The 72,089-nt window shown below is 34.2% G+C and overlaps 1 protein-coding gene, 1 long non-coding RNA gene and 1 pseudogene across 2 annotated transcripts; 2 read left to right on the forward strand and 1 right to left on the reverse strand.

Moving 5' to 3' along the window:
- Nucleotides 1-4,276: 4,276 nt before the first annotated feature.
- On the reverse strand, nucleotides 4,277-59,057 carry LOC114335466 (transketolase-like protein 2). The gene is made up of 6 exons (XM_050657911.1): nucleotides 58,754-59,057; nucleotides 37,243-37,578; nucleotides 18,426-18,723; nucleotides 14,992-15,459; nucleotides 11,971-12,237; nucleotides 4,277-4,718 (listed from the first exon to the last, which is right to left on the reverse strand). The coding sequence occupies exons 1-6, from the start codon at nucleotides 58,846-58,848 to the stop codon at nucleotides 4,314-4,316; spliced, it is 1,869 nt and encodes a 622-aa protein (XP_050513868.1). The 5' UTR covers nucleotides 58,849-59,057; the 3' UTR covers nucleotides 4,277-4,313.
- LOC126889551 (uncharacterized) lies at nucleotides 8,266-18,471 on the forward strand. Its single transcript, XR_007700081.1, has 2 exons — nucleotides 8,266-8,364; nucleotides 18,178-18,471. It is a non-coding gene; the product is annotated as an uncharacterized LOC126889551 (long non-coding RNA).
- LOC114335468 (histone H4-like) lies at nucleotides 38,300-38,642 on the forward strand (annotated as a pseudogene).
- Nucleotides 59,058-72,089: the final 13,032 nt, after the last annotated feature.

Below are 72,089 nucleotides of genomic sequence, written 5' to 3' on the forward strand. Positions count from 1 at the left end.
AGTGTTGAAATAGATCAGTTGACGTTAGACCAGTCCACTTCCTAAGAATGGCCAGCCAGGATATACGTCTACGTCCAGTGCCTCTCCTGCCCTCAATCTTGCCTTGTAGAATCAACTGTAGCAATCGGTATTTTTCATTACGCATAATGTGGCCGAAGTAAGCCAATTTTCTGTACTTTACGGTGTTAATAATTTCTTTGTCTTTTCTTAGTCTCTGGAGAATAGTTATGTTAGTTGTGTGGTGTATATGAGACCCTCATCATAATATGTCGGTATGATTTCAAACGCCTCTCATCGTTTTATGGCTTCTTCTGTAAGATTTCAGCTTTCTACTCCATAGAGGAGGACACTAAAGATGTAACATCTAAGAATTCAGAAGTTGCAGAGAATCCTTCTAAGACTGTTAAAAGAGGTTCTGGCTTTTTCAATACGAGTTTTGATTTCGTAGCTATGACCCCAAGTATCCTTAATATTGCAGCCCAAATAGCATATTTTCTGTACTTTTTCTAACGGTGTAGATATTGTTATTGTTTAGTGTAATTTGCGCGTTTATCTTGGTGTTCTAACTATCGATCATTATTTTTGTCTTTTGTATTTGTTACATGTTTCTACAACATTATCCATCATCCGTTGGAGCCCCTGCGCACGATCTGCCAGCAATACTGTATCGTCTGCATATCTAATATTGTTTATAAGTTGTCCATTTACCACAATACCATCTTCTGATGTTCTGATTCGTCCAAGTCCTCTCTAAAGATATTTTCAGAGTATATGTTAATAATGCTGGCAACAGTATGCAACCCTGTCTAACTCCTTTTACGACTGTGAAGATTTCGGACAGTTCATTTTCGAATCGAACTATCGCTTTTTGTTGGAGATATAAATTTGAGACCAGTCTTACCATCGATTTCTGATGTTTGTAGGATATCGATTAGTTTCTAATGTGGGACTTCATCGAATACCCTCTCGAAATCAATGAAACATGCATACACATCGCATCGCAGTTAACATCCCTGGCTCTCTGTATTAGAACTTACAAACTGAAAGTGCTTCCCTCGTTCTGAGTCCTGCTCTGAATCCAAATTGAGGCACTCAGAGCAACAACAGTGGCCTAACCCACAACCCACAATTGAACCAAAACGCTTTTATGACATTAAATATATTCCCTATTTAAGTATTTTCAGCTGCAGAGTGGCTCAAGCAACCAATTGTGGGTTAGGCCACTACTGTTGCTCTGAGTGCCTCAAGTGAACTTCACTCAGGTGTTCTTCTAATTAGGTGTATGTATATGCGCCAGTGAATGATAGTAAGGAGTAGGTATGGTATGTTAAACAGTAAATGGTTAAGTTCAATTAGTTACCACTATAAACAGCCCGGATTAACCGATAATAGTATAAAAGGCCCGGTTTCAGGTAAAATTTATTTTAGGCTTTATTATGGGAGTACCGTCTAGTCAGTGTTAATTGCAAAAGACCAACTCTGTCTACCTCGGTGGCTTATCGCTCCGGGTGGGTCTTAACAATGGGCCAGGTCAGATAAATTTAATAATATTTACGACCGCACTTATTGTTGATACTCAATAGATTGCAAACTACTTTTAAATAAAAAAACTAAATATGATTGCGAATATTTTATTAATCCATTTATTATTCTTGAAATTCACATTATAGGGTGTCCCAAAAGTACGGGAACGGTCGAATATTTCGCGAAATAAACATCGGGTCGAAAAACTGAAAAATACTTGTTTAGTAATTTTTCAAAATCTATCAAATAACACCAAACACGACCCCCCACTCCGCCCCCTGGAGATGACGTGAGGGGAAACTTTAAAATCTTAAATATAATAATAATAATATCGTATGGCATTTTTGCCGGGGAGATCCTTTCGGATAGTTCCAGCGCCAATTACATCTTTAACCCTGTTTCAAGTAACTAGTGTCGATGTACACTAGCCCAGGGGGACCGACGGCTTAACGTACTCTCCGAGGCACGGTGAGACGGCTCGTGTCATTATTGGAAAATGAAAATGGTTTGTCTTTGGCAGGGATCGAACCCACGTCTACTGGCGTATGAGGCCAGCGTTTATGCCGTTACCCACGGCCGCTCACAAAATCTTAAATAGAAACCCCTAGCTTTTATAGCGCAGATCGGGATTTCTTACGTAAAAGTAAGCAACTTTTATTCGAGAGATTTATTCGAATTGTGGATAGATGGCGCGATAATCAGAAAAAACCATTTATCGTAATACCACAGGTAAATTATAGAAACGGTCTAATATCAAGAGAAATACACTTCCAAATGAAAAACCAAAAAATACGTGTTTAATATTTTTCAAAAACCTATCGAATGACACCAAACATGACTCCCACTCCACACCGTAAAGGTGGGGTGAGGGGTGACTATAAAATCCTAAATAGGAACCCCCGTTTTTTATTGCAGTTTTGGTTTCCTCATGAAAGAATAAGTAACATGTCTTCGAAACATTTTTTAGATTTGTTGATAGATGACGCTAATAAATCGTATTTTTCGATTATAGCACCATCTATCAATAATTCTAAAAAAGTTTCGAATAAATGTTACTTATTTTTTCATGAGCAATCCAAATCTGCAATAAAAAATGGGAGTTCGTATTTCAGATTTTTAAGTTACTCCCCATCCCACCTCTAGGAGGTGGGCTGTAAAGTCATGTTTAGTGTTATTCGATAGGCTTTTGAAAAATATTGTACACGTGTTTTTCATTTGGAAGTGTATTTCTAGAGATATTAGACCATTTTTATAATGTACATATTATGGTATCACGATAAATCGATTTTTCCCATTATAGCGCGATCTATCCACAATTCGAAAAAATGTCTCGAATAAAAGTTGCTTACTTTTACATAAGGAATCTAAATCTGTAATAAAAACTGGGGGTTTCCTTTTAAGATTTTAAAGTTACTCCCCACCCCACCTCCAGGGGTTGTAGTGGGGGATCGTGTTTGGTGTCATTCGATAGATTTTAAAAAATAATTAAACACGTATTTGTTAGTTTTTCGAACTGATGTTTATTTCGCGAAATATTCGACCGTTCCTCTACTTTTGGGACACCCTGTATTATAAAATCCGTGCTATTTCATAAGTATCTAGTGTAAATGGAAAAAACGTATATTTTCGTTTGACGCACCTACTCATGTCTACCCTAAAATTTGAAGTTGTTTAAAGCCCCCAAGACAATAAACCACACACGCCCCGTGACCTCAGAGTAATAAAAATCATTAGAATTTTTATCAAAAACGTTATTTACATATCCTTAAAGTTTGCTTGCGACTGAGATAAAAATGCTGCTTACGACAGTTTCCAAAGATGATATTTCCAAGACAAAGGAACTTGGGCTATATAATTTAAATATAATGATCATTTGTTCGCCACTTAAATTTAAATAAAACAAACATTTTTCTTCGACAGCAAAGCACTAAGCTCCCGAAATCTTGTTACTTCAACGACATACGAATAAATCGGTTGCCAATAGCGCCGTCACACATTTGAATAGCAATTTAGCATGGGGGTGAAATTCTAATCAGTTTTTACGACAACATTTTTACAATAACGTGCTGTCTGTATGCCTTTCGACGCTTTCTGCTTTTTAACGGAATTGCCGACGGTTATATAATATACTTTCATTATTTTTTTAAACGTCAATACCAAGACTGGAAAATCATTCTTTTTCTTTTAATGTTGCAATGCTAGAGTATAGCCCAACATAAACAGCCCTGAACTTGTAATTATTTTTCATAAGGAGTGTTGCGTGGTCCTTTGTCACTATTTACTTTCTCTTTGTTATTTTTTTTTTATTAAGCACCCAAGTATTTATAAAATAACAGACTCGCGATGTATGTAACGCCGTAAATGACATACTAACCTTTGACGAACTTTGGAAACTTCTAGAAATCTTACGAATATTCTCGTACTCGAATGATCTGCACCCATTGACTAGATTTTCCAAAAAAATACAGAAAGATCCAGAAGAGCTTCTGGATCCATCGAGAATCTTTCATGCTCTATTTATGGTAGATTATTTGGAATATTTTGCATTCTAGAATTTTTCAGAAGATTCTATCGTCATTATATGGATTTATCAACTCCGGAAATTGAAGCATAAAAGTTTCCGATCCAAGCACAGTGTTGCCGTTACAATACATTTAGCTGCTGTTTTTCTTATTTCTTACTTCTTATCTTAATTTCTTATTCGTTTGACTATTTAGGTAAATCTTGATAAAGTAAAATAAAATAAAATGCATTTAGTTAGAAAAATGTGCATTTATTAACTTAAAAATCTACTTCTTGAGTAATTCATCAACATGGTTTACAATATTCTTAGCATCAATCTTATAGTAGTTCAACAAATCTGCTGGTCTACCGGATCTAGGAACTCTTGGAATGGCTACGTGTTTAACAATAATATTTCTCTCTTCAGCTAAAGCAGATAAAACTGCCTCTCCGATACCACCTTCTGGGTAATGGTCCTCAACCACCAATATTCTGTTACCGGCTTGGTGGGCGTTGTTGATGATTCCTTGTTTGTCGATGGGTTTGATGGTGAATGGATCCATAACTCTGACGTGAATTCCTGCTTTGGCCATATCCTTTGCTGCGATCAGAGATTCGTGGAGGGTGATTCCTGCTGCTATGATCAGTGCTTGGTCTTTGTTGCTGGAGATTGGTACAAGGGCTTTTCCAACCTGCAATTAATAGTACAACATTAATACAACTTATTATGCAAGGCAAAATTCGAGGAAAGCGAAATGTGGGAAGACGAAGAACATCCTGGCTTAAGAACTTGAGGGAATGGATACAGTGGTAGTACAGAACTAAGATTTATTGAGAGCGGCGGTCAACAGGTCCGCTTAGCCAGGGTCTAGGACGTTTCATCGCCACCGTTTCGATGCCGCCAGTTCGATGCCGATGCCGGCCGATTTATCGCCAGTCAATTAATCGCTATCTGATATATTTCCGAATTTTCGACAGTTACAATTATTAGTTATTTTTAGTATTAATTAGGAATTCTAGGAAATGCGAGATATGACGGCGATGAAATGGACTGGCGATGAACCGGCGGCATCGAAACGGCCGGCGATGAACCGGCGGCATCGAAACGGCCGGCGATGAACCGGCGGCATCGAAACGTCCCATTCCGGCTTAGCCATGATGATTTCCAACCTTCGATAGATTATGGAACTTGAAGAAGATCTGTTTGATTATCTTTTTACGGTAATCTTATACCAACGCTTATACTATATTATATTCTGCGATATCGCACTTGCAATTGCGCCACATTAATTTGTAAATGGACTTTAATAACACTTTTGATCCATTCACTCACTTTTCTATCTTTTGGACTTATCTTCGAGAGACGATATTTAGTATGCAAACATTAATACAGAATTGTTTAGATCAAAGAAAGGATGTTTTCATCCGTTTCATCGATTATGAGAAAGCATTCGATAATGTAAAACACGAACTAATGATAAAACACCTATACTCTGGGCTAATTAGCAAAATTCATGGAAAAGTTATTTACCAGCAATTTTATTACTGGAATCGAATTATAAGATCCTATATATTAATAATATAGGTATGCAAAGTCCGCAGATAGTGTGCTACTTTTTTTATAAACAAAATGGCGCCGACAAATCGTATTGTTTTCAATTATTGCTCTATAACTCCGAAGATTTTAACTTTACAACAAAAACATCCAAATAAAAATTCACCGCAATTAAATTCTGCATAGAGATATGTTTTTCCCGGTTTGCTCCGACGAAAATTTTCCTCGGAAAATGCGGGTTTTCCCAACAAAATCTCTAATTTTCAAATAAAGTTTTAGGTAAGTAATTATTAATCAATAATTAAATAACTTAGTGACATTAAAGCTTTCTTGGTACCTATAGATTATAATTCCAGAAGCCGGTGAAAATTAAACGAATATTTTAGCAACAATTCAATTGTTAATTAACAATTAACGATCGCAATAATAACCAAAATAATCATGATACATTGATGAAACTTATAAAGATTATAAAGATGAGATGCTTATTTAATATTTTATCGACAAAATATAAATTTTTCGTTTTTTGCATAATCTTTAAATTTTGAAAAAAAAATAGTTATAATACGCTGGTCTAATTAGTAAAGTACAAAGAAAGGTTATTTACCAGCAATTTTATTGCTGGAATCCAATATTATGATCCTATATATTAATAACATAGGTACGCAGAGTCCGCAGATAGTGTGCTACTTTTTTTATTAACAAAATGGCGCCCCCAAATCGTTTTTTTTTTCAATTATTGGTCTATACTCCGAAGATTTTAACTTTACACCAAAAACACTCAAATAAAAATTCGCCCCAATTTAATTCTACATAGAGGCAGGTCTTTCCCGATTTGCTCCGACGAAAATTTTCCTCGGAAAATGCGGGTTTTCCCAACAAAATCTCTAAAAATAAATTTTTTGGGCAAGTAATTATTTATCACTAATTAAATAACTTGGTGAAATAAAGGTTTCTTGGTATAGATTATAACTGCAGAAGCCGGTGAAAATTAAACGAATATTTTAGCAACAATTCAAGTGGTTATTAACAATTTACAGTCGCAATAACAACCAAAATAATCATCGAGACATTGATCAAACTTAGAAAGATTATAAAGATGTGATGCCTATTTAATATTTTGTCGACAAAATATAAATTTTTCATTTTTTTGCATAATATTTAAATGTTTAAAAAAATAGTTATAAACAAATTAACATTTCTCAGAAATTGTTTATTATATTATAATTTTAAAAAATACTTAAAATGCGTATTTCAAAGGTCTTGAAAATGAATGCTTTAAAAAAATTTTCCAACCATTTGCAAAAAAGTTATGAAACAGCAAAGTAAACATACGATTATTCCGTTGTTTATAATTTGTTTTAATTGGTTCAAAGCTTAAAAGTGAGTTTATGGTACAAACTAATTACTCTCAAAAATTATCAAATATTAGTTCAATGGTTATAATATAATCAAAGATTAAAAATGTTTTTTTTGTAATTTTTAGCGCGAAAGTAGGCTTGATACAGAGCCGGAGATAAAATGTTCACTCGAAGCGACTGACACGCTTTAAATTCGCGCGAGTTGTGTATGTGGACGGGTAGCTACGGTACTGTATTAGTCTACTTTCGCGCGTGTAAATTACAAAAAAATATATTTATAATCTTTAATTAAAATATAACCATTAAACTAATAATCATCATATTTTGTAAGTAATTAGCTTGTACTTTAAACTCACTTTTACGCTTTGAAAGAATTAAAAACGTTATAAACAACGTAAAAATCGTATGTTAATTTTGCTGTTTCATAACTTTTTTTCAAATGGCTGCAAAAAAGTTCTAAAGCATTCATTTTAAAGATCTTTGAAATACGATTTTACCTATTTTTTTAAAATTAGAATATAATAAAAACTTGCTGAGAAACGTTAATTTGTTTATATTTTTTTTTTTAACATTTAAAGATTATTCAAAAAAATTAAAAATTAATATTTTGTCGACAAAATATTAAATAGGCATCTCATCTTTATAAGATTTCAAAGTTTGATCAGTGTATCATAATTATTTTGGTTATTATTGCGACCGTAAATTATTAATTAACAACTGAATTGTTGCTAAAATATTCGTTTAATTTTCACCGGCTTCTGAAACTATAATACAAACCAAGAAAGTTTTTATGTCACCGAGTTATTTAATTATTGGTAGATAATTACTTATCTAAAACTTTATTTGAAATTTAATGATTTTGTTGGGAAATCCCGCATTTTCCGAGGAAAATTTTCGTCGGAGCAGATCGGGAAAAACATGACTTTATGCAGAATTTAATTTCGGCGAATTTTTATTAGGGTGTTTTTGGTGTAAAGTTAAAATATTCAGAGGTATGGAGCAAAAATTAAAAAAAACACGATTTGGGGGCGCCATTTTGTTAATAAAAAAAGTAGCACACTATCTGCGGACTTTGCATACCTATATTATTAATATATATATAATCATAAGTTTCGATTCCAGCAATAAAATTGTTGGTAAATAACTTTTCCCAAAAATGGCCTATTCTCCGATAAATCAGCCCAGACTACTATAAGAGTTGGGCTTAAATTCCAAGCATCGACAATCTGTATTGGAACCATATAGCAACAGTAGTCAACAACAGTAGCAAGTCACGTAGTGTGTCCGGTTAGTTTCGATATGTAAACAATGAATGACGTTTAATAAACGTCATTTTATTTTGTTATATCTTTTTTTATAACAGCTCCAGAATGACTGAACTGAATTAACTAAATTTGCAGAAGTCCAAAGAAGGTTTAAAAGGTGAGCAAATGTGAAATTGTAATGCGTCTATTTACTTTTTTACGTTTCCCGTGAAATCCATGCTTTTGTCACTTTGCTGAACTAAATATGGTGTTTAGAATTGTTTCATTACATTTATAATTATTAAAATGTATTGCATTAATGTTCAAACTTGAATCTTCAACCTTATAGCAGAGAAAATGTTGAAAAATAGTTTTTATTATTGTAAGTAAACATTGTTTTAAAATTGAAGGGTACAGGGGAAAACAAGCTAATTCAAATTTTATGATTTTAAGATAAAGCAACTTGTGATGGTACACGACAACCCTCACGGAATTTTCCTAATTTATTTGTTATAAGAATAAGGTCAATATTATAGTTGCAATTTGTATAATTTATTACGACAGTAGCAAAGTTCAAAGTATTCAACTCATTCGCAAGACTGCAAACAAAGCACACGTCATTATTGAAATACGTATAGCATAACCATATATGGTAATACATCAGTGGCGGCCCGTGAGGTAGTGCCATAGAGCCATGGCACTACCTTGCTAACTATGCAGAAACATATTTTTTATCTTAAAAACATTTTAATGCCTGTTTATTTTTTTTGTGAATATTTCTCTTTATTTTTATAAATTATATCAAATCTGGCAACTGTGTAGCGCAATGCAAATCTACCGACTCTGGCCACCCACAGCTGACCGGATAAAGGATGAAAATCACAAAAATCCCAGTGCCGAACGGCATAGTGGCTCGTGAGAAAAGAGAAAGATTGTATGAGCATCCTGTGTAAGTGACAGAGAGAGAGCGGTATTGCACTTTTAACATACGTTTAAATTGGAGTCTCGGTGCCAGGCTCGAAATCTCGAAAAGGAAGTTAGTGGATCTTAAGATACAATGTTTTAGATCTACATATTTCTAGTTTCTTTACGCGTTCGCTTGACGCTATTGTGTTTATTGTCTACTACTGTATTGTATATTTGTGTTTATACTCTACTATATTTTTTAATTTGTAATTATTAGTTAGTGCGTTGTGATCGTGGGTGTCGTAGGTATAAAAATAATATTTTGATTATTTTCTACGTTTAATTTATTTATTGACAATGAATCAAATTAGTATATTAAAAAACTCTTTTGGTGGTTTTTCGTTAGAAAAAAAACTACAAATTAAAGAACTCGGTCGGCCTTTACCCGATTTAAAAATTGAAAAACAAAGTGGAAATGGACAAAAACTTCGCTGTCGTAAGTTTAATAAAATTATTTATGATAAAAATAGCTGGTTGTGTGGTTGCGAACAAACTAATAAACTCTTCTGTTTTGTATGCGTTTTGTTTGGAGGTGACGAGACTTGGTCAAACAAAGGCACCGATGATCTTGTACATATATGGGAGAAATTGAAATCCCATGAAAAATCTAAAGTGCACATGAATAACGTTTTTAGCTTTTCAATGCTTGGTAAGTTAAATATAAAAACCCAATTAAATTCAGCTTATCGTGATACTCTAATTAAACATAATGAACAGGTAGATAAGAATCGATATTTTTTTTATTTATATTTTATATCCTTTTTGACCATATCGTAAAACCGCCACAAAAAATTTAGGCAGCTGCCCGGATTCTGGCACTACCTTCCTAAAGTTATACGAGCCGCCACTGTAATACATATGGGCATTGTTTTTAATATAATAGATATAAGTGGGAAGGTCGAGTACCTGAGACATCGTTGTTGGATCAGTGTGTTCGCTGAACTCTGCTGGCGCGTAGTCAGGGGATATAGTTACCGAGATATGGGTCACCTTGACCTATCCTAACGATAATGTCGGTCGACGTAGTTGTAATTGTACCTTTAACCTTGTAAGAATAAAGTTATGTAAAAAGTTTAAGTTTGTTTGTTCGGGATAGTGTCTTCGTCCAGCAACCCCCAACATCACAAACTTTAAAGTTTAAAACGCTACAAATACTAAGGTTTCTAGTATAGAGTCAGAATTTGTTTTTACCATTATGTTTTTAAACTATCTGAGACTCAAGGTTAAAAACTGAAAGAATTAAAAAAAATTTTGATAGAAAAATCAAGAAGATATTTTTCAAGAAGTTTTTTGCTGAATGTATAACAATTTAGTTTTTTTCAAGTATATTGTACAAACAGTTAAACTATTAAACATTTTCTAACGTATCGTGTTTTTGCCCTCGGAGCTATGCTAACAACAAAATCTAACGTATGTTCTATAGGATAACGTCAATATCTTAAATTCGCCAAATCTTGACTCAATTCGTTTTTCTCCTATATCCTTCAATTATTTTTAATTATTAACATATTTTCAGTATATTAATTTTCAAAATAGAGATATTCATGAGCAAGGACTTCTTTACACACTTCCTATACAATTAATAAAATTTGATATCAGAAGGTATACTTTATCTAAAGATATTCTTCCTTAGACTTCTACAAATATTTCAAAGTCAAAAGTAGCCAAATCCAGTCCTTCTCGAGTTATAAAATAAAAAAATATAAAAAAATAAGAGGCAGAAAAAAATGGATGGTTTCAGATAAAATTGGAGGATGCCAGAAAGAATTGAGGGAATGAGACAAAAATGGAGGGTGTCAAAAAATTGGAAGGAGATACGATAAAATAGGAGGATATCACAAAAAATTGAGTGCAGTGACTGTAGAAGGCAATTGAGTGTATTCCCCGTCGCATGGCGATGGGCAAAATCACTACAGTAAAAGCCAGAGTTAGAATGCAGTGTTAGGGCGTCCGCACATGGATCGACGCTCGAAGTAGTCGACTCGATTCCAGTCGCGTAGATCTCCAGTAGAAGTTCCTTCATTGTGGCATTGAGCTCCGTAGACAGGGCGTTTAGGATTGCAAATCTTCTCGTCTTGTACTACTCTCGTCCCTTGCGATCGGTAGCGCGCGAGAAAGTTCGAGTGACACGCACGTTTCCAGTCATGGAGCGTATTTGTTTCTTTCGTTTTTTGTTGATTTTTGCGCTAAATTAAATTTTGTTTTTTTTTAATATCGGCGAATGTTATGTTGGTTGATTGTAGTACTAGTAGCTTTGTGGAAATATATTGTTTGTAATATAAAATTCTGAAAACGTTGAACTTGTGTTTCTAGGTGTTTATTATATAATTGCTCATTGTATACAAATTATATTAAAAATGTAACAATATTACCGTACTTTTCACAGATCGAAATAGTTGTTTTGGTTGATATAAACAAAATGATTTCTTCCTGATTGGAAGATGTGAGCAAATTGAATCGACTAGTTTGTGGAGAGCAATCGCTTGTACCGAAGGGTTCGTACAAGACGAGCAAGACACGCGAACTTTGAGACGTGTCTTCGATCGACCCATGTGCGGACGGTCTTAGCCTTACGGCGGTATGGATGCCGCTCATGTCTGCACAGTAGTAGGTGCGTGTATACAACTGTAGGCAATTGTTGTGTGCGCGTATATGCGAATGCTATAATTCTTAAATCCAGTCCTAATGCACCGCTCGGGGCAAACCGGCAACGTGATCGGCGGTTCTCCGGTAAGAAATACATTGCCCTATGCTACCTGTACTGCATTCTAACTGTGGCTTCTACTTTAGTTATAATAATAATAAATGAAAAACTTACTTCGAAGACCTGGTCGTTGGGGTAGACAACAGCAGTTGGGGCTCTAGCTGTACGGATGAAAGTAATTCCTTTGGTGTTAGCAGCTAATTCTACTGCTCTTTCTACTGATACAACATCGGATGGGTAGAATACAGTGCTTCCAGGAACAGATCTGAACATAGCGAGATCTTCAAGAGCCATCTGACTGGGACCATCTTCACCAATGGAAACACCACAGTGAGAACCGCAGATGTTAATGTTGGACTGAGAAATGGCGGCCATACGGATCTGAAAAATAAATAAATCTTAAGTTTCACTCTTACTTTCAAAGATTACTAATATGCTAATCATGGTTGTGAAAAGAGATGCGATTTTTTTGTAGAAAGGATAACATATGCTTGCACTATTTATAACTGTGTAATAGTAGGGGAGGCAAGGGGCCTATTGGGTTGTGAAGATTAGGTCTTAAAACCAAAAAAAGTTAAGTTTTCCGCTTTAGTGGGGATTTTCGAGTTAATTTAATTTTCCATTTCCAAAAATACTTTTTTCCAATTATAGCGCCATCTATGAATAATTTGAAAAATGTCTCGAATAAAAGTTTTTTATTTTTACGTAAGGAATCCAAATCTGCAATAAAAATGGGAGCTCCTATGTAACGGGAGCACTTCCGTGGGGTCATGTTTGACAAATATTGAACACGTATTTTTCAGTTTTTCGATCTGATGTTCATTTCGCGAAATATTCGCTTTTCTGTGAAACTCTGATTCGCCCATTTCCTTACTAGTCCAGAAAGCCACTGAGCATCCGCTAGGAAAAATATTCGGATATAATATGATTAGGATTTTTTGCACAATCTTACTCAAAATGGACCCCTTTTAACAAATTTACATGTTGCCAGGTCCAAAAGTGGGTCAAAAATTTTTTAAACGTTTTTTTTTGTTTTATTCCTAAAATTATTTTTCTTGCATGGAACAAATTTTTTTTACGTTTTTTGGATCTTTCCAAACAGAAAAGGTCTTTCGTAACTTTTCTCTAAAGTTGATAGTTTTTGACATATAAGCGATTCAAAATTGAGAAATCGGCCATTTTTAACCTTCAAGAACTATGTGAAAAACTTAAAATTTGAATGTTGCCAAGGTAGGTAGATATTCTTTAAACATCGATTGATGAAATCCCGAAGAATTTTTTGCAATACAGTGTTCAAAACTCCTTTGTTTTTTAATTTCTAATCACGCGTGCGCGACACTATTTTCCACCGTTGCATGTGTATACAGTATGGTGCAAATGAAAGGAATTAATTCGTTATTTCGTAAACCGGCGAATTTAAGGAAAAAACCCGAAACAGGTCGATTTTTATTTTTAAGTTATAATATTGTGGCATATATGGTATACTAGTGACGTCATCCGTCTGGGCGTGATGACGTATACGATGATTTTTTTAAATGAGAATAGGGGTCGTGTGGTAGCTCATTTGAAAGGTTCTTCAATTATCTATTCAGTAATGTAAACATTTACATAATTATTTATACAGGGTGTCCAAAAATTTTTTATTAAATTAAATTATTTGACAAAAAATGAAGTAGAAGGACACCCTGTATAAATAATTATATAAATGTTTATATTACTGAATAGAGAATTGAAGAACCTTTCAAATGAGCTAGCACACGACTTCCTTCATTACGCCCAGATGGATGACGTCACTAGTATACCATATATGCCACAATATCATAATTTAAAAATAAAAATCGACCTGTTTCGGGATTTTTCCTTAAAGTCGCCGCTTTACGAAATAACGAATTTATTCCTTTCATTTGCTACATACTGTCGGTGGAAAATAGTGTCTCGTACGCTTGATTAGCAATTAAAAAACAAAGGAGTTTTGAATATTGTATTGCAAAAAACTCTTCGGGATTTCATCAATCGATGTTTAAAGAATATCTACCTACCTTGGCAACATTCAAATTTTCAGTTTTTCACATAGTTTTTGAGGGTTAAAATGGCCAATTTCGCAATTTTTTAATTTTTAATCGCTTATATGTCAAAAACTATCAATTTTAGAGAAATGTCACTAAAGACCTTTTCTGTTGGGAATGTTCCAAAAAACCTAGAAAAACTTTGTTCCATGCAAAAAAAATAATTTTAGGAAAAAAACAAAAAAAAACGTTAAAAAAATTTTTGACTCACTTTTGGTCCTGGCAACATGCAAATTTGTTAAAAGGGGTCCTTTTTGAGTAAGATTGTGCAAAAAATCCGAATCAGAATATTTTTCCTAGCGGATACGCAGTGGCTTTCTGGACTATACGCCCCGCTCAAATCGTCAGATTGGTGAAATATAAACTGTTTTTCATGTACTTAACTTAATACCTTGTCTTAATCTGACGATTTCGAGTTTTTTAAGAATATATTTTTTACGGACTGCCTCCACGCCGGTGTGTTAAGAGTCCATATTATGGTAGGGTACATTTACAGGGTACAAGGTTTCTCCTCATGTGATTTTCTGACGCCCTCGAGTAAAATCCCCGCTTGGGCTCCCCTACCATAAGTAATCGCTATTTTTCAGTTTATTTCCTTTTAGTACTTTGACACTTTCTCATAGAGAGAAAATCTTATTTTCAGTTTCTTATGAATATTGTGAAGCATCTTAACTTCAACGTACTGTGTGTTTGTGCAAGTGGGAAGCTCTCCAACATCTGCATTGGCTCGACAAGAAAACTAATTGACTGGCGCCCAAGAGTACACAAACGTAGCAGAGGACGACCATCAATTCGCTGGGTCGACGGCATTAAACGAATATCCAAAAAATGTCAACAAGACGCACAGAACCGTGAAGAGTGGCGAAAAATGGGAGAGACATATGTCCAACAGTGGACAGAAGAGGTTGCATGATGATGAGTTGAGCTAAAGGATCACTGTCATTTTAAAATGACAGTGATATTCTTAGAATGTTGATGCAATTGTAAAAGATTAGTATTGAAAAAAAGGTAGTAATTTATAAAATCGCAATCACTTTGGTTAGTTAGTAACTTGTCTTTATTTACTTACTTGATCAAAAGCTCTTGTGAAGAAAGCAGCGAAGGTGGACACGAAAGCAATGGTACGGTCTCTGCAGCTAATTCCCATAGCTACACCAACAAGATTTTGTTCAGCAATAAAGCACTCAATGAAGTTCTTTGGTCCGAACTTCTTCATGGCTTCGGAGAAGGTTGAGTTGCTCATATCGCCATCGAGAGCTACTACTCTGGGGTTGGTTTCTGCTAGCTTGACCAAAGCGTTACCGTAGGCTGCTCTTGTGGCCATCATCTGTCCTTGTTTGTAGTTTGGTGGGGAGGAGAGTCTTACGTTGTTAATGCTTACTGGTGCGACTTCTGCGAGGGGTGGTGGAATGTTGTATTTCAGTTTACCTTGGTTTCTGATAAGACCTTTGAGATGCTTGAGGATTTTTTCGGTTTCTCCTCCAAGGGGCTTACCGTGCCAGTTTTCTTTATCTTCGATGTCTGGAAAATCTCTTCCCTGTAAAAGTACGTTGAATATTAAACAAATAATGTTGATATTCTGAAATATGTTTTCAAAAAAATGTGACAAACAGTACCTATATCGAATTTTTAACAAACTGATTATATACAGGATGTCCCAGACTAATTTAGCCAGGCTATATCTCTTAAACGAATAGAGATTTTCGAACGGGACAAAAACTGATCTATTCCATTTGTAATATACTTTAATATGGCGTAGAAAAAATCATCCCTTAAATATTCATCCCTTAGTTACAACCCTTAGCTTTATTTTTTTAATAGCACCCTGTATATTTTTTTATAGTTTTGAATGTGGTCTTCTATGGTCTATTCAACAGATTTTTTAAAAATAAAATCGATTTGTAATTAATCAAGAAAATATCAGTTTATTTTTTATTGTTGTCTCCCAGACTCATTTATCCAGGCTATATCTCTTAAAAGAATAGAGATTTTCGAATGGGAAAAAACTCATATATTCCATTTATATTACACTTTAATATGACGTAGAAAAAATCATCCCCTAAATATTGATCCCTTAGTTACAACCACTAACTTTAATTTTTAATAATTATAGCATAATTAACAAAAAGAAAAAATAAACTGATATTTTCTTGATTATTTACAAACCGATTTTATCTTTAAAAAATCTGTTTAATAGACGATAGAAGACCACATCCAAAACTATAAAAAATATACAGGGTGCTTTTAAAAAAATTAAAGTTAGGGGTTGTAACTAACGGATGAATATTTAGGGGATGATTTTTTCTACGCCGTATTAAAGTGTATTGCAAATAGAGTATATTAGTTTTTGTCCCATTCGAAAACCTCTATTCGTTTAAGAGATATAGCCTGGATAAATTAGTCTGGGACACCCTGTGCCCTGTATAGACATGAAATGCATATTTTGGAACAACATATACAGAGTGGGCCAAAGAAAACAGTCCACCTCGATATTTGGCAGTATTTATTAGATTTTAAGGAAATTACGAAACAGGTCGATTTTTGATCTAAGGGGGACACATTTTTGTGGTACATACATCTGTCATTTGTCAACCCCCTCCTTTCCACTTTCCCCACCCTTTTTTTTAATAGGAAATAGGGGTCGTGTGCTAGCTCATTTGAAAGGTTATTCATTTCTCTATTTAGTAATATAAACAATAACATAATTATTTATACAGGGTGCCTAAGAAAATTTTTTTAATTAAATTAATTGACACAAAAAGAAGAATGTATGTAATTTATTTATTTCAAAATACATTTTACTGTTGTCACAAAACAGAAAAAAATGTTTTTTGATGAATTAACTTTGCTTTTAGTTTAATTTCAATGTTCAAGCTGCCACCCATCTGCCTCTTGGTAGGTTGAATATTGAATTTAAGCAACAAACAATGTTTATTTATTAAATAAACATTTTTTCTGTTTTCTGTCAGCAGTAGAATGTATTTTGAGTTAAATAAATTACACAAATTCTTCTTTTGGTGTCAATTAATTAAATTCAAAATAATTTTTCTTAGACATCCTGTATAAATAATTATGTCAATGTTAATATTACTGAATAGAGAATTGAATAAACTTTCAAATAAACCAGCACACGACCCCTATTCCCTATTAAAAAAAAAAGAGATGGGAGAAGTGGAATGGAGGGGGTTGACAAATGACAATGTATGTACCGTAAAAATGTGTCTCTCTTAGATCAAAAATCGACCTGTTTCGTAATTTCCTTAAAATCTAATAAATACTGCCAAATATCGAGGTGGACTGTTTTCTTTGACCCACTCTGTATAAAAAGCATATTAAATGGAGATAAAAGTGAGCTCGAGTCGAAAGAAGAACTGGACAGAAAAATAGAAGAGATTACAAGAAGAATTCAACAGGCAATGTAAAATAACATTCCAAAAGAAAAGACGAACAGCAGAAATCTATTCCAGAAGAACTAGAAGAAATCATATAAGAAAGAAACAAAACTAGAGGAACATACCAAGGAACAAGAAGAATCCAAACTTCGACTACAAAACCAAACCACAAACCAAAAAATACCACAAAATCATCGGGAAAAAATCAATACATGTCAGACGGACCAACGGAATAGAACCACAGAAACGATAAACAACAACTACGAACAACGAAACGAATTCATATTAGAAAAAGAAGACAACCAGCAGAAGTAGCAAAAATAATAAAAAAAATTAAAAGGAATTAGAGCACTAGGAATGGAAGACATCCACAATATTGCACTCAAGGAACTACCGAAGAAAATGATAGTGCAACTATTCTACATATTATACAGATTCTGTCTAGAATACGCATATTTTCCAAACAACTGGAAACATGCAAAAATTATTCGTCTACTAAAACCAAAGAAGGACTGAAAAAGATCAGTAAGTTACATGCCAATATCACTACTGGAATCACTTTGAAAAATATTGGAAAGGACAATCTACAAAAGAGTATACCAACATGCAAATTCGGTTTCAGAAAAAACAGGAAAGAACAGAAAGAAAAGAACAGGAATAACAATACTGGACATGGAAAACACAGTTTGGAAAACTAGGCTGCCTCATTACTAAGTCAACATAATATGTAATACATATTTGACTAATAGAACTTTTCAGGGTTCAGCTGACAAAAATATGTCCAGGATGTAGGTAGTCCAAGAAGGGATGCATCAAAGCAGCATTTTATCATCGATACTATATAAGTAATATTTCTGTTTCAGATGTGCCCACTTTTAGAGAGACTCGAAACCCACCTAGAGAGAATTTCAGACTATACAGATAAATGGAAGATAAAGATCAACACAGAGAAGACCTAGTTCATATCTTGACATCGCAGACCGTACCAACCAGAGAAGAATTAACGATGAGAAGAAATAGAATCCAGTCGGAAGAGGTCATAAAATATCTAGGACCCCATCTCGACAGAAGATTGAACTAGAATAGTAGAGCTACACTAATTCCCACTTACCTTATAAGTTTTAGCAATGATAGCTGTTGGCCTTCCTTTAACGGAAGCAGCAGCATCGAAGGCCTGCACCAAAGCACCTATATCGTGTCCATCGACTGCAATGGTGTTGAAATCGAATGCTTCGAGTCTTCTCTTGTAGATGTCGATCTGGTGTCCGACCATGGTGGGTTGAGTTTGTCCAAGTCTGTTAGCATCCAAAATAAGTACCAAGTTGTCGAGACCGTAGTGGCTAGCGAAGTTGACTGACTCCCAGATAGATCCCTCTGCGCTTTCTCCATCGCCAATTAGACAGTAAACCCTAGAAGAGAAAATTAACTGTTTTGAACAAAGTTAGTCATAAATAATATAATTTGCTTAAACAGAGGAACTTCAGTACAATATTTAAGTATAATATGTAAAAAATGATTAATAGCAAGCTGAAAATTTGGTGTCTAGTCGGACAAACTTTGATGGATGGGAACAATGGAACTGGGTAAGTTTTCATTGTGGAACGTGATTTCAATTGTGGAACGTGTCATCCTGACAAGTTTATGATTGTGAAAAGTAGCAAGTTGTTTTTAAGTTTATGCAATAGCAAACTTTATATAATATATGAAAAAAATTTTGTCCGACAAATATGTTGGGCATTTTAATAAGTCCGACACGTAGAACATGTCAAATGGAAGGAACTATATTGGTGGTGATGGTAAATAGCAGTCTGATTTTATGCATGAGAGTTTAATGAAAGGGTAGCAAATCAATTGGAATTTCTGTCCGACAAAATAGATGGGACGTTTTCGTAGTCTGACGTTCGAATCCTGTAATCTGTTCCACAATTAAAACTTCCCCTATTCCAGTGTTTCCATACATCAAAGTTTGTCCGACTAGACACCGTTAAGCTATTAACAAATTTTCAGCTTGCTATTAATAAACTTTTTTTGGAACTTTTAAAACTTTCTAAATATTCAGAATATGCTTTTATGTGCAGCTACTATAAATATCCAATAAGAAAGCAGAAAGTAACAGAGATCATAACACTTAGTACTTTACCGTAAATAATAGTGTCACACGTATTGTATTCAACTACTATAAAAGGAGATTTTAATCGATTTTGGAATCAAAATAGTTTTTTGAGAATAAATTTGTTCTGACCCCGGTCCTGGAAGTCCAATTTGCTAGCATTTTTGGTAGTAGTACAAGGTCAGGTAATTTAAAAAGACAAATTTTTGTATACAGGTAGAAAATACACTAGAACGAGCTTTACATTAATGTAAAAAAAGGTTCATTAAGCTAAAAAATTGTAGGTATATTTTTAGTTTCTTTATAATATTCATACTTATTATAAAAGTAACTAAATTTTTAAATAATGTATTTTACATAAATATGTTTTTCTACAACCGTGTTAAAAATGCAATTTTTAGCACTCCATAAGAGTGTTAAAAATGCTACTAAAAGGCAAGCGTCCACAGACCCGCATCGTACGCAACGGATTTTAGTTTGCCTTGTACACAAACTTATGTAACCGCGTCCACTGATCCGCATCGTACGGATGGCATAGGGCTTTTCATTCACAGTCATTTGTTTCGAGCTTCTGTCAAATGTCGTGTAATCCGTGTATATTAATATTATACACATATTATACAACATATGACAGAAGCTCGAAACAAATGACAATCGATGAAAAGCCCTATTATCGGCAATCATTGTAACATGCCAACTAAAATCCGTTGCGTACGATGCGGGTCTGTGGACGCTTGCTTTTAAGGCACTAGTGCTTTAAAATTTTTATGGCACTGCAGTTCCTATTGACCGTATGGATCTGTTTTTAGGTGGATGTGAGAGGTGGCATTCAGATCTTTGCGGATAAAGTTAGGTGATAACTTCGTTAATAATAATTGATTTATGCTCCTTCTCAAATATGCCCGGAAGATTAGTAAAAAAAAATAAAATATTTAAAAATTTCAAAAAAATTTCGTTTTTTTTTCTACTTTTTTTGCTTATAACTTAAAAACTACTCATTTTAGAACAAAGTCGTATGGGAAAAAAAAACAAAGATAATTAAATTTTATATCAGATTGGTTAAAAATGTCTTAATTTATCACCCTTGCTTCAAAATAGCAATAAATATAAAATAAGGGGGCAAAACAAGCCTGTCTTTATTCAATGATTTTCCATCACTTAGGTTACACTTGGAACCTTCCTAATTCGCTTAGAAAATTTTTGTAATGTGCTAAAACCGTACACCAAATTTCATTAAAATTGACTTACTAGATTTTGCATAATAATTTTGCAATCTAAACTTTCTTTAAAAAATTAAAAATTTTTAAAATCTTGCACAACAAAAACTAGAGCATACAAAGATTTGTCAATTTTTTTACATATAAAGAAGTACTCCACCTATCTAATGCACTTTACAGAATTGAAATCGGATTATTTAAGCAGCCTCAGCAATGTTTTAAAGTTATAATAAACAATTTTTTGGCTTATAAACAAATTAGTGCTGTGGCCAGGAGGGAGTGCTACGGGCTCCTTTATTTAGATGGACTTACCCAAGTTTTTTAATGTATTTTGACCCGTAGAACACGAATTTTTTGGGTAACAGTTGATCCGGATGACGATAAGATTGTTATAAACAAAGAACTTGAGGAATTACATAAAATCGATTTTTCGCAAAATAAAACATTTTTTGTATTTCTTGGGTAATTCTAAGCAAAAAATGTTTTTACAAGTTTTTTCGTAGGATGCATAGTTTTCGAGATAAACGCGGTGGAACTTTCAAAAAATCGAGAAATTGCAATTTTTGAACGCGAATAACGTTTGATTAAAAAATAAAATAGCAATTCTGCTGACAGCATTTGAAAGTTTAAGTCATACCGGTATACCGGTTTTAATTATTGGCACTGCTAAAAATTAATTTTTTTATTATTAAACAAAGCTATTTGTTTATAAGCCAAAAAATTGTTTATAAATTTAAAACATTGCTGGGGCCCCTTAAATAATCCGATTTTAATTCTGTAAAGTGTATTAGATAGGTAGAGCACTTCTTTATATGTGAAAAAATTAGCCAACTTCTAAATGGTCTACTTTTTGTTCAAAAAGATTTTAAAAAATTTGAACTTTTTTAAAAATATTTAGATTGCAAATTTATTATGCAAAATTTATTAGGTCGATTTTAATGAAATTTGGTACACGATTTAAGTATGTTACAAATAATTTTCTAAGCGAATTACTAAGGTTCTAAGTGCCACCAAAGTGGTTAAAAAATATTGAATAACAACAGACTTATTTTGCCCCCTTATTTTGTATTTATTGCTATATTGCAGAAAAGGTAATACCTTAAGACATTTTTTACCAGTCGTATATCATACAAAATTCAATTATCTTTATTTTATTTCGCTACGACTTTGTTCCAAAACGAATCGTTTTAAAGTTATAAGCAAAGAAAGCAGAAAAAAATCGATATTTTTCGAAATTTTTAAATATTTTAATTTTTTTATTAATGTTCCGGGCATATTTGAGAAGGAGCATAAGTCAATTTATTATTACTGAAGGTGTCACCTAACTTTATCTGCAAAAATCCGAATGCCACCTCTCGCCTCCAAAAATAGACGTTTTTTCGCAGATCCTTACTGGTCTAATAGGCAATTTTGATGTGTCAAAAAAATATAAAAATGGAATGTCAGTCAAGTTCAAGTAAAAGTTTTTGTAGATATTGTCCTGTAATTACGTTTGTAGAAAAAATATTGTATGATATGCGTGTTAAAAAGTACATTTTTAAGGCACTCATGTGAATTGTAGAACTCGCTTCGCCCATTCTGCAAATTTTCACATGCGTGCCTTAAACGTGTAGTTTTAACACATATCATTGTATAACTAGACCAATGTGTAGATAAACATGTGTAGATAAACAATGCTTATATGATAAATAACTATTAGCTCAATATTAGGCAGTAAAAAATTAATCATTTTTAAAAATTACATTGAATAAAAGCACCAACATGGGAGAAAAACAACTTTAATAATCTGCTAAGCAGACGACGCAATCTCTTTAAGTGAAGAGAGATGATTTACAATGTGGGCTGCACCAGTATAACCACCAGAAAATTTAACGTGTTAATTTTCTAAAAAAAAGACAAAATGTATGGTTATATTAGCAAATCTAATGTGATGTAAATTAGAGCTGGAGCATCAGATAATGGAAGCGTATGGAAGCGAAACATGGACGCTAACAAAAAGAGAAGTAAATAAATTGCTGGTGTGGGAACGTAAAATCCTTCGAATAATATATGGCCCTTGCAGAGACAGCGTGACAAACGAATGGAGGCGCAGATACAATAACGACCTAGAGTCTCTATTCGGAAAAGAAAATCTAGTCAGATATATAAAGGCTTATAGACTCAGATGGGCAGGGCATGTGATACGCAGTAACGACAATCGCCTTATAAACAGTGTGTTTTGGGAAAGGCCAGATGGAAGGTCTGTAGGGCGGCCTAGAAAAAGGTGGAAAGATGCAGTCAAAGAAGATGTAGAGAAAATGGGAGTGCGACAATAGGAATTAGTGACACAGGACCGACAAACATGTAAACGCGGCAAAGACTCACGAAGAGTTGTAGCGCCATTGATGATGATGATGATCAGATAATAGAGCAAGTGATACAGTTTAAATATCTAGGTATCACACTATCTAGCTACAGAAAGCTCCTAACAGAAGGGGAAGATTAAATGAATAGAGCAAATATACAGAATACCTGAATGAAACAGTGTAGGGAACCAATATGGAGAAATCAAAATATCTGTAAACAAATGAAGGCAGAATTTACAAGACAGTCAGTGGACCAATAGACCGGTCTATTTAGACTCAAAAATAGGAGTGAGGATACAGTAATTACTATCAAGCTGAAAATTCGCAGGATTGTTCAAAATACCGTCATAAATGAAATCTAAAAAGTCCTCATAAATCCGACTCGAGCTAAAAAATTTACGCGTGGTCAAAGGTCACCAAATATAGTTTTATCATAAAATTGGTTCTAACAAAAAATGTAGACTAAATAATTATCTATAAAAATGTCTTAATACTTTTTTTAAGAGCCACCGTTTTTGAGATACAACGATTGAAAGAGTTGAAAGAGTTCTAATCGTCATATTATTAGTACATCACATATTATACGTCACTGAAGCTGTAATACAAGTAAAAATAATATTCTATCGGTCAACTTAACTTATATTACAAATAATAATATAAGATATTATAAATATGATAATGTTTCTACTATACAGCTTGCGGTCTACCGAGGGATACAATGTATAAGCTGTATTATATTACAGTGCCAACAAAAAAATCTTTACAAAGTGAATGTAACGCGAAAATAATAAGAATTATTATTTCAATTTTACGGCTTATTCCCAACAAAAATAGTAAATTGATATGACAAAGTATTAACTTATAATAATTCTTTTTACTTATGCGTCTTATTCAATTTGTAAACATGGGTTTTGTCGAAATAAACACGTTCTATCGGTACGTCGGCTAATCTAATCACCCTACCTATTCTTTTCTCAGAAGGGTTTGAACATAATAATAACAATGAAAGCCAACTTTCTAGGCAAAATGTTTATTGCTAAGTACTAATAAACATTTCAGTTTTACAATAAACTTTATGCAAATTTAGTTTGTTTACTATTGTGCAAATTACACCGTAATCTTCCTGGGTGGCGAAATCCTTCAGGTAGATGACACCCTCGAGGTATTAATTAGTCGTGAGTACTACTCCGCAGTGCATTCGATCTGCAGCGGGTTAACATATGCACAGATAGCCAAGCAGCCATTGGGGCTCTTATAAGCCCTAAGGTGAACTCTAGGCTGGTGTGGGAATGTCGACAAGAACTTGACAGACTGGCACAACATAACAATGTTATACTGGTATGGGTTCCAGGTCATCGGGGCATATACGGCAATGGAAGAGCTGATGCACTTGCCAAGAGAGCATCAGCTACAAAATACCTGGGTCCAGAGCCGGCCGTGGGAGTGCCAAAAAACACCGTCCGCAAATGAAAAAAAGCCTGGATCCGAAGCCAACACAACTCACACGGAGAGTGTACCCGGTCAAACACATGGCAAGATGTATATCGGACATACATACATGTGCTAGTAGGGCTGAGTTACTGCTGAAAACAAGCAGGAATCAGCTCACGAGTCATAACAGGTTTCCTCACTGGACATGTGCTAGTTAAGGGTCACCTGCATCTGCATACAATGGGGGCTGTTTCGTGGAGACTTGAGCTGCAGACTCTGTAACAGAGAACCTGAAACATATTCAACCATATTTTGCATGACTGTGAGGCATTGGATCGAAGGCGGCAAACTCTTTTCGGAGACATCGAAGTGACTCCAAATATATATGGCTCCCACCCACCCAGGGTTCCAGAATTCTGGAATGGGTTTCATAAACGAATGGAAGATGTACAATAAGCCAAGTGGCTACAGTACAACCGGTTCACAACAGACGGCTTCCAGGAAAAAAACTACTCCGGAGTGAAAATACGTGTTAAATGTTAAACCTATATTTTTTAATCTATTTCGTGTTATTTTCATTGTTATAAATAAATGTCAGAATATTGTTTTATTTGTGCTAAAATTTTAAGTGAAGGTGAAATTGTTACCGTTGAACGTGGTATAAAAACATTAATCAATGCAAGTACTGAAAGAGCTGATGAATTTTTAGAATTTCTTTAAAGGGCACAAATCTGTGACCATACATGTGGAATGTCGTAAAAGTTATACTCGAAAATGTTCTATTGCTGCAGCTATTAAAAGAAAACATGAAAAACAAGAAGCCAGTACATCTAACAAAAGTCCTCCTCTTACTAGAGCACGTGTAAGTGAACCAGCTTTTTGTTTTAAAAAACGATGCTTATTTTGCGGCCAGGAATGTAATGAAGAGCGTGAAAAAAAAAGCCATCGGATTCTCGCCGTAAAATTAAACAAGTAAGTACCCTAACATTAAAAGATTCGATTCTGGGAATAGCTCGGACTCGTTCTGATGCTATAGCCAAAGCTGTCCTTGCTCGTGTTGAATTCAAATACGATTTCCCTTTTTTTTTATTTATACCTACCGCTTTTTATAACTTTTATCAATTTTAACCCTTGCCAATATCCATTATTCTATAGCTTCAAATTAAACAGAATCACAACAGATCCGTGGAATAGCCTACTGGGGAAACCACGTTAAAAAACGCGCTAAGTAACCTCAAAGGTGGTGTGGAAACGTGTGCGCATATTATGACGATTACAACTTTTTGAATCGTTATATCTCAAAAACGGTAGCTCTTAGGAAAAAAAGTAATAAGACATTTTTTATAGATAATTATTTAGTCTATATTTTTTGTTCGAACTAATTTTATGATAAAACTATATTTGGTGACCTTTGACCCCGCGTAAATTTTTTAGCTCGGGTCGGATTTATGAGGACTTTTTAGATTTCATTTATGACGGTATTTTGAACAATCCTGCCAATTTTCAGCTTGATGGTAATTGGATGTAGTTATACATAAAAGAACCAACCCAAAATATATGAAAATGAGCTACGACAGGTTTTATGTATTCCAATTGCAAAAAATGTAGTAGAGCAGTTTGAATTATTAAGTGTTCATTTATGGGTAAAACTAATTTCTTGGTGTAAATCTAAGATAATTTAATGACCATATTATAAAAAATGTTATTTTGTTTTTATGTGGCTTGGTTCCTTTTTGCATAATGTGAATACCTGGATTATAAAATTTAAATATTGGAACCACTCTGATATTTATTCAATATGGATTAAAAATAACACTTTACACTTAGTCCTGTCGCCAGGGGGGGTACAACGGCCTCGTTAATTCAGATGGACTTACTCAAGTTTTTTTTATGTATTTTGACCCGTAGAACACGAATTTTTTGGGTAACAGTTGATCCGGATGTCGATAAGATTGTTATAGACCAAGAACTTGAGGAATCAAATAACAGCGATTTTTGGCAAAACAAAACAATATTTTGTATTTTTTGGGCCATTTTAAGTAAAAAATATTTCTACAAGTTTTTTCGTAGGATGCACAGTTTTCGAGATAAACGCGGTTGAATTTTAAAAAAATCGAAAAATTGCAATTTTTTAACCCGAATAACTTTTGATTAAAAAAAAAATAGCAAGTCTGCTTACCGCATTTGAAAGTTTAAGTCAAATTATATCGGTTTTGATTATTTGCATTGGTAAAAATTTATTTTTTTATTGTTTAACAAAGCTATAAACACGTAGGGTTTCCCGTGCTTTTACATGCGTTTTAACGCATGTAACGTAGAAATAGTCTTGATTGCACTAGTACCTATTCTACCTACTCGTTCGATTTTAAATGAGAAATCATAGAAACATCACTCACGCACTAGTTGTTTGTAGCTTTGTTTAACAATAACACAATAAATTTTTAGCAATGCAAATAATCAAAACCGACATAATTTGACTTGAACTTTCAAAGGCGCTAAGCAGAATTGCTGTTTTACTTTTTAATCAAAAGTTATTCGGGTTTAAAAATTGCAGTTTTTCGATTTTTTGAAAGTTCAACCGCGTTTATCTCGAAAACTGTGCATCCTACTAAAAAACTTGTAGAAATATTTTTTGCTTAAAATGACCCAAAAAATACAAAATATTGTTTTGTTTTGCCAAAAATCGCTGTTATTTGATTCCTCAAGTTCTTGGTCTATAACAATCTTATCGACATCCGGATCAACTGTTACCCAAAAAATTCGTGTTCTACGGGTCAAAATACATAAAAAAAACTTGGGTAAGTCCATCTGAATTAACGAGGCCGTTGTACCCCCCCTGGCGACAGGACTAACTTTGGAAGTCTAAATATTTTATTTATCAAATAAACTGCATATATTATCCGTCAAATTCTAAATCTAAATTAGTGTCGTAACCATCAAGATAATTTTCAACATTAGTATCACTTGTCAGAGTAGTATAGTGGTGCTTAACGTTTTCAGGAATAAGATGTAGGAAAGATGAGATGTCTTCAAGTTTTTTGGGCGATATTAAGTTAGAGATAGCGAAAAGATATTCCTTGTGTTATCTAAACAAGGTCTGCCTTTTGATTTCTTTGAAATGCCTACTAGAACATAGTCTTCCCTGTGTGTTTTTGACATAAATAATTCAAATGATTTGTCTTTATAAATTTTTATTTCTTTCAAATGAAGCCAATTAATTTTCCCTCCAGACGTATCTACTTTGCGGTTGGTAATAAACTTTTCTGGGCCGGCGTAGCCGAGTGGTAGTGTGCTAGACTAGCGTGCCGGTGGTCCGGAGTTCAAATCCTACCGCCGGCAACAACAACTAGACATTTTTAAAATGTTTATAGGCCCCAGGTCGACTCAGCCTGACTAAAATGAGTACCTTGGGTAAAACCAGGGGTAATAATAGGCGGTTGAAGCGTAGCACTGGCCCTGTTACCTTCCTTGTATACCGTAGGCCCTAGATATAGCAGACTACCCTGCAATACTCCCAAAGCCACGTGAGCGGTATAAAACGGGAGACTATTATTATAATAAGCTTTTCTGCATCTTTGGTGTCAAAAAAATTTTCCTTTTGCATTTTCGTAAACTGTAAGGGATTTTTTTTTATGATATTTATGTAATCGCTTAGCAGATTCTCTGCTGTAACTTTACTTCCTTTTCTATGTCTATGTTTACACTTAAATGTAACTGAAAGATAGCGGTTTATGTAAACACAACCGGAACCAACAATAGAATAACTAGGTATGGGATTTGCATAAAGGAACCAACCCGTTTGGTTCCTTTGTGCAGAATTCTGTAACCACGTTTTACTGTATATGTAAGGGTGTTATTCCACATACGGCGTGACTATGCACATAAATAGGTTGGTTCTGTTTTGCATTTTATAGAATACTCATTTTTATAATCGAAAACTTCATTATCTCTAAACTGACAAAATGTGGGTTGGTTCCTTTATGCAGAACTACATCCAATTTTTGTAACCTCGGATGTGTAAGTTGACCGGAGTACAATAATGACACACGTGGCAGAAACACGACCTGACACAAAGAGAACAAAAAGAATGTTAGAAACAGTAGAGATGCAAACCATTGGAAAAATCGATGGTAAGACACTATGGGACAGAACTAGAAGTACAGATATACAACGAAGATACAGAGAACGTCAAGGACTGGGCAAGAAAGAGTAGAGTAGAATGAAACGATCATATAACCAGAATGACAACAAATAGAGTAGTAAGGATGACGAGAGACGGTTCCCCAATAGGAAGACGATCGATCGTGGGAGGACCACGAAAACGATGGAACGACAACTTAATGGAACACATTGAAAAACAGACAAAGTCATCTCTACAAAAAAAGAAGAAGAAAATGGATAAAACACAACGAAAGAAGAAGAAGAAAATTGATAAAACACCACAAAAGTTTGTATAACAGACACAAGTCCTTCTTGAAATCCTGCCGTCTATTTGTGATAGTTGTAGCAAGAAAGGTGAAACTATTGTATATAGTATATATCAGGGGTGGCCAAACTGCGGCTCGCGAGCCACATGCGGCTCTTTGAAGGATTACTTGTGGCTCTCGATTGCACTCGAGTTATTTTTCAATTTTGTAATATGATTGTATATTTTGTACAGTCGGAAAAATGAAAGAATACCCATGAACGAACATAAAAAACACGCTGTATTTTCCTGTCACCGTGTCACAAAGAAAATTGCCCAGCGCAAGTACCTTTAATAATAATTATTACATGTACTTGCGCCGGCCATTTTTTGTATGACACGGTGAGAGGAAAATACAGCGTGTTTTATATGTTCGTTCATGGGTATTCTTTCATTTTTCCTACTGTATGTAGATATGATTTAAAAAAATTATTATCGTTCGATGTGTTTCAAAATGTCTTTTAAATGATTACTGACAACAAACATCAAACACTTTGTAACCAATTCCATTTCCATCCAAGATAAGAATGATATGACACATCGAAAACTGCGCTAACGAACATTACATAAGTGTGGCGCAATGTAAAAGTCAGTAATCAACTGAATCCAGAACGATTTTTGTATAACTCTTGCTACGGATATAATTTGTAATTTGGATTAGGTACACATTTTACATTTTAGTCATTTTACTCGACTTAAAATTTTTTTTTACAATATTAAACTAGAAAAACTTAACGAGTAGGTATATAAAAAAGCCGGAAAGAATATTGACCGAACTCCAAAACAGATTTGAAGACTTAAAATATGTTAAATCGTCTCTTCATTTTTTTCTGAATTCATTTGAAATGAACATAGTTCATAAGGTGAATTTTTTATTATTACTAATATATGACCCAAACAACATGTGAGGAATTAAAATTAATAGAGACGCAAGAAGATCAAGCTCGAAAATAAAACTATAAGTCGACGCCGAATACCGAATTTTGGAAATTTGTACCAGAATCCCAAGTAGGTACCCTAAAAAATGATGCTTGTCGAATTATTTTCAAATTAAGAACAACGTATTTGTGTGCACCATTTTATTCCATTTTATAATTCGTGAAATCCTAACACCTATCAGTATTAACTAACCAGCATCTAAAATAAATTACTTAGAAGCAGTGCCACATATTAATCACGAAATTGTAAAGAATTATCAAAAGAAGGAAAACAAAAAAGTAATTAAGTTTTAATATTTCGTAATTTTATTTCGGTTTTCAGTAAGTAATAGTTCAGTTAAAAAAATTGTAAATACCTTCTTTACATACTTTTTGAATACCTACGTATTTGATTGCGGCTCGCGAAAAACCTAAAAAGTGGCTCGGACTATTAAGGAGCTTGGTATATATTATATACCCTGGTACCTTGGTATATACCCTTGTATATATTATGTAGATTCCTCTTGATCAACGGAAGAGTCCTGTTGAATTTGGGGTCAATACATCCTTATCTACTGAGAATATTTTGGCCAAACAAAATCACTAATGACGAATTGTAGAGACTCAAATGAAGAAAGGATAGAATGTACAATAAAAAAACAGAAATGGAAGTGGATAGGACACACCTTACGACAACCAGCAACAAATATTGCTAGAAAAGCTCTACATTACAATGCTCACGGCAAAAGAAGAAAGGGAAAACCACCTTATACGTGGAAGAGACAATAGAGAAAGAACTTAAAGAAAATAATTTAACATGGAACGCTGCAAAAAAGATAGCAAAAAACAGAAGCGAATGGAGAAAACTAGTAAATAAAATTGGATGAGACTCAACAGATGATGCGTGTGATTAGTAACCTAACCATCATACTTCATGCTACTTGAAACACCGCAAGGTGCCCTTTGCTCCACTTGAAGATATATGATTATGATGATGACATCCTTATCTTCTCAGGTTTCTAGCCCTCTTATACCCACTTCTTAAATGTTTCTCTTAATCCTTAAGCTCCTAGCGTTACATATATGTAACGCAGAAACCGCTAAAATCTTAAGCCTTAAGTTCGGGAAGTGATTCTAATTTTAACTAGATGATGATGCAAGACTTTCAAGGGACACTTCTTGTTTACTTGTTTTCAGCAGTTGGTTCGAGGATTTGATCTAACCTGTTTATTTAGTTGAGTGTTTTATGTGACGTTGATTATTATTTACGGTAAAAATGGATCTCAAGTTTGAGTAAGTATATTTTTAATATTCTTTTGTTATTTATTATATTTTGTTTAAAGTGTTTTCAATTGAGAATCAATTAATGTCTTTTCTTATTGATACAGTGGAACCTGCTTAATTCGAACTTCCATAATTCGAAATCTTCTTTAATTCGAATTTTTATTCTGGTCCCTAGCATTTCCTATATAAGTAATGGTAAAAAGTCGTGAATAATTCGAATTATATTTTGGATAATTCGAAATTTTCTACTATATTTTCTTAATATCTTAGAAACTTTTGTCATTACTGAGAAGCTAAATTCTAAAAAGCAGCTAAAAATTTCGGATCTCTTTGGAAAAAAATAAAGTCGGTCTTTTTTATAGCTTGCAAATGTTTTAATTGGTAATTTTGGCCGAATTTTTTTGGCCCATTTTTTTAGGTTGACAAAACTCGGGCAAGAGTAGGAACAAAAACATCTCCAGCGATAAAAATGATCAACTACTGTTCTTGGCTGATCAACTACTAATATTTATCATTATTTGCAGATGTTTTTGTTGGTAATCCTTGTTTTTGTAGATTTATTTTTTAATTCGAATTTTTGGATAATTCGAATTTTTTAACGGTCCCCTGAGATTCGAATTATCCAAGTTTCACTGTAATATAAATTTTTAGAAATTTTATCCTGGTTTCGTAAAAAATGCCTTTAATTTTTGGCGTTACATATATGTAACGCTAGGAACATATGGGAGCAAAAATCGGAACTTTTGGAATTGTAATGTATTGTTTGTTCCAGAAAAGGGTTTTCTCTTCAAGGAGCGCTAGAGATGATTGATGCCGTTGAAACTTTAGACGTTGATGCTATATATAGGTACTGAAACCCCATAATTGAATGTGCTTACAGACGAGGAGTTTGGTGATGAGGAATATAATGATTTTAACAGGCTGTCCGAGAGAATTCTAAGAGCACCTGTTGAACTTGTTTTACGAAATAGTGAGAGAGATCATCAGCAAAAGCTAAAAAACTAGCGAAAGGAAAGTTGAAGTTGATCTTATGGACTAGAATGTAGCTAGATACCAAGTAGGAATTTGCTCTAAAAAATGATGGTGGTGTCTATTTACATTTATGCTGGACATAACTATGGACATAATGGTCTATTTACCTTGATGCTGGACATAATAAGTCCTGTGAGCCTATGCCACAACTAGAATTCCGAAGGTATCTAGTAACATCGTATCTTACGAAATATGGTACCAAACCAAAAGATGCAGGCAGGCCATCTTCGTGCAAAGCAGTGTAGTCGTAGATACAAGATATGATAATATTGATCATCTCCTGACCTATATTCCTGATAAGAAATGGAGACGTTTTGCAGATGAATGCTGTAGTTCATATGTGCGTACCATGGGCTGCAAGTGCAATGTGGGAGTGTGCATCAAGTGCAACATAGATTTTCATCTACAATAACTTGATTATGATTTTTCATTTATCTAGATTTGTATTTGTTGGTTATTTTGAAATTTATAATCGGAAAATTTTTAAATATGTTTGCTCCTATATCTTCCTAGCGTTACATGTTTATGTAACGGCAATTTTCTAAAAAAATCAAAAATAATTAAGAAAAAAATGTATGTATTTTGTTTTAAAACCTTCTCCTGAATACATCAAAATCATAAAAAAATAAAATTTTCTAAATAAATTAATTCAGGATCGTAAGGGTTAATACATCAGAGGTCAACAAAGTTAGTTCTTCTTTTTGTTAAAATTTTATATTCTGTTCCTTAGTTATACGCATTTTAGCATACTTAGTAAGGTCCTTAGTTATACGCATTTTTTTATGCTAACACTAATTGCAAACTTCGCAAGCTTTTTTACATTCGACAGGAACATTATAAATTTTATCGCATATGTAATACTATTGAAAGATTAATCGCATGTTGCTTTAATGTATGTAGTTGTTATATGTATAGTAAACAGCTGATCGTAAGGTGACATCTTTGACCTTAGTTCGTTTACGCAATTCCGGTTACATATTAGGATATCCAAAAATAACTATTTTTTTATCAATTCCACAAAAAAATTAACATGACAATCTGAGTAATTGTATTTAAAAAAAAACTTGCAAAAAAGTGCGAACATGTGCACAGTCATTTTAAAAATAGTTTTGTAACGCCGAGCTGCATGCCGAATGACACGAAAAAAGAGTTAAGTATGAAATGTGTAGATATAAAATTGATCCTTAAACACTTGGTGCAATCAGATTGCAATTTTTTGCACTCAGTTGACAGGGCTGGATTTACATATGGGCTGAATGGGCTACAGCCCAGGGCGGCAGAATTCAGGGGGCGGCAAAATTTGGTAAAAACGTAAAAAATGGCAGGGGAGGAGGGAAAATGTGGTAGCCCAGGGGCGGCAAATCTTCAAATCCGCGTCTGTCAGTTGATAGATAAATACATCCAGTGGAAATACATTTTTGTGGGTTTTTAAAGAGAATACCCCGCACAAACCTTATGGAAATTAGGTCCCAGTGGATTTAGTTCATACTTTGGGCAAATACTCTTTGAAGCATCCTGATAAAAAGTTCTCATGGGCACAACTCAATCGTATGAAGGATTTTCAAGATATATAGGCACAAACTCGGAAAATTATAAGATTTCCTGGGTATTCCAATTCCCTGAGTTACTGGTTATCTGACAACTTGTAGAAGTTTGGATCCAGGAAAAGTACTAGTAGTCTAGGATTTTTTCCTGGCTATCCAATGGCAACCTTTACTTTGACCTTGACCTTTAACGGACGTCATCTTCTGGAGTTTCGAGGGTTTTCGGCATTAAATTGATATAAACAGATTACTCATGGGTTTTTGGGATCGCTAAGCACGAATATGCCATCAGAATTGACCTACTGAGGACGTGGTGGCCAGGGCCACTGCAAGGGACGTCATCTTCTAGAGTTTCGATGGTTTTCGGCATTTAATTGATGCAAATGAATTACTGGAGGGTTTTTTGAGGTCGCTAAACACGAATATGCCACCTGAACCGACTCACGAAGCACCTGGTTTCCAAGGTCAATGAAAGGGGCTCCTGGAGTCTTTGGTACTACATTAATGCAAACGGATTAGTTATAGGTTTTTGGGGTTGCTGAACACGAATACGTGATCAGACACAGGAGCACCTGGTGACTAAGACAGGTCATCTTCTGGAGTTTTGAAGAAATCAAATGGAGGAATCAAATGGATTACTCTTAGGTTTTTAACTCCAGAAGATAACCTGTCTTAGGCACCAGGTGCTCCTGTGTTTGTGCTGATCACGCATTCGTGTTCAGCAACCCCAAAAACCTATAACTAATTTGTTTGCATTAATGTAGTACCAAACACCCTCGAAACTCCAGGAGCGCCTTTCATTGACCTTGGAAACCAGGTGCTCCGGGAGTCAGTTCTGGTGGCATATTCGTGTTTAGCGACCTCAAAAAACCCTCTATTAATTCATTTGCATCAATTAAATGCCGAAAACCATCGAAACCCTAGAAGATGACTTCCCTTGCAGTGGCCCTGGCCAACACGTCCTCCGGAGGTCAATTCTGATGGCATATTCGTGTTTAGCGATCCCAAAAACCCATGAGTAATGTGTTTATATCAATTTAATGCCGAAAACCCTTGAAACTCTAGAAGATGACGTCCGCTGAAGATCAAAGTCAAAGTAAAAGTCGCCATTGGATAGCCAGGAAAAAATCCTAGACTACTAGTACTTTTCCTTGATCCAAACTTCTACATGTTGCCAGATAACCAGTAACTCAGGGGATTGGAATACCCAGCAAATCTTATAATTTTCCGAGTTTGTGCCTCTATATCTTGAAAATCCTTCATACGATTGAGTTGTGCCCATGAGATCGTTTTATCAGGATGCTTCAAAGAGTATTTTCCCAAAGTATGAACTAAATCCACTGGGACCTAATTTCCATAAGGTTTGTGCGGGGTACTTGTTTGTAAGACACAATACGTAGTAATAGTATAATCAAGCATTGAAGACAAACAATCTCTGGGACGACGAAGACAAATATATGGTAACTAGCAATCAGAAAATTAAGAATTAAACAAAATGTTGAAATGCAGAAGAATCCATAAAAACCACCTTAACTAAATACACGTAGTCCGAAATTAATCTATTGCTAAAAAACGATTCAGCAAATTACTAGGAAATTATATTGGTATATCTTCTTTTTCTTGATGTGTCTATCGGTGACGAATGTTGGCGATAATCATGGCAATCTTGACTTTGTCAGTACGTTCTTCTTATTCTTAGACCTCGCCTTCCAAATAAATTTACCTACTGGATGGTTTGTATTGGTCATATCTGGATTCATTTTGCATCATGAATGTGACCGAAGTGCTGTAGCTTTCTCTCTTCATTCTTCTGATAGGGACCTCTTCATTTGCAATCAACCACATCTTAAACGTTTTCAATCTCTTATCCATATCTTCGTTCAAGATCCACGATTCAAACCATTAAACAGAACAGAGAGGACGTAGCATTGCAGCATTCTTATTTTATACCGAGTGAGAGATTGTGGCTTTTGAAGAAGGCCCTCATCCGTTTAAAGGTGAATCTAGCTTTTCCGATGCGCGCCTTTATCTCGTGGTTATTGATCCATTCTGTACGTTATTATGGTGCCGAGGTAGTTGTAGTGCTTCAGTGCATCGTAGAGTTGCTTCTCTTATCCTTTTCTTGCTAATTATCATGAGTTCTGTTTTCACTCAATATAACTAAAATAAGGGAGGTAAAATTGGGTCACACTCTTACATTTGCATGTAAGTCATTTGGCTGCATAGTCATTGTAGGGAAACTGAAGGAAAAATTTTCTCAAGAAATTATATAATTCGTACGTTACCTGGAACAAGGGGAGCTCAGCCAAGTATGCTAAAAACATCAGGCCCGACTTTGAATTTTTCTGCAGCAGAGTGTTCAATACCAGTTTGGATCTGCGCTGATCACACTCACCACATTAATTACGCTATAAATGGGACTGCTCGAATAATATCTGAGTGTTAAAACCTATTTCAGTTTACCAGTTATTCCCTTCAACATGAACGATCCTCCAACATCAGAAGGAACGTGATTTCTGAGATTGAGAAAAAGAAACAAAAAAGTGACCTACATCACCCCATGTTTGGTCAGAAAAGCCACCTATTAAGAGGAAACAGTAGCGATCAACAGGTAGCGAAAACTCGTTCCAAGATTATGGCTGTAATTTTGAATATTTTTTCGAGATATTTGGCACATGTATTCGTAATATAATAAAGAATGGCGGTACAGAGCCCAATTTGAAAAATATATTAATATGTGGAAATTACTCTGTAATTAAATACAATATTAAAAAAACCAGCCTGTACCGCCATTAAGAAGAACAAAAAAATACACTTTCTTTAAATAAACTTTTTTATCCGATGCCTAGATTTTGTGTCATTTTGGAACTACTAATGAAATAAAAAATTTTAGTAGTTCCAAAATGACACAAAATCTAGGCATCGGATAAAAAAGTTTATTTGAAGAAAGTGTATTTTTTTGTTCTTCTTAATGGCGGTACAGGCTAGTTTTTTTAATATTGTATTTAATTACAGAGTAATTTCCACATATTAATATATTTTTCAAATTGGGCTCTGTACTGCCATTCTTTATTATATTACGAATACGTGTGCCAAATATCTCGAAAAAATATTCAAAATTACAGCCGCAATCTTGGAACGCGTTTTTGCTACCTGTTGATTGCTACTGTATCACCTTAAGACTAATTATTAATCGTAGAAATTTCATAGTAGCATGGCGCCAATTCAAACAACTGCTATGAACGATGACAGTTAAAGCTTTGGTTTCATTTGTGAGAGGCCCAATTTTTTCATTTTTATTTCTCGGCATTCTTGGAACTATGCATGATAGTCGGAAGTAGCATATTTCAAGGATTTCCTTTTTTCAGATTGACATAGTCCAATATACTGTGCAGATATACTGTAGATGGCCGTAGCTCAGCGGCAACATACTGGCTCTTTTAGCCAAAGCACACGAAAAACCTTTGAAACTCGATTGATCTGACAACGTCGCGTAACCAAAGTTCTCGATCGGTCTCACCTTTGCGGTATCATATATTTCTGTCGACCTGTTCTTAACAACGAAAATGTATATTTCACTTACCTGTAAGGGGCTTCCTCGATGTATTTGCCAAGATAAGCCATACCAGCAGCTACAGCGAGACCTTGTCCTAGGGATCCAGTACCAACATCGATGAAGTTCAAACGAGGTGTAGGATGACCTTCGAGGTCACATCCCAATTGTCTCAGCTTCTTTAAGTCAGCAGCGGCTACAACGCCGTTCTCGACCCATGCTCCGTAAAGAGCTGGAGCAGCGTGACCTTTGGAAAGAACGAAACGGTCGCTGGATGGGTCTCTGGGAGCTGAAACTTTGTAGCGCATGGTTCTGAAGAAGAGGACTGAAAGAATGTCGGCAATTGAGGAGGATGTAGTGGGATGGCTGAAATTAAATTGTTTAAAATTAGTCTAACATTCTTCATCCCATAAATTGTTAACAATTTATACAACAAATAAATTAAAAAATTCATTACAATAGCATGGCATATTTATCGATTTATAAGCCTCCTATTAGGCTATTGATTATGTTCGAAAAAAAATGGCTGAAGCTGAAAGGAACTAGAAAGTTAAAGGTGTTTTATTGTTTCACATTTAAGAGTGCATGTTTGAGAAACGGATGAACTAGTCCTTATGCACTACGGTGCATTAGGATGAATTCTATGCACTTTTCGTATGTAGATATACATCTACAGAAAAGTTGTGCAAAATTGAATTTCCTAATATGTCACTTTCAAAAGTCCAAAATAATTTTTTTGGCATAAATATATTAAAAAAAATGAAGCAAAAAAAAACACGAAAGAACGCGATTTTGTTTTTTGCCGCAAACCTTTTTTCCACGGGTAATAGGCATTGATTTAAAGATAAAATAAAATACTTCTATCCTTCCATTTCAAAATGGCTTTTGATAAAGTCTTTTAATGGTTCAAAGTATCCGAGATACGATTTTTCAAAGTTCGCCACCACTCGAAACCATTTTTGGGTAAATTTTCCCTATTTTTTTTCGCAAAAATTGTTCTATAACTTTTCTACGTAGCTTTACAGTGCAGTATGAGTAATTACGTACTCAGTATGAGTAATTCCAGGACAACTGAACTGATTGTACCATGACTGGACGTGGAAAGGGTGGTAAAGGTTTGGGCAAAGGAAAAAGGTGGCGCTAAACGTCACCGTAAAGTATTACGTGACAACATCCAAGGTATTACCAAGCCTGCTATAAGAAGATTAGCTCGTCGCGGAGGAGCAAAACGTATTTCTGGTTTAATCTATGAGGAAACACGAGGTGTGTTGAAAGTATTTTTGGAAAACGTTATTAGAGATGCCGTTACCTATACTGAGCACGCCAAAAGGAAAACAGTAACTGCTATGGATGTTGTATATGCACTTAAACGACAAGGTCGTACTTTGTACGGTTTTGGTGGTTAATTGCTATTAATTTCCATCCTTAAAGTTAAGTTTTAGGTATATGCAGTGGTATATTGGATGAGTTACCAAGGAACGTAGGAAGTAGAAGAAGAACTTAGACGGCGAAAGATTTCCTGGCTGAAAAATCTATGTACGTGGTTCAACACAACAACTACAAATCTTTTCAGAGCAGCAGTCTGCAAAGTACAAATTGTCATGATGGTCGCCAACATCAGAAACAGATAAGCACTACAAGAAGAAGAAACTGCATTAGCAGTTTTCTTTTTGAGGTGGATTAGTGCTCTTTGATTTATTTCTCATAATTCTGATGTAGCTTTGCTGCGTTGTTTATGAGTTCCAATGCTTGTTTCTGCATCTTGTCATGTTGTCTTTAAGATTGATATTGAAATAAATCATTAAATTCGATGTTCTTTTATCACTACTGAGGGTGGTCTCCTCCAATTTATTCTTTTATTGTTTTTATTGGTTCTCACTCTTGATTCTTCTTCATTAACTAGTTTTGTTCCTAAGATTGATCTCATATTTTTTTATTCTAATTTTCTTTCGCGTAAGTGATTACTGCCCCTATTTGTGTGGATTCGTGCCCAATTCGTACGACCTTATTTCTTATATTTCTTACTTTAGAATCTTTAAATTATGTAAGTGATAATCGATCTTATGTGTACATAAGTTCTGTTATTTGTTCTATGATTGTTTGTGATCTTGAAAATCTAAGATTTTATTTGTGATTACTGTAACTTTATCATAGAGCAGCGTAAGACCCTAACTCGTTAAGACTCGTCTTTACTATTGATTACATTTTTTTATTTAAGATTGGTAAAGTATCCTCAGTGTATTGCAGGTGATTGAACTGTTTCTTCGAACTATCATTTAATTACTGTATTATCGTATTATCATCCGTTCCAACTGCTGTTTACTGTTAAATGCTAGAGGTGACCTATTCATTAAATCACTGACATAATAATATGACATTGCCATGAGCTTATCACACTTTTGTAGAATGTATTTTATGTTGGATATTCCCTTGCATGTTATATGTTATTAGGAGCCGTAATGTATTTAATGTTGTATAAAATAAATAGGTATATTAGTGAGATAGCTAAGTACGTTACATAACTTAGTTTGATAAGATAAGTATGCAAAAAATTCAAAACAGAGTAGGTTGTTAGCACATTTATCACAAAATATTTGCAGAATGTAATGATATTGAGCGCCAACTAAGTTGGATATTTTTTTTATAAAAATTAAAAAAACTGTTGACGGTAAAACCATCTCACCATTGCTAGCAGGTGCCGCTAGGGCATCCCTGCCATTTCGTTCGTTGCAATCCGTGACTGCACGCCGGAGTTTGTCCTAGTTAGAACCTTCTAGGTAGAACCTCCTAGGTAGAACCTTCTCTGGTATCCTCTGGTAGCCTCGGAGGTGTTACCAGAGAAGGTTCCCATTGTTTTCAGTCTGGTAGAATTTAGAATAGCATTTTTGGGTGTTGTTTTATGTGCTATTAGATTGAAAACTTAGTTTTTTGATAGCAGTTGCCGCTAGAACATCCCTGTCATTTCGTTCGTTGCAATCCGTGACTGCACGCCGGAGTTTGTCCTAGTTAGAACCTTCTAGGTAGAACCTCCTAGGTAGAACCTTCTCTGGTATCCTCTGGTAGCCTCGGAGGTGTTACCAGAGAAGGTTCCCATTGGTTTCAGTCTTGTAGGATTTAGAACAGCATTTTTGGGTGTTGTTCTATGTGCTATTAGATTGAAAACTTAGTGTTTTGCTAGCAGTTGATGCTAGGGCATCCCTGCTATTTCGTTCGTTACAATCCGTGACTGCACGCCGGGGTTTGTACTAGTTGGGTCAGAGAGAGCAGCATATGTGCCTCCTGATGAGAGACTAGTAAGTTTCGAAACCGGTAGAGGTGCTTGCTGCACTCTCCGATTGATCTGGAATAATGATGCGGCTGTAGTTTCGTGTTGCAACGGAATTGAAAATGGTTATTCATTTTTGATTTACATATTATTAGCTTACTGTCTCCATTCGCTGTGATCCTGTGCCAGATGGACGGCTTCGTGTAGGGTCCCATCAAAGTCTTTACTTGGTCTGTCCATTGTATTGGAGATCTTCCTCTTGGTCTTCCACCGTCTACATTTCCTTCTATTAACACTAGCTCCATGACCCCGTTCTTCTGCCTATGTGGCTGAAGTATTTTTGGTATGGTCGGTTTAGCATAGTCTTTAATAGTATGTCTTTCATATGAAGCTCTTTCACAGTGGACAGCAAGGCCGCACTTGAATCAATTGACGCCCTAGGCAATTCTCTAGTAGACGCCCTTCAAACAGGTACCATTTTGCGTATTTTTGCTTTTGCCGCCCTCTCATAATTTTCCGCCCTAGGCAACTGCCTATATTGCCTAATGGATAAAACGGTCCTGATTGACAGGTGTACCACTCATCAAGTCATTCACCTGTGATCCATCTCATGTTGCACATATTCAGTATTACATCTACGCTAGCTAGATCTCCGCTGGTACCTATGCAATCGATCTCTGGAGTTTTTTTTTATTTCTTAATTGGTTCATAGCCTTCTCTAGTTCTGTTTGTAAAATGGCTGATATTTTTGGATAGGCATTTTATATACATATAATCTCATTATTAGATTATACAATTATTTTATGATACAACTAACGACCGTATATTATCTAACAATAAATACGAATAGCGGTAATAAACATACATTATGATGCTAGATTGGTTACAAAATTAAACCTAATCTTTATTGTAAAAGAATATTGCACATGTTGACAAATAAACCGATAAAGAGAAAATTATATAAACATTGGCAAGACCAATAGATCGGACGCAAATCTTCAAAACTATACGGTCGCCAAAAAGGAACCGAAAGTAGCAGTAGCAAAAGCTAAAACGGAAGCGTATACAAATCTACACGATTTTGAACAAAGATAATATAAAATAGCAAAGATCTGAGCTGTGATAAATGTATATGAAATGAAAGTAATAAAATACTATTTCACGAAAAGGATGTCAAAAAGCGATGGAAAGAGTACTTTGACAGTTTATTAAATGAAGAATTTGACAGAAATCCAGTTGACCTAACGGCTAACGAAGACAGTAACAACAATTGTCACCAAAAAAATAACTAAGTTCGGGAAAGTATTGACATCTTTAGGAGAGACAGGAACAAGTTGATTAATAGGTTTATTTAATAGAATTACGCAAGCACGAAAAATGCCAGACCCATGGCATTGACTAGAGCCATAAAAATACTTACCACACCATAAAAATATGGGAGACATTACATAATTAAACCAAGAAACCGCAATATCCGATAATCACATTGTTTTCAGGCAATTTTTGTTGTAAGGCAGCTTATGAAGATACCAAAGCTCATCTGGTATTCATTAATTAATGCTTGAGAAAGCATATTATGATAGAGTGAGATTCTGTGGTGGACGCTCAATATGGAAGGAGTTCTCGGTGAATATGTCAATATTGTGGGAAACGTGTATGAGGGAGTAACACCTAGTTTTGGGACAGGTGTGGGAAAGACTGATAAGTTTCATGTGAAAGTACAAACTGAAATACTTAAAGGGATTTAGAACAAAAACTGGAAGAGTGGAGATAAGCTCATGACGAAAAAGGATTAAAACTTGTGTATTTTAAATTTTTATTCAAGGATAGAGTTACTACAAATCAAATGATAAGTTTGGATGGTGATATGACTGTGAACATTCATAGTTTTATGTACCCAGAATCGGTATTACAAATATAGGGAAATCGATGAATATTCATGCAGTAGAATTAGAGTGGGATGGATGAATATTCGCCCATCAGTAAAAATGTAAGAAGAAAAAGCAATGGCAATAAGCTATAGGTAATAATACGTAATTATACGTAATTAATACGTAATAATACGGCTAAAGGTTCCAAACCACACCAAAAAAACAACACAAAAAAAGAGAATAAAAACTATCCTTGCAAGCATTCTTTTCTATAACTATTGTGTACTTTCTTTCTATGAATTCATCGAAAGGTAATCACTTTTTGACGCTACGAATTTCGTTTTCCGACTTAAGGAAGGAATCATTAGTCACTACTTAAAATCGGTTCAAAGTTGAGAGTAATGCGAGTAAGGTCACATTTACTGCTTATACAGTGCGCTGGCTGGAATAAGTGTCCCCCCCCCCCCCCCCATATTAACTTATTTATTTTTAGCACATAAGCAAAACGCTCGGACAGGTCGATTTTTAAAATAATCATAGTATATTATAGCATCAGTGTTTCGAACTTTACGCGATACCTCTTCAGGTGACAGGCACAACTTTGATTTTTTTAAATGGGAAAGTACATCATGTGACACCTCATTTAATAGCTTTTGAAATACTGATTACAAAAATGTATAATACTTTAATACTTTTTAAGAGCGTTGGCGCAAAATTTCAATCGAATTATTTTTAAACGCATTAATTTTTTTCGAATCCTGAGAAAACTAATAAGTATTTTTGAAAAATTGAAGAAAGACTTCGGTGTAAAAGGTATATTTATTAAAACCCCAATAAAGGGCTACATTAAAAGACAGAACGTTTTCGCTCTAAAGAGAGCATCATCAGTGTTCTAAGCAAGCTCTACATGCTAAGCCACCAAAAATACATAGGTTAAAACCCTTAAAGGTTAGCATGTAGAGCTTGCTTAGAACACTGATGATGCTCTCTTTAGAGCGAAAACGTTCTTTCTTTTAATGTAGCCCTTTATTGGGGTTTTAATAAATATACATTTTACACAGAAGTCTTTCTTCAATTTTTGTAATTAATGGTATACAGCCAGTTACGGGAAATTTTTTCCTTATGGATTTTATTTTTGAAAAATTTAAGCGCAGAATGAAATATTTCCGTGTTATAGAGGGTCGAAAGTCCCTGAGAACTTCTATAATGATTATTTTAATATGTCACAAGGGTGAAAAAAAGAGAAAATTTAGTCTGATTTTTAATTTCAAATATATCATTCAAAAGAAACTTTTTGTTTATTCTAAGGGACTTTCAGCTCTCCGTAATAATGTAATCTTTCATTCTGCGTTTAAATTTTTCAAAAATAATTATTAGTTTTCTCAGGATTCGAAAAAAAAAATAGGAAAATATGTACGTTTAAAAATAATTCCAACGAAATTTTGCGCCTACGTCCTTAAAAAGGAAAAAAAGTATTATACATTTTTGTAATCAGTATTTCAAAAGCTTTTAAATGAGGTGTCACATGATGTACTTTCCCATTTAAAAAAAATCAAAGTTGTGCCTGTCACCTGAAGACGAATCGCGTAAAGTTCGAAACATGGATGCTATAATATACTATGATTATTTTAAAAATCGACTTGTCTGAGAGTTTTGCTTACGTGCTAAAAATAAATAAGTTAATAAGGGGGGTAACACTTATTCCAGCGCACTGTATAATTTGGCGTAAACAACATATTTGTATAGTAGTTATGTATATATATGGATAGTTATATCTGTAATTAAATTTAACCTTTCAAACCAATTATTTTATTTTTAACCATAGAAAAACAATGTAGAGAGTTTTAAATTTAAAACTTGTTCTAAAAATTGTCATTAATATTGATTACTGCAGTATGTAAGCCGAAGACACAATAAAAATGTGTTTTTTTTTTCAATCAACATAATATAAGAAAATATAAGCAAAATCCGAGGAGACAAGCCCTAGGGGAAAAATGGGCATACCAGTACAAGAAATATATTACATTCACTACTTTTCCTAGATGACAAAGTCATTTTTGTACAAGACAGGGAGGACATGGAATAAGTATATTACAAAGAAATTAAAGGAAGAATATGAGCTATGTGGAATAAAGATAAATATGTGTAATACCGAATGCTTCCATATTGGATCCGAGGCTTAAGATTTGAACTTAAGTTAAGAAGAAGAGACTGATAAGATTTGTAAGACTTTTAAGTATTTAGGGTTAATGATAAGCCGATATGGTACTTGTAAGAAATATTATAGAAATGCAAATTGCACGGGGAAAACAAGCCACTAAAGCAGGCCCGGACTGGCCCGCCGGCCCTCGGGCCGGTGCGCCTTTTGCCTTCGTTAGTATTCATCCATAAAAAATAAACGCCGGAAAAAATTTTTTTGAACCTTTACACAAATATGATGCAGCTACCATTCCCCTAAAAAATGTTTTACTTGTTTCTGATTTCGCCGTTTAGCGCCTAGGGCGCAACAGAAACCTTCATAAAGAAGCCAGTATCAATTTCAGCTGTTTCTATTATAATAAATAGCTTGAATGAAACGAGCGGCGCCCTCGAAGACAATTTTTACGATTCGGGCGCCTTTCGTAGGTATCAGTTTTAGCTGTTTCTATTATAATAAATAGCTTAGATGCGACGCGCAGCGCCCTCGAAGATAATTTTTATCTACGATTCGGGCGCCTTTCATAGGTATCAATTTCCGCTGATTCTATTATAATAAATAGCTGAGATGCGCCTTTCGTAGGTATCAATTTCTGCTGTTTCTGCTGTAAAAATGCTTTTCGAGGGCACTGCGCGTCACATCTAAGCTAATTGATTATCTGATACCTGATATAAACAGTTTTACATCTTTGTAGGTATATAGGTGTAGTTTTTTGCGCTCCATAACTAAATTATACATATAGGATTGTTGTGCCTCAGAATTCTAAATAATGAAGCCAGACAACGAACAAAATACAACTTGTCAACTTACTTGTATTAGGTATCAAATAATCAAATAGCTTAGATGCGATGATCGGCTCCCTAGAAGACCATTTTTGCAATTCAGGCGTCTTTCGTAGGTATCAATATCCGCTATTTCTATAATAATATAAGAATGTTACATCTCACAATATTGGCCTAAACTATATGAGTGCAGTTTTCTGCGCTCCATAATTGCATTATACATATAGGATTATTGCGCCCTCCTACATAATGAAGCAATTGGCTACAACAAAATTCAATTCGTGTCAGGTATCAGATAATCAAATGCTAGAACACATAGCTCGAAAAAGGCTTCCGGGTTTTATGTTAATAGACTAGATGCAACGCGCGGCGCCCTCGAAGACCATTTTTATGATTTGGGCGCATTTAGGTATCAATCTCCGTTGTTGCTGTTTAATGCCACCGTTGCATTGGCATTAAATTAATGTACATGTGCAGTTTTCTGCGCTCGTTCATTCGCTCTTACAAATCTCCTGTTTGCACTCTTATTAACCTCTTGCACTCCCTTCTTACTCTCATACAATTTGTCCTCAGATATCCATGCCGCTCATTTCACCAGTATGGTTGGTTCCTTTCATACATCCCATTTGACTTTACACAAGCCAACTTCGGTGCCGTACTCAGACCCTCGATCAACTTACATCCTCGCATCTCGAACCAATCAAGCCAAAAGTATCCACCTCCTCATTTAAAAATCTCTTTAGATCGATATCTCTATCTTTCTGTTTCTTCCTTTTGCTCGTTATTTCAATAATCACATACTTATGTAAGCTGAGCGATTCTTCTTCCAAAACAGTCTAGCTTATGACCCTGTTTAGAAGTAACGTTGAAATCAGTGAGATGTCCACAAACGATTTACTATTACCCCTCACGAACCTAGGTGCATTACCGTCATTTAGCACAGTAAGCCTCACGGCGTAGATCCATTCTGATAGGTTTTTCTCTCTCCCATCAGAGCTCCTATCTTTAATGATTCTTTGTCGAGAGACCAACTTTACATATGGCTCCTGAAATAGGATCAAGTCATAACCTTCCCTTCGTGAAAGTGCCTCTGCAACGTCGTAAGCTGCCCTCGTCCTTCCCACATTTATTTGAAGGAACTTCGTATTAGATAGTTTTTATCTCTCTAACTGACTTACCCGTACGATGTCTGATTCCTGGTCCTAGGTGCTTTTATCCACTCTTTCCTCGTCACTTGTGGCAGGGTCTCTCTTGAGGCTCCGCTTTTCCGGGATCAGTTTTTTTACTCCGGCACTGTAAGCTGTCAGATCTGTGACCGGACTCTTTACCAAACGGACTAGTCACTCTCGTGCCTGGTGCCCCCTTGCCACATTTGTAGCAGGAGTCCGCCCTGTTTTCTACCTTGCAGTCGGTTTTACTATGCCCGAATTGCCTTTTACTAAACCATCCACAACTTAGTCACGGATTACCTGACACCATGTGGTTGTGGATTTTTTATCGAGGTTTACTCTTATATTATATGGAGTTTTAAAGCGATCTAAAAATTTGAAAAAATTCAAAAAGATTCTGTTGAACACCGATCATCATGATTTTTGTTAAATGTTTTTGGATCCATTAGGTCCTTCTGTAAAAGTAGTTGAAAAATTACTCAACTTTTCAAAAATTTGTTTGTGAGTCTCCAGAGAGTGCCTACCAAAGAGTGTAACAGAATAAAAGGGATACTGGGAAACTAAAGCTATATTTTTGTCTCATCTTCATATAATTTACTACATACTCCCAATAAAAGTAGTCAATTATATAATGGTTTTAAATTAAAATTAAACTTAAAAAAATTAACAAGGAATATTGATTTACTTTTGCATAAAAAGTTTGATGCAAAAACTTACGAGGGGGTCTGGCGCCTTTGTTTAGAGATTAGGTTGGCGCCTTTGTTTAAAGATTAGGTTGGCGCCTTTTTTAGAATTTGGGTTGGCGCCTTTTTCATGAGCCAGTCCGGCCCTGCACTAAAGCACTTCACGGAGTAATATGGAACAACACTCTAACCAGAGAAAAGAAAAAAAAAAAAAAGATCGTTCAGAGCATAGTAATGAATATTGCCCTAAATGGAGCGGAAGCATGGCCAATGACAATATCAATACGAAATAAAATCAAGAACAGTTGAACTGGTCTTTATGAGAAGATGTCTACAAATCACCAAAGAGAATAGAATAAGAACATAGAAAATATGGAACAGAATGAAAGTAGAATACTCAATTACAAAAAGGGGAAAACAGAGCCCTGCAGTGGTATGGACATGTACAAAGAATGCCAGAGCACAGGTCGCCGAAAAGAATATTAGAATGGGACCCGCTGGGAAGAAGATGGAGAGGAAGACCAGCTACGATATGGAAAACGCACATAGGAAATGCTATGATAGATAGAGACCTCAGAGGTGAGTGGGAGAATAGAGTGCAGTTGAGGAGGAAAAAGGCTAACATATAATGGGAAAAAGACGAAGAAGAAGAGAAGGAGACACAGCATTAAACAATAAAAGAAAAAATACAATTCAACTCAACTAGCTAACAGATTAAATTCCAATTGCAAAAGAAAATTATATAGAACACTGAGACATCAGTTGTTATATTAATTATAGCACAGAAATACTTTTTACTGATATTTTTTTATTATCGAACCTCATTTCGACTTAGAGAATTTCTCCAACCACGCCAATGCTCCGACAGTGGTATTGTGTTCGTCAATGACATATAGGGTCAACGTATAAATTCATGCCAGTGAGTTTACAATTTACAAAATCCGGTTTTTAACAAGGGAACTGACGAAACATAGTCAACCAGTTAAATAAATGGATACACCGTTCATAGACAACATAAAAAATGTATTAGCCTGCTATAGTTAACTAAAAAAAGGTTTGACCCTGAAAATTAAATGCATGTATAGAGTAGTTAGATTCGCATTCTATTTCGTTATCTGAATATAGAGATGGTTTAAATCAATAGTCAATTATTGTAATTACGAATGTTGTTCTGGGTTATTAAAAATAAGATAAGTTAAACAACAGAAACGAGATCTAGTTTAGTACCAAGGACTAATCAATAATTAAAATTGGAAAATTCGGGAAAAGTTCCATAAATAGGAATACTTAAATAAACAAATCTTTTATGTTTTCAGAAATGATTGCTGGAAACTGGAAAATAGTCTATATTTAGTAAATAGTGTTTCTCATAGAGATACTACGTTATAATCTTTGTATAAATGTTCCATCAACATCAACAAACTGTTCCATTCATTACATATTATTATTTATTTTTTGACAAGGGTAAAAATAACGACCAGATATCTCGACCTATCTAGAGATGGAGCAAAATATACGACGGTGAAATGAGAGACTAATAAATATAATATAGGAAACGAATATAAAACATTGAAAAAGTGAAATGTAATAAACATTTTAAACATTTAAAATTTAAAACCATAGTTTGGTATGACAAACAAACTTCGAATGGTCCAGATGTATTAATTACAAAATGAAAACGAAAAACCGGGAATATTGAAAGATACAAGATACAAATGTGAAATTAGTTTTAAATAATAACAAAAAAGTAAAGAGATGGGACAGAATACACCTCAAAGACTTGTTCAAAGACAAAAGAACAGAACAGATGCAAGTAGAAAACGGTGTGGTTTTAAAAATATAAAAAGAGGAAATTAAAATTGAATTACAAAACAGCAAAAATGGTGAAGCAGTAGGTCCAGACCAGATTCTAGTAGAAAGCTTAAAATGCATGAATGATGAATATTGCAGTACACAGTATGTGGTTTAATACAATATTAAAAAGAGGACACATACCGAAACAATGGTTATTCTTCACCTTTTGCAATATCCCTAAATAAACGTTGATTTTGAAAAAACATTTGACACAACAGTGCCGGTTTAACCTAACTTCGGGCCCTGGGCGCTGGAGGTTTAGGGGCCCCTTCATTGCTATTCGTTGTCAGTTTTTTAACAAGAAAACAGATGCATTAACTATGCAAATGAAATAACAAATAGAGCAAAGAAATCGAACAAGTAACAAGTTATACTATGCGTTAGCCCTAATACTGGGACAAAGAGAACTTACAAGAGACACAAAAATAAAAATATATAACACAATAGTGATACCGACTGTGCTCTGTGCAAGTTAAAACTGAACAATTCTGTAAAAACATAAGAGCAAGATAAATACAATGGAGATGAGACATTTAAAAAGAATAGTTGTAAAGACAAAATGGGATAGATTAAGCAACGAGACTATTGGGAGAATGGCCAACCAAGAACCAATAATGAATAAACTAACAAAGAGACAAATGAACTGGTATGGGCATTTAATGCGGATACAGCCCAACAGAATTACAAAATAAGTCTACGAAGCAAAGAACACCGTAAAAAGAAAAAGAGGCAGAACAAGACAAAAATGGATATAGCAAGTAGTAGATGCGGAAAAATTTAAAGAAAAATCACTCGTGGAATTGAAAATAATGGCAGAAAACAGGAAAGAATGGAAAATATGGGTGAATGGAAATTAAAATCTTCTTTGTGTCGTGCTTTTCTTTCAATTCTAAACACTATCTTGTAAACTATACTGTAAACACTGACTATACATTAACTATTTAAAATATCGACCGAGAGAAACACCTGATTCGTCTGCATGATCTCTATAATAGTGTGTATTAGTGTGTTCTTCCGTGTCTGACAAAAATCCATTTAAAAAAATTGAACAAAATATTCTACAATTTCACTATTAGGTCGTTTTGAAACAGTAATATGTATTGTTTCGGTGTTGGCATTTTCGTGTAATGTATTCTTTATCTATAATATATTATAAATGATATTTATTGTATTATGTAGGTATAATATCTATCTGCCACCCCTCGCTGTTATAACAGAGTTTCTTTGTTTAGCTAATTGTCCATTTACCGTTGGCTGTGTGTGGCCACTGTATAATGCCAAATTACAGTTTTTGCAATCACTGTACTTTTCAATATTTGAAATGGTTTGTACAGCTGGTTCCTAAAAAAACTGATACGACTCTTAAAGTGTATTTTGTAGAAAATTGAGCAGTGTATTTTGAAGGATAAATACTTACAGTCCGAAAAATGAAAGAATACCAATGAACGAACATATAAAACACGCTGTATTTTCCTGTCGCCGTGTCACAAAGAAAATTGCCCAGCTCAAGTACATGTAATAATAATTATTACATGTACTTGCACTGGCCAATTTTTTGTGTGACACGGTGACAGAAAAATACAGCGTGTTTTATTATATTCGTTCATGGGTATTCTTTCATTTTTCCTGCTGTATATATTATTTACATACTGTCACTGTCACTGCCAAATCTTAAAATTTGTCCGATAACTTATTCTGTTCAACCTCAAAAATGGCGGCTTTAATATTCTATTTAGTAAAAATATATTTTATTCTAATTTATGTAAAAACTATCATTTATATAATCTTTATAAAATGCAGGAATTCAAAATAATATAAAAATTTAGACCTATTACAATTTATGAAGTCAGCTGTTTGTTGTTTGTTTGTTTATTTTATTATTTGTCGGTAATAATAAATATAATATAATGTCAGACCAATCAAATACACTGCTCAAAATAATCAAATCTTACTTAGAGTCATATCAGTTTTTTTAGGAACCAGCTGTACCTATTGTTTGGGTATTGGCATTTTCGGGTATAATCTATTCTTTATCTATAAATTAGATTTATGTATATTTATTTTTGTCTTTCGTTTAATATCAAATTATAATTCTATTTTAAAATAACTTATTTTAAAGCCCAAAAGTGAGATAAATTACTATTTAAGCCCCACAATTCAAAATGAAATTATTAGTTTACTTGGAAGGCACTGCAGTTAGGGAAACAATTGTGTCAGAAACTAAAAAACTCCGTTTAAGCGATTATTTTGGATACAATTCGAGACATGGCTAAATCTGACAACTTTCTGTAGTTTTTGGAAAAGGGCCCCGCCATAACCATTGACACCGGCCCCTATGGGGCTAGGCTAGGCCACTGTGTATAGACGTGAAGCGATGTAACAAGAGAGCATAGGCGTTTGCAGTGTATTAGCGTATCTGTGTATGAGATTGTAAGAAAGAGAGGACCAGGGAGAAGAAGAATATCTTGGCTTCAAAACCTGAGAAAGTGGTTTAATACATCGACAACCGGACTATTCAGAATAGCAGCAAGCAAAGTTAGGATAGCCATGCTGGTCGCCAACATCCGGAACGGATAGGCACCTTAAGAAGAAGAAAGTGTATGAGATTATTTTCGGAAAATATGTAGATTATTTAGCGATTTTATTTTTTTATAACTAAAAGGTACGGGCCCCTCCGGAGCCCGGGCCCCTGGGCGCCCGCCCCAAGCGCCCAGTGGATAAACCGGCACCGACAAAAACGTAGACAAAAGAGATTTAAGAATAATAACAAATATTTACTGGAATCAAAGAGTACAAATTGTAATAGATAACAAACCCAGTTCATAAATTGAAATCAGATGAGGAGTTTGGCAGAGATGTATTGTCTCCATTACTATTCAATGTATATAGTGAATCCATTTTTGAAGACTAAATACTCTCTGAAAGTGAAGGAATAATAATCACCGGAAGAACTATACAGGGTGTAACAAAAATACAGGTCATAAATTAGATCACATATTATTCTGGGACCAAAAATAGTCCGAATGAACCTTACCTTAGTACAAATATGCACATAAAAAAAGTTACAGCCCTTTGAAGTTACAAAATGAAAATCGATTTTTTTGAATATATCGAAAACTATTGGAGATTTTTTATTGAAAATGGACATGTGGCATTCTTATGGCAGAAACATCCTAAAGAAAAATTATAGTAAAATTTGTGCACCCCATAAAAATTTTATGGGGATTTTATTCCCTTAAACCCCCCCAAACTTTTGTGTACGTCTCAATTAAATTATTATTGTGGTACCATTAGTTAAAATCAATATTACTAAAACTTTTTTGCCTCTTAATATTTTTTCGATAAGGCAGTTTTCATCGAGTTGAGGCTTATTTTTCAATATGTTTACATAAAAATTTTATGGGGGATTTGTTCTTTTAACCCCCCAAATGTTCGTGTACGTTTCAATTAAAATATTACTGCGGTACCATTAGTTAAACAGTGTTTTTAAAACTTTTTTGCCTCTTTGTATTTTTTCGAAAAGGCACCTTTTATCGAGATGTGGCTTCGTTTTTAATATGGTTCAAAATATGCCTAAAAATGTAAATCATAAATAAATTTTCATATTATTACCAAGTCTCCATAATCGTACTTAACCATATACAAATAAATATGTGGTGGATATGACAAATATTCGAAATATCTCGATAAAAACTGACTTTTCGAAAAAGTACTAAGAGGAAAAAAAGTATTGAAAACAATGTGTTTAACTAATGGTACTACAATAATAATTTAATTGGAGCGTACACAAAAGTTGGGGGGGTTTAAAGGAACAAAACCCCCATAAAAATTTTATGGGGTGTCCAAATTTCACTATAATTTTCTCTTAAGATGCTACTACCATAATAATGCCACATGTCTATTTTTAATAAAAAAACAATAAAAATAGTTTTCGATATATTGGAAAAAATCAATTTTCATTTTGTAACTTCAAAGGGATGTAACTTTTTTTATGTGCACATTTGTACTAACGTAAGTTAGGTTCAATCGAATTATTTTTGGTCCCAGAATATGTGATTAAATTTATGACCTGTATTTTTGTTACACCCTGTATAATAACAACATAATATATGCAGATGATATCGTGATTATGGCAAGTTCTGCTGAACAACTCCAACTACTACTGAACAAGAATAGAAGTTTCTGTGAAAAATATGGACTAAAAATGAATATAAAAAAGACTAAATATACAATAACAGTGAAAACAATTTTCTGCAATAAAGACCTTAGATTGGAACTGAGAGTAAGAGCTCTGAGATGTTGTTTTTTCGATACTACAATAATATGGACTTGAAAGCTGAACACTGATGCAGGTGTATTATAAAATAGGGCATTATGTATAACATATAGCCCAGTCGGGATAGCATTTGACCTTGCATTACGAGCTGCCCCAAATTTTATTTTTCTAATCTTGAGAGGGTGTCAATAGTAGTATAAATTTAAGATCTCGACTGAATTTGACCGTTGCGTTAGCCGCCATCTTGATTTTAAACAAGAACCGTTTTTGCTCAATATCTCCGCCATTTTCAACTTTTCGACAAAAACTATACTGACTGAAATTGTTGAAAATGCGATATTCTATAATTTCGTTTATTACAATTTTTTTCGTGCGGTCCATATTTTCCGAGTTAAAAAATAGTGACAGTTAGAGCATAATTATTGATTTATTGAATTATCTCGTTTATTATTAGTTTTACAACAAATTTTAATCCATACAAAAATGAAGAGTATTAAGTTTTGTACAATTTTGATCTGTTTCATTTTTTTGATAAAATCAATATTTAAGGTAGTACGTATGCGATAAAGGCGCGAGCGTAAGACCCGATTGATTTTATAGCAATTGTTTTTGTTCAATATCTCCGCCGTTTTCAACTTTTTGACAAAAAGTGTAAGGACTGAAATTGTTGCAATTACGATTTACTACAATTTTTCGGGAGAACCAGTGGCGGGTCTAAGAAGGGGAGAGGGCGATGGGAAAATTCCCCCAACGGGGCCCAAAATTTAAAAAAAAATTGTTGAAATATTAAAATATGTTAGCTGACATGAAACTTAATTATCGACAGACAAATTCAACCAATAAAACCCACTAGTTAATAAAATTAAGTGAACTTACTTAAATTAGTTAATAACTTGCGTTATTATTTATGTCTTTTATGTACTTAGTTTGGTTGGTTTTTCATTGGAAGTTGCAAAAATTGTATAAAATATAATTCTCTTTATTTTTGTTTATGTACAATTATGTCGTAAAGTTAATAATAAATGAGACAATTCAATAATTATGCTTCCCCCCGCTTCCAATATTTTCCCCCTTAACTCGGGGAATATTGATCACATAAAAAAATGGTGGAAAATAAATTGTAGGAAATTGCGTTTCCAACAATTTTAGTTCCTATCGTTTTAGTCGAAAAGTTGAAAATGGCGGAGATATTAAGCAACAACGGTTCTCCTTTAAAATCAATATGGCGGCTAATGCAACCGCGGAATTCAGTCGAGATTTTAAATTTACACTACTATTGATCTCCCCTAAAGGATAGAATTATAAAATTTGGGACAGCTCGGAAACAAGATCCAATACAGTAATTATGCTCCCCCCACCACTTTTTACTATTATCCCACTTAACTCGGAAAATATTAACCGCATGAAAAAAATTGTTAAAAAGAAATTGTAGGAAATCATATTTGGAACAATTTTAGTTGAAAATGGCGTAGATATTTAACAAAAACAATTGCTACAAAATCAATCAGGTCTTACGCTCGCGGCATTATCGCATACGTACTACCTTAAATATTAAATTTAGCAAAAAAATCAAAGAGATTAAAATTGTGTAGAATTTAATTCTCTCTATTTTTATATAGAAACATTTTTGTCGTAAAACTAACAATAAACGAGATAATTCAATAATTTTGCTCTAACCAACTCTAGTCACTATTTTCCGCCATAGCTCGGAAACTATCGACGGCACGAAAAAATTGTAACAGTAGAAATGATAGAAAATCACATTTTAAACAATTTTGGTTGTTATACTTTTTGTCGAAAAGTTGAAAATGGCGGAGATATTGAGCAAAAACGGTTCTCGTTTAAAATCAAGATGGCGGCTAACGCAACGGCGGAATTCAGTCGAGATTTTAAATTTACACTACTATTGACCCTCCCTAAAGATTAAAAAAATAAAATTTGGGGCAGCTCCTAATGCAAGGTTAGGCCTGTTATTCGTCTAACCCGACTGGACTAATATGTTTAAAACTAATTCAAAGTCATTACTCGATGTAGTATCTGTTCTTGGATTCAATAACCGCGAGTAACATTGGATTGTCATGTTTGTTATTATTTAAAGGTGTATATAAAAATTAACTCAGGCGAGAGAAAGATATTATGATTATTGCTGTATTTAGCAAGTATTCACGGTTATGATAGGTCGCGTCTTTATGGTAAATAACTTATGGTTGAATCACCGAGAGTTCGATTTAAATATAATGTGATCGAATAAACTGAGTTTTAATTAATTGGGACCAGAAAGCATTAACACCACACATATTTATGACACAGGAACACATAAATAAGCTACAGTCCTTTGAAATGTGGTGTTACAGGAGGATGCTTAGAATAGCGTATGGACACAGAAGAAAACGAAAACGGAAGTATTATGAGAAACTGGTAAAGAATACGAAATAATAAACACGATAAAAATAAGAAAGTTACAATATCTGGGACACGTAATGAAGGGACAGCCATAGGAATGGTCAATAACGATAATACGGAAAAGATAAGAGGAAGGAGGAGTGTGGGAAGAAGGAGAGTGTCATCGTTGAAGAATTTAAATGCAGTTCAATAGAACTGTTCAGAGTAGCGGTAGATGGAATAAAGACAGTGATGATGATACCCAAGCTCCAATTGGTAGACGTCAGTTAAGAAGGACACAAAATGAGCAAGAACTTGAAGAGTAAGTCTGTAATAACAAATCCGAATAAATGAAAATTTATTAGAGAAATAAAAGAAGGGGAACGCTAATGCTAGCAGCATGCAGCCATAGGAATGGTCTATAATGATAATAGGGAAAAATAAGAGGAGGGAGGAGTATGGGAAGAAGGAGAGTGTCATCGTTGAAGAATTTAAATCCAGTTCATAGTAGCGGTAGATTTTTGAACTTCAAAAGACGGTCAAATATTTGGCTTATATAGTCATTAGAATTATGTGCAAATGAAAACATACATTAAAATGCAAATACAAACTTATTGGAAGCATTTGAGATGTGGACGTATCAAATAATGCTGAGAATCTCCTGGACAGACAGAATAACCAATGAGGAAGTACTAAGGAGAATACAGAATAGCAGGGAGATACTGGATTCCATCAAAATAAGAAAACATCAATATACTTGGATCATATAACACGTGGTGACAGATATGAACTCCTAAAATTAAGTATGCAGGGAAAGATTCAAGGAAGGCGCAGCATTGATAGGAGAAAAATGTCCTGGCTGAGAAATCTCAGAGAATGGTTTGGATGCAGCTTAACTGAACTCTTTCGGGCTGTAGTGTCAAAAGTGAGAATAGCAATGATGATTCAACCTTCGTCGCGGAGATGGCACGTAAAGAAAAAGAAGAAGAAAACAAACAAGATACTTCTAACATCAAAAAATGACTCGTTTTTTATTTATGAGAACACATTTTAGAGCTGCCCAGGAGATACACAACTTTCGTAATGGGGAAAATAAAGAGTGTTAAAGTTTATAAATATTTTTCAACAATGTCTCCAAATACCTACCTATTAGTCAAAATTCTATTTATTACACCTCAATCTGTAATTTGCGGTTTTCCGTCCGTGCACATAGCGGTCAGCCATGTTTTTGTCTTTATTTGTATCTAAATGACTCAGGTTAAGAAAATATAGGACACTGATAACGGGTTTATTATCTGTAATAATAGTTTTTAAGTCTTTGAGATCATGGAAAGATCAGATGTTAGTACCTATGGATATGAACAGAAAACAATTATCTTTAGATGACCGGTGAAAAAATTTTAGGATTTCTAAAAAGATAATAAGTGAACTTTGAGGATGGGAAATTATTTCTCAAAGGAAGGAAGTAGTTTTGAATTGTCTCCTATAGACAAACAGGGGAGGCCTATGTCCAGCAGTGCATCGAGAGAGGCTGATCATGATGATGATCTACGAATTTGGCTGAACACCAGCACAACTGATGGAAGTAATTAGCTAAGATGAAGGCAATAGTTGATGGTACTTACAGAAGGAGATTAGTTAAAGATCTGGAATAACATAATGATTTTGAATAAATGGCAAGGCAAATAATAGAAGAATACTTCTAGAAAATGGGGTCTGGAAGTAAATACGTAAAAACATAATATCTATGCGTAGTAAGGGAAGGAAAGCAGAACCTGAATCTGGAATAGGAGACAATTGCAAGCAGCAATGAATATGTATAGGTACCTCGGAAAAGACTAGCAAGTACAGGACGAAACGAAGAAGATATTAAAACAGGATAGTACTTAAACGGACAGGTGATAGGAGCCCTGAATTCGGTACTGTGGCAAAAAAGTACAAAAACAAAAATTAAAAAACGAATTTACAACACAATATTAAAAGCACATTAACCTATGGTGCTGAAGTCTGGCAATTAACCAAGAAGTAAGTACAACGTTAAATTACTAGCCACTGAGATGGGTTTTTGGAGGAGGTCAGCAAGAAGATCTAGACTAAAAACACAGAACTTTTAGAACACAGAACACATAAGAAACGACGTCATTAGTCAACAAATGGGAATAGAAAGATCATACAGACATGCCCTCGAAAGGCAATATCTAGACAGTGCTAAGCCCGTCATTAGTAAGACGAGTGGAGGAAAGAAGAATCCCCAAAAAAGTGTTAGAATGGACCCTCACAAAAAAACGAAAACGAGAAAGACCAGCAACCATAGATAAGGTATAAGTCCAGCAACCACATGGATGAAGGACATGTCCAAGGCGATATTGTAATGAAATTTAAGAGACGAAGACCGCCACAATAGAAATAGAAACGAGTGGCGATTAGAAAAGGAAAGGCGTATAACGCCATAAAACCGATTGTATTATAAATATACACTTTAGTATAGCAAAAATGTAATATGTATAAAAGAATCGACTAACGCTGCATACATCAGCATCCATGATGACAATGCATTTGCTTTCACTACTTTCACATACTTATTTTTAATCTAAATGATAATCACTAGCGCGGTCATATTTTATTTCGCTAGCCGATTATAAAAGAAAAAATTGAAGGCAAACGCGTTCCTGGTATTATAAAAAAGAGCAACAGTACTAATTATTGTCTGTCACAAAACATTTTTATGCCTGATCATTATGGAATTTGCCGGTTACTAGGTCAGTCAATGTCATACACACTATTCCCCTATTCCCCAATTACATAACCAGCGCCAGAGCCATATTGAAGTTTGACACTTATAATTACAAATTATGTAACCACATGCATTGATTGGTTAAAGACCTACGACCACATTTTTTACAGTACACATAAAAACGTAGCCGTAGAAATAACGGTTACATCTCTACACCGGTACCGGTATCTGCCTTGTCACGTCCTTCAATGTTAAAAAATGTGTTAATTTGCCGGTTTCGGTTTTTTTTCTGTTGATCTACAGATATTAAAAAAACAGTAATGCTCACCCGGAACCTGCAAGTGTAGTGGATTCCACGCTATGTATCCTGATGCGTGTAGCCAGGTCCTTCAAAGTTTGCAAATCTGTTGCTGTTCCCGCCATTTTTAGTCAGTCACGTCGACACTCGGCACTACTAAACTGGTGGAATATTCGAAGAACATTCACTTAAATACACCTTATCAGTGTCGGAACTTGTAGCGTGATAATCGGTTATTTTATCGGTGAAATGGTAAAATCAAGACAACTAACTAATAAAAGGTTATCTTTAGATAAGCGACCACTTGAATTCGATGAAACTACTGGCAGAATGAAGAAATTGGATGAATTTACTTTGTGTTCTTACGCAACAGAGAACTCCAGAACAGAAACTGCATGAATGAACAATTATTTTATTCTCCATCTATTCTAACCATTGGCGTTCACCTATTTATCTTTTCCTGGGCAACAGGTTGCTTATTCGACGCTCGGAAATTGTTTATATTGTCTTGATGTGCACAATAATTCTTTTTCAGTTGTTTTTAAATACAATCTTATTTTCTAAATGGTAAGGTCAAGTGGAGTTCTAATTTTTATTCTATTTAGTTGTGTAGAGTTGTCCAAAGCATTTGAGATGTGGTGCTATAGAAGGATTTTGAAAATACCAAGGATCCAACGAGTTACAAATGAAGAACTGTTAAGAAAGCTACAAAAGGATTGCGTCATAAAGAATATCAAAACAAGAAAGCTGGAATATTTAGGCCACATTACCAGAGGTGCGAAATATGAAATGTTAAGGCTGATAATGCAAGGTAAAATTAAGGGTAAAGGATCCATAGATAGGAGAATTTCCTGGCTGAGAAACCTAAGATAGTGGTATAGTTGCAGCTGAGTAGATCTTTTTAGAGCAGCCGCCAATAAGGTACTGATAGCTGAGATGATAGCCAACCTCTGATAGGAGAAGGAACTAGAAGAAGAACTCATCCAATAAATTCACTGCTAACTCGTTGGAATGTTTTTTAGTCGTTTAAAATATTTATTGCTGTATTTGACGAGCATTTGCTTCAATGTTTCGACTTTTAGGTTTTTGTAAATGTCTATACTTATTTGTGAAATGAACCATGGCGCATCAGTGATGGCACGAACAACCTTAGATTGAAATCGCTCTAATATTGACTGCGTTCACCAGATGCAAACACATTCACAAATGTTTGCGCTTTGATTCTAAACTTGTTGACAGCAAACTGAACGGTTGGTTGTTTAGGTTAAAATTTGACATTTTGCTTGCTTGGTTTGAACGTAACCTAAAATAAATTTTCTCAATAAATATGCAATAAATACGTTTTTGAATTTATTTTTTTTATTAAAGGAAAAAAGAAAATTTATATAATAGATAATAACGTAGCAGAATGTCTTCAGTAGCCTTTATTTTATACAGTCTGTAAAGTGGAATAAATTCAATATCTCAAATACTAATTGTTTTTTTGGAAAATGCTCAGACCCGTCGATTAGTATTTCAAATTGTCCTTTTTGACATTCAATAAAAATGTATACAGGGTGTCCCAATTTAGAGATATGACGTCATCGTCGATTTTCTTAAATGGCAACACTGTCATTTTGATAGCTAATTTGATAGGGTTTGTAAAGTTATACATAACTGCAAAATATCAAATTTTTATTTTCTACCATTTACAAGATAATAGAAAATAACAAAGTTATATCTGTAATTTGGAATATATTCAATAATTAAAATACTAACTGTTTTTTTGAAAAATGCTCAGACCAGTCGATTAGTATATCAAATTGTCCTTTTTGACATATAATAATAATGTATACAGGGTGTCCCAATTTAGAGATATGACGTCATCGTTGATTTTCTTAAATGGCAACACTGTCATTTTGATAGCTATTTTCATAGGGTGTGTAAAGTTATACACAACTGCAAAATTTCAAATTTGTATTCTCTACCATTTAGATGATAATAAAAAATAACAAAGTTATGAAAAAGAAGTAATCAACTAATAATTGAATTTAATTATTTCAATAAATTAAGCAAAAACTCATAATGTTGCCCTCAATTATTGTCAAATTGTCAATGGGCTACGTTATGAGCATTTGCTTAATTGAAATAAATAAATTCAATTATTATTTGATTACTTCTTGTTCTTCATAACTTTGTTATTTTTTATTATCTTGTAAATGGTAGGGAATAAAATTTTGAAATTTTTCAGATGTGTATAACTTTACACACGCTATCAAAATGATAGTGTTGCCATTTAAGAAAATCAACGATGACGTCATATCTCTAAATTGGGACACCCTGTATACATTATTATTATATGTCAAAAATGACAATTTGATATACTAATCGACGGGTCTGAGCATTTTTCAAAAAAACAGTTAGTATTTTAATTATTGAATATATTCCAAATTACAGATATAACTTTGTTATTTTCTATTATCTTGTAAATGGTAGAGAATAAAAATTTGATATTTTGCAGTTATGTATAACTTTACAAACCCTATCAAATTAGCTATCAAAATGACAGTGTTGCCATTTAAGAAAATCGACGATGACGTCATATCTCTAAATTGGGACACCCTGTATACATTTTTATTGAATGTCAAAAAGGACAATTTGAAATACTAATCGACGGGTCTGAGCATTTTCCAAAAAAACAATTAGTATTTGAGATATTGAATTTATTCCACTTTACAGACTCTCTCTGTATATAAAACCCTTATCAATATATTTTACAATATATACAATTTAAATTCCCGCCATATTTCAACACGTTTGTAAAGTTCAACTTAAATATCTTATGTTTGCAAAAATGGCGACCGCTTTCCAAACATGTTTGACGTTAGCAAGTCGTTCAGAACCATAAAGCGCAAACTGATTGCCAACGTTTGCATCTGGTGAACGCGCCCATTGCTATGTCGCTATATGATGCAGTTTCCCACAATTCAATCCGTATGTCCAGATCGGCCGGATGAGTGCGTTATACACTAACGTTTTGTTACATGAAGATACGGCCTAGTAACGAGTAGTGTGTTTTTAATTTCAGTCCTAATTGCTTCCTCTTCATCCAGATGTGTGTTCTCCATGTTAGCCTGTTGTCAAGGTGTAATCGAAGATATTTTACGGTGGTAATGTGATAATGTTCTTGTTATGCATTATACTAAATTTACAATCAAGATGCAGCAGAAATAAACAAACCAAGACACGTTAAATGCTACTAGGAGCACTTCCGAATCATAATTTACAATGTAAAAACTTTGGAAATCATGATTCGAGATCATAATTTACAATCTATATACATTGTAAATTATGATTCGGGAGTGCTCCTAGTAGCATTTAATGTGTCTTAGTTTGTTTATTTCTACCGCATCTTAATTGTAAATTTAGTATAGGATATTCGGTATTTCATTGTAATATTTAGTAAGTACCACGTTAACTGATTCTGCTTCATTGATATGTATCTTCCATTTCTTAGCCCATATTTCAATTAAATGTATGTTTGGTTGCAATATTTCAGCTGCCTGTGTGGGATGTGGGTTGTGACTAGAATTGCAGTGTTATCTACAAATGTTGCAATTGTGGATTCTTCTTTTGTTGGAAATCAGCTGTAAAGGTTGTGTAGATAATTGGTTAAAAGACTCTGCCCTGCGAGACCTTTGCATTTATAATGTGGATATTAGACACACTTTCTTCGTATATCACATAAAATAGTCTTTCTTTGAGGTATGATTTTAGTATCGTGTATTGTATAACGGATGAGAGATTGCTTTCTTCAGTTTAAATAGTAATCCTGGATGGCAGACCTTGTCAAATGCTTATATTCAGGAAAATGGCATTGCAAAAGTTATTTTCCTGGAAGCATCTTTACAGATGCTCCTATACTACGGCACCAGAGTGCTGAAATCGGTGAGCCTTTAAAATACACTAGTAAGGCGGGTTGACATTACTAGTGAATAACGAACGTGGCTCAGGCTTACGTATTTTGCTCGTGCTATTGTTAGATACTGTATTATCTATTTTCAAACTCGAGCAGTACATTTGTATTTATGCAATGCATAGATACAAATGTACTGCTCGAGTTTGAAAATAGATAATAAAATATCTAACAATAGCACGAGCAAAATACGTAAGCGTGAGCCACTTTCGTTATTCACTAGTAATGTCAAGCCGCCTTAAAGGCGGGTTAACATTACTAAAGAATAACGAACGTGGCTCACGCTTACGTATTTTGTCCGTGTTATTGTTAGATATTTTATTATCTATGTATTTTCAAACTCGAGCAGTCGATTTGTATTTATGCAATACATAGATACAAATGTACTGCTCGAGTTTAAAAGTAGATAAAAAAATATCTAACAATAGCACGGGCAAAATACGTAAGCGTGCGCCATGTTCGTTATTCACTAGTAATGTCAACCCGCCTTTACGCTACAAACCCTCATTGATTTAGGCACCTATTCAATTATAAGACATCTATTAAAAAATTATGGTGCCTAAGTTTTTATTGGAATTAATATTATTGTAAGTATTGTATATTTCAATTTATTGTATTCAAATAGAAATGTCGAAACTGCAACAAACCTAGCATACTTAAGAATGTGTTTTTTGACCCTAACCCAAGAAACAAATAAAACAAAAATTTAAAAAGAAAACGCCAATGAATAAAAAACAAATAAATATTTTTTATTTTTATTTATTTAAAAGTAAAGATATAATTACTCGTGTACGGTGCGTCCATAAAGAAACGCATAAATTCATTATTAGCTAAATAAACAACATTATTAGAAATTACCGAGACAGGTCGATTTTTGATTTTAATTTATGATTTTTTCGCATATAAGTATATCATACTAGTGACGTCATCCGTCTGGACGTGATGACGTAATCGATGATTTTTTCAATAAGAATAGGGGTCGTGTGATAGCTCATTTGAAAGGCAATTCAATTCTCTATTCAGTAATATAAACATTAACATAATTATTTGTACAGCGTGTCCAAAAACATTTTTTTTATTAAATTAATTGACACAAAAAGAAGACTTTGCGTAGTTTATTTAATTCAAAATGCATTTTCTTGCTGTCAGAAAACAGAAATAAATGTTTATTGAACAAATAAACATTACTTTTTGCTTAAATTCAATGTTTAAGCTACCACCCACCTGCCTCTTGACAGTTTGAACATTTGAAAAGCAATGTTTATTTGTCAAATAAAAATTTTATTTCTGTTTTATGACAGCAGTAAAATGTATTTTGAACTAAATAAATTACGCACATTCGTCTTTTTGTGTCAATTAATTTAATGTAAAAAAAAATTTGGACACCAAAATTCGCTGTTTCGGTAATTTCTAATAATGTGGTTTATTTAGCTAATAATGAATTTATGCGATACTTTATGGACGCACTGTATACGAGTAATTATATCTGTACTTATAAATAAATAAAAATAAAAAATATGTCTTTCTTTTTTATTCAATGGTGTTTTTTATAATTTTTGTTTTATTAATTGTTTCTCGGGTTAGGGTCAAAAAACACATCTTAAGTATGCTAGGTTTATTGCTGTTTACACATTTCTATATAAAAAAAATAAAAGTAAAGCAACAAAATGTACTTATGTATCTATAAAAATAATATTGTAGTACGTATGTTATGAAATAAGAAATGTATGACTATGAATCTGCAATCAATCACAAACAAGTCTGACTAATTGGCTCTGCCAAAGACATTTTTCAGAAAGGAAAAGACCTTTCTATTCCTGTTTTTCAAGCAATAAAATGAAATATGAATATACAATACTTACAATAATATTAATTGCAATAAAAACTTAGACACCATAATTTAATAAATGTCTTATAATTTAATAGGTGCCGAAATCAATGAGGGTTTGTAGCGTAAGAGTGTATTTCAAAGGCCAACCGATTTCAGCACTCTGGTGCCATAGTATAGGAGCATTTGTAAATATGCACTCGGGAAGGCTGATTGTATCTTTTATACCACCCTATGCACTTGCTCCGTTGTGCCGTGTTTTTGGCGAAAACCGAACTGATGATTAGGTATAATATTCAGTCAACTTGCAATGATTTTCTCTACGACGTTGGACATATCCGGTAATACTAATCAGCTATGTTTTGTGGACTCCCAGGCAGTTTCGTGTATTTGTTTTGTTAGTGTTCCTATTGCTATTTCTATATCTTGTGGTTATTTTAGTTCATACGTTCTTATTTTTTAGATTTTACGTTCCACGCTAGCAATTTATTAGTTAGCGTCCATGTTTCACTTCCGTACGACGTCTGGTTGTACTATGGTTTTGTACATCTGGGTTCTTGCATCTCGTAAAAGAAAATCTGATCTCATTAGATATTGCATTGCAAAGAAAGATCTGTTTTCCGCTATTATTCGCGTTTCAACTCCTCGTTCTACTTTGTTTTCATACATGACAATATACCTCTCAAAACGTATTATAGTGATGAACAGATTAAAAGATCGTATACAAGAAGAGGACGACTTCTATCATTAATGATGATGTCTCATTAAAACAAATTAATGATAATATGTAATATCAAATTGTTCTAATAGCCCGATCAAAGAACAATCTGAAACCAAAAAAATAAAGGAAGGATGAAAATTTGGGAATAGGTAGTTGAAATTATCTATTATTATATAAGAAAAAGTTTACAATTCTACATACAATACCCGCTCTCGAAGATGAAAAAAAAACATTCAAAATAAGACCGGAATTGGATAAAATGACTTATTGTAAACAACTTTTCTTCTATAGAGTTTTTTTCACTAAGTCAATATTTTTCGACTTATTTGCAAGTGAATATGTTCATGTTTAACAAAATAAACATGTTTTTGGACGGTTTTTCGGAGATAACTCAAAAAGTAAGTATTTTAGCGAAAATAATATTCTTAGCAAAAATATAGCGCATAAAAAATTGAAAAAAATGGTGTATACATGAAGTCTATAGACCCAGTAGAAGCAGAGTTGCAGCTAATGAAAAGTAGGTTCTTCTTCGTCAAATCCCAAATCGAATATTTCAACGCGAAATAACCCAAAAACGGAGCACTTTTAGGGGAAAATTCATTTTAACTTTTTTAAAGTGTTAAAAAAAGGTTTATTTTTGTTTTTAAAAAAAAACTTGTAATATTAAAAGTAAGTGAATTACGCTCAAAAGATTGTTGGTCCCTTTTATTTTTTAGTAAAAAAATCGCGAAAATCACCCCCTAGTTAGCATCACATATACATTTTAGCATTACCACTTCACAAGTTACTTTGTCTATGTATTGTTTATATGATCTGTAAGTTTCATCGGTTCAAGTGCTTCGTTTTGAAAAAGCTGTAGTTAAAATGGCTTAAACGAGTAACTAATCACGAGTTTAGGCAAATTTTGAACAGCCATAGCATAAGCAATTTTTGTCTAACAAGAAAACAAAAAATCACAAATATTCATTAAGGCAAAACGTACATTTTATTACTCTTTGAAATTTTTGGTATTCCTAATGGTTTTTAATTTATTTCCATAAACAATTATGATTTTTTTCCAAATTAAAAAAAAATGTTTTATTTTAAACCCAATTTTTTTCAAAACTGAGCACTTTGAACCAATGAAACTTATAGATAATATAAACAATACTTAAGTAAAGTAACTTGTAAAGCGGTAACGATTAATTTTATTTGAGAAGCTAATTAAAGGGTGATTTTCGCCATTTTTTTACCAAAAAATAAAAGGGACCAACAATATTTTGAACGTAACTTACTTTTAATCGTGGAAGTTTTTAAAAAAAACAAAAATAAACCTTTTTTTAAACACTTTAAAAAAGTTGTAATGAATTTTCCCCGAAAAGTGCTCCGTTTTTTGGTTATTTCACATTGAAATATTCGATTTGGAATTTGACGAAGAAGAACCTACATTTCATTAGCTGCAACCCTGCTTCTACTGGGTCTGCAGACCTCACGCATACAATATTTTTTTCGCTAACATACTTACTTTTTGAGTTATCTCCGAAAAACCGTCAAAAAACATTTTTTTTTTTGGTCATAAATGAACACATTCACTCGCAAATAACTCGAAAAGTATTGACTTAGTAAAATATCACTATGGAACAAAAGTTACATAGAATTAGTCATTTTATCCAATTCCGGACTTTTAAACGTATATTTTTTCAACCCCGAGAAAACATTTTTCACCCCGTATTTTCCAATTTTTGTAAAATGGAGGGGATGTAAAATTGTAAACTTTTTCTTATATAATAATAGACAATTTCAACTACCTATTCCCAAATTTTCATCCTTCCTTTATTTTTTGGAGGTTTTCATAAATTTTGCGTTCCCTGATCGGGTAATTGGTTATGTATCTATGAATTTGTTTATTTTGTTATCAGATCGTGTTTTCTTATCTATTTTGTTAAATTCATAATTGAAAGTGATAAAAAATAATGTATATTTACCGATTAGTTTAAACGATATCTAAAGCACAAACCGCAATGGAGAATAACTCTGGCAGATAATATGGTCGATTAAATGAATTTGTGTTACACTGATTGTTGCACTGAGGTAAATAACATGCTCGTAGTTTTAATTAACCAAATTAACCAAAAATGTGAGCGGCCGTGGAGTAACGGCATAATCGTTGGCCTCATACGCCAGTGTACGTGGGTTCGATCCCTGCCAAAGACAAACCATTTTCATTTCCAATAATGACACGAGCCGTCTCACCGTGCTTCGGAGAGTACGTTAAGCCGTCGGTCCCCCTGGGCTAGTGTACATCGACACTAGTTACTTGAAACAGGGTTAAAGATGTAATTGGCGCTGGAACTATCCGAAAGGATCTCCCCGGCAAAAATGCCATACGATATTATTATTATTATTACCAAATTAAATGAAATAAACGAAACGAAAATCGGTCAGAATGCGCAACTAAGTGGAGGCGCAATGTTCGGCATACATTTTTAAGAAATTCACGAAGCCGCTTTAGATAAGATATTTTAACATACCATTAATCATTGTAAATGAGTCAGTTTAGAACTTACAGTAAATACTTAGATATTACTACAGTTAAAATAATTAGACGATACATATTATGCACGAGAAATTAAACGTTTTTTCTACTTTTAATGACAAAAAAGCGTTAAGTTCATCAGCGGAACCGAATTCAAAATAATTTTGCACATCATATTATGTGAAACATTATTTGGTTAGTTAAAACATCTCTTTTGGTTGGTAAAAAAATATATTAATTTGTCTGGACTAAATTGCGGTTCTGTTAATATCCTATAAGACTTGGTATTCACACGATGTTGCCAAACTGAATTTTGTTAAATTCGTTTACATTTTCTAACCGATTTTCGCGCGTACTATTATAGGGCATGTCCGTTTTACTGAACATCCTTTATACATGTGCCAAATAACTAAAATACTGCAGATATTCGGATTTGATTTGCAACCACAACCAGATAGTACGAAATTAAATACTAGAAGAGGTATCAAAAAACACCAAAGCTGTTCAATGGTCGTTTTTAACATGATCTTTGCACTTGACGCTTGACGGTGATAGTGTAGGCAACGAATATACTCTTGGTGTAGGTGCAGAAATAGAGATCGATGGAGAGAAATTGAATCATTTAAGCTTCGCTAACTATGTTCTACTCTTAATAATTTGGTGGAAGTTAAGGACTTGCTTAAATAACAAACTGGATCCAAGTACCTCAAAAACGAACAAGTGAATTACTCTTCAGGAATGCTTCTGTTCAACGCATGTGAACGGTTGGGACTAAAAATCCAGAAACCGCGATGATCACATTTCGACCGCTATGCGAATTTTTCGGTATACTCTGTACAAACACCTATTACAAAAATTTAAAATAACCGCCGAAAAGTACAAACTAACCTAACAGAGAAAATCCAATCGATCAATCGATGGTTATATCCAAGAACCTAATTAGATGTAAATTAGTAGTGGACGACCATATATCTAATGGAACAGGTAATTGATTGTAGATACTTAGGTGTGGAAATATCTAGCGACAGGCATCTGTGACAAGAAACAAAACAGCAGGTAACAAAAGCAGCGAGAAGATCTGGTTTCCTGAGGGATATAATCTGGCGGAATAAATATATGAGCACCGAAAGCAAAGTCCGCATTTATAGGACATGTGTTAGACCCTTACTGAAATACGTAGCTGAGACAAGGGCCGAGACAACAAAGACCAAACAAATAATGAGAACAACAGAGATGAAAACCCTAAGATCCATAAGAGGTATCACATTCAGAGATAGAATACGAAACGAACACACATTGAGAGAGCTAGGCGTTCAAGACGTAATGAGATGGACAAGAGCACGACGACGCATGTGGAGAGACCACGTAGATCGGATGAACCCTGAACGTATGGCGCATTGGGCGAAAACACAGAAGCCCAATACCAAGCGACCCATATAAAGGGTCGTTTAAACACAGCGATAAATCAAACAACTTATCAAGGTCAATCGAGTTGTTGCAACTTATCATTGTGTGTAAACGGTGCATCGCACAACTTATCAAAGTTGGAGTTGGGTTGAAGGTGGTATCGCATTGAATCGCAGCGTCTAAACAGAGTTTCAACTTGTCATCACAACTAGTTGCTGTGACTTATCGTTGTGTTTAAACGACGCTTAAGGAAGACCCAAAAAAAACGATGGTACGAGAGCTGGAGCTCTGGATCGCAGCAGAGACTGTACAGAAGAAACAGGACATAGTCCTCTTAAAAGAAGAAGAAGACTATGTACAAACGTATGTTATTTTGTACCGAGTGTGTCATATCGCATAACACATATCAGTATTATAGTATTATAAATAGTTAAGAATGTTACTATTTTAGGAACAATTCAGTAAGTAAGTAAGTAAGTAAGTAAGGTATGCTTTATTGTCAAAAAATTTTCCAATTTGTGGACAAAGCTTATACAAAATAAAAAAATACAATAAAAAACAAAAAATAATAAAAAACTACAAACAAAACAAAAACAGAAACAGACACCAAGTAAATGGCGTGAGTTACAGTGCAAATAAGTTGACCCTTTTAAAAACTTGTTGAGGTACGCCCCACTGAGTTGGTTTTCTTACAAAAGGGCTTATTGTATATTGTTCACAACAGTGCCATTTTTAGTAAAACTGGTTTGTTAGTTTGAAAAGGTACTTTGAAACAGATCCGTACTTATAGAGATATCATACAAATTAATAAGTATTGAATATTGATTAATTTGCCATAAAATTTTATCATATAAAGGTTTCTACGCTCTCCATTTTTTTTATTATACCTAATCTCAATATCTCACTTAACTTTATGTGTAATGAGTTTAATTTGTCTTTACTTTTGGTATTTTTCAAAATTTGCCGAATACTTTTATACATTATTCAAAAAGACGGATGTTGTCCGAGAACTAAAAGTTTCCCTTCGAGCTAATGTTTCCTAAAAATAGGAAAATTACAATCGGCCCGAGCCTATAAAAAATCCATCCATCTTCCCTGCCGCTAAAGTCCCTATGGATCTAAATACAACACAACACACATATCCAAAGCGAGTATGAGATAGACTTTTGATAACTGGATTGCAGACAATAAAGAAACTGGAGAGATAAGCACAAAAGACAGCTGACAGGCAGTTGAAAGATTGCTAGCTGATTTATTTAAGTGAAACTGACCAAATTTTATTTGATGAATTGCTTTTGAAAGAATTACCATAAATAATAAGATAACAAAAATGTTTGACCAATTTACTGATTCTAATATTTTTATCCCGTAATGAAATTTGAGTAGAAAAAAAGGCAAACGCTTAAAGGATTAAATAACAAAGATAAAGAATATATTTATGTTACAGACTTGATAATTCTTCTTCTTGTAGTGCCTATCCGTTTCGGATGTTGGTGACCATCATGGCAATCTGAACTTTGCACACTGCTGTTCTGAAAAGATTTGCGCTTGTTGTCTTGAACTACGTACTTAGATTTTGCAGCCAGGAAATCTTTCGCCTTCATGGTCCTCGTTTTCCCTGTAAAATTAGTTGCAGCAGTCCAAATCTCTCGTTGTTCCTCATGATGTTACCGAGGTATTCAATTTTGGCTGTTTTTGTTGTGGTTAACAGCTCTTTTCTTTTTGTATTCTTAAAAAACACCCTGATTAGTAACGTAGTCGGTATAAAACATCTTTAGTGAGAGAGTCCACGACTCAACTCTATACAACAGGAAAGATATAACATCGTAGTAACCTTATTTTTATTCTTCTTCTTCAAATGCAAATCCACTAATGGATGTTGGCGACCACATTTTCCATTAACTCTCTGTTTCTTGCAATGTGTATCAGTGATTGTATGTCGGTAATCCCTGTCCATTGCCTTATGTTTCGGAGCCAGGACATTTTCTTGCGTCCTATTCCTCTCTTGCCTTCAATTTTACCCTGGATTATAAGTTGAAGGAACTGGTATTTTTTGTTTCGCATGATGTGACCCAAATACGCCGTTTTTCTTTTCTTGATGTTTTCGAAAAGCTGACGTTCTTGGTTGATTCTTTTAAGGACATCCACATTTGTGACTTTTGCTGTCCATGGTATCTTTAGGATACGGCGATAAAGCCACATTTCGAAGGCTTCTAATCTGTTTATATCCCTCGTTTTGAGTGTCCAGCCCTCTATGCCATATAGCAGCACCGACCACACGTAGCATTTAGTAAACCTTAGTCTCAGTGTAAGGTCGAACTCTGAGCAGCTCAGTACCTTCCTGAATTTTACGAAAGCTTGTCGAGCTTGCTCAATGCGACATTTTACTTCCCTGTCCGATGCCCAGTCTTCAAAAAGTCACGTTCCTAGGTATTTGAATTTGCTCACTCTCTCAATGGACTTAGTATTCAGTGTTATGGTGGAGTTTTCAAATGCATCCAAGTTTCTGGAGATGATCATGAATTTGGTCTTTTTGGTATTAATCTCTAATCCCATTCGCTTACTGTATTCTCCGATTATAGTGACAAGTTGTTGAAGATCTACTATGTTGTCGCAAATTAAGACAGCATCATCAGCATATCGTATGTTGTTGATTAATACTCCATTCACTTTGATTCCCATCTCTGCATCTTCCAAAGACTCTTGAAATATGGCTTCCGAATAAATGTTAAATAAAAGAGGGGAAAGCACACATCCCTGCCGAACACCCCTTCTTATATGTATGGATTTGGATATAGAATTGTCTATTTTTAATTGTGCTGCCTGATACCAGTACAAGTTTTCAATGCATCTTATGTCTTTTTGGTCTATATCAAGCTTCTTGAGGATCTGCATTAACTTGTGATGTTGGACACGATCAAACGCTTTCTCGTAGTCTAG

The sequence above is a fragment of the Diabrotica virgifera genome, chromosome 8, assembly GCF_917563875.1.
Source record: "Diabrotica virgifera virgifera chromosome 8, PGI_DIABVI_V3a".
Classification (NCBI taxonomy): Eukaryota; Metazoa; Arthropoda; class Insecta; order Coleoptera; family Chrysomelidae; genus Diabrotica; species Diabrotica virgifera.

Bases quoted from the DNA above. Each gene is read 5' to 3' on its own strand.
- LOC114335466 (XM_050657911.1), bottom strand. From the start codon at position 58,848: ATGGCGGGAACAGCAACAGATTTGCAAACTTTGAAGGACCTGGCTACA. The intron at 37,579-58,753 runs GTGAGCATTACT...ATTTAATTTCAG, and splicing joins ACTACACTTGCAGGTTCCGG to CCATCCCACTACATCCTCCT. The intron at 15,460-18,425 runs GTAAGTGGGAAT...GTACTTTTACAG, and splicing joins TCATTGCTAAAACTTATAAG to GGAAGAGATTTTCCAGACAT.